Below are 72,089 nucleotides of genomic sequence, written 5' to 3' on the forward strand. Positions count from 1 at the left end.
TATTTTTTTGTACCTTCCGGTTTGAACACCGAGATTTTAATTGATGTCGCGTTTATGTCTACCAGTTTTTAAATGAGTTGTTGTACTGACTCTTGCTCAAGGGCGCAAATAGCCACAGACGCTGACGCGCCCTTTAAACACCATTAATAATAATAATAATAATAATAATAATAATAATAATAATAATAATAATCCACGACGCATAACATACTACATTGGCAAAGTGATTATACTGATAGAATTTCGCAGTAATAAATTTTCAGACATGAATAACAATATGTATATTTTAGAATTAATACAGTATTATTTTCGGTGGGCTTACGTAAATTCACATACTACATTAGAAACATGACAAAAGTATCATTTAAGTGCTTTTGATATGTGTAAAATCTTTTTTTCACTCCTTTGTATAAAATATAGTCGAGAAGGTGAAAAACGCGCAGTTTTTAAGATAACGTTTGCAACTTTGACCGACTGTCCTTGAGATTCATTTTAATAGATGGCCATTACAAATCCTAGTCGCATTGAAATTGCAGTTGCTTAAAATCGAAAGGCATGTTAGTTGGTATCATACAACTACATGGGATAAAAACATCTTCTCCTTTCGTTTTGACACTTAATATTGTCACTTCTATTACGATTTTCATGAGTTTTTTCTCACCAATTCTCATTCCATTGCATAATTTTCGTGGATCAATATTTTTCGCAATAGTACTATTGGTGATTCAATATTAAGTATTCAATTATGTTAATAGCAATCCTTGTGGTTTCAAAGAATTCAGTTGGACAAACACAGCCTGCCCACTATGTACAACTGCATCTAGAAATTCATAATATTTTCCTGGACTGCGTAAATATTATTTATTGTTATTATCTTCTGCATTTTAGCCTTCATGATCTATCAACAATGTAATTTAATTACGTGTTATAATTTCCATGGCCTCATGAAAGTCGATGTTGAATACAACAGACAATAATAAAGAACAATTGACTGTAGAAGATTTTGCATTTTAATATTATACATGAATATTTTATCTATTTATTTATATATTTTAAAATTAATTTAACGTCCATTTGCACAATTTTAATGTAGCCTATGCTTTTCTCCTGGTTATGAAAGTTAAATGTGCACACTTTGGGATATATCGGTCAAAGCGTGTAAATTTGTATAGAGAACATACATACCCACATTCACGTTTATAGTATACTAGCTGAAAGCACCCGGCGTTGCCCGGGTTGTCCTTTTCGCTTTTTTTTTAAATTAAACTGGTTTTTAGACTTTTCGGAAATCTCAGAAACTCAACTATAGACAATCAAAACGAATTCTCTTCAATAAGCTTTCCTCGTCCATAAAGATCAATCTTTACATAGCGTCACTAACATGAATTAATGAACTTCTTAGCCAAATGCCTCAAAGGATTAACTCAATTTAAAACAACTACAGATCAGATATATGTATGTATATATGTGTGTTTATTTATTTATTCTGGAGTAATTAAGGCCATTAGGCCTTCTCTTCCACATCACCAGAAATACAAATAAAATAATAAAGAAACCAAACTATAAATAAAGTAAAACCAAACGAACATATAATATACAGGCTACAGTCACACAAACTTTAAATGCATTAGCATTGTCTTGAAGTTCAGCAAAACAAAGATACACTCCTCGGTCACTATAGGTCTACTTAGCATTGTATCAATGTCCTACAGATCTTACATTTTATCTCTGCCGGTCAGTGACTGTTAAATTTCAAGTGGCTTATCTTAGTCATGGGAATCAAAGTATTAAAAAGCATTACAATCTTTCTGCCGTCTCCTTTCCTCCCCCGCAAATGTGACGTTGCACAGAGGCAGAGGTAAAATAATTATACGATCTGTACATTGATCTGAAGCTGTACATTTAATCTAATTTCGTGTCTGTGTGTGATTTCACTTGCATTTCAGAGACAGCTGACAATAAACAGGGAATTCCCTTGTTACCAATCTGAACCCGTTGGGGAGTCATCGAGAGCCAAAATTTCTCTCTCTATCAATCATACCAAAGAATCAATATATACGTATATAATTTAATTTATATTAAAAGATTTTTTACCCTTAACCGCTGTACGCCTATTTTTTTAATATGACTTGAGAAACTATATCTCACAAATTCAGAACATATAATATTAATTCTTATTTTATACACAGAATACAGATACAATATAAATTCGCAATAAGTCAATTTTTTAACATAAGGATTAATATTGTCAGGGACGTATATACCGGTTTTTATTTTTTAGAAATTAAGAGATTGTTATTTCCACAACGCAAAACATACTACATTCGCAACGTAATTATGTAGTTAGAATTTCGTAGTAACACATTTTCTGACATGAACAACAATATTTTGAGAGACGTATATTTTAGAATTAGTACAGTGTTATTTTAAGTCGCCTTACATACATTCACAAGTCCACACCTGTGGAGTAACGGTTAGCACGTCTGGCCGCCAAACCAGGTGGCCCGGGTTCGATTCCCGGTCGGGGCAAGTTACCTGGTTGAGGTTTTTTCCGGGGTTTTCCCTCAACCCAATATGAGCAAATTCTGGGTAACTTTCGGTGCTGGACCCCGGACTCATTTCACCGGCATTATCACCTTCATCTCATTCAGACGCTAAATAACCTAAGCTGTTGATAAAGCGTCGTAAAATAACCTACTGAAATAAATACATTCACATACTACATTAGCAATATGACAAAAGTATCATTGAATTGCTTTTTGATGTGTGTAAAATCTTTTTTTCCCCCTACTTTGTATAAAATATAGTTAAGAATGTGAAAAACACGCAGTTTTTAAGTTAATGTCTACTACTTTGAGCGACTGTCCTTGATCATAATTTTAATATGGCCATTACAAATGCTAGTCGCACTGAAATTGCAATTACTTAAAATCGAAAGGGATGTTAGTGGGTATCATAGGAATACGTGAGATAAAAACATGTTCTTGTTTCGTTTTTCCAGTTAATATTGTTTCGAATGAGTTTTTTCACACCAATTCTTGTTCCATTGCATGATTTTGGTAGGTTAATATTTCGCAATAGTACTATTGGTGATTCAATATCAAGTATTAAAACAATTATATAGTAGCAATCCTTGTAGTCTCAAAGAATTCAAGAATTCAGTTGACTAAAACACAGCCTGCTCACTATCTACAACTGCATCGAGAAATTCATAATATGGTCCTGGACTGCGTAAAGATATTTATTGCGTGAACTGCCTAGATTTTAGCCTTCATGCTGTATGAATAATGTTATTTAATTTCGTGTTATAATTTCCATGGCCTCGTGAAAGTCGATGTTGAATACAACAGACAATAATGAAAAACAATTGACTATAGAAGACTGCAATTTAGTATTAAACATGAATGTTTGATCGTACTTATTTTTATTTTTTTATTATTTAATTAATTTAACGTCCATTTGCACAATTTTAATGTAGCCTATGTTTTTCTCCTGGTTATGAATGTTAAATGTGCAAACTTTGGCACATATCGGTCAAAGCGTGTAGATTTGTACTGAGAACATACATACATACCCACATTCACTTTTATATATTAGATTAAGATGACCAAAAGCATCCGAATTTGAAGTTGTTACTTGTTGAACTATTAGGCTATTTAGACCTACATGGTACGTTCATAGGTGTCCATAATTTTTTTTCTGCGATAGTGCATAAAGTTGAATTTTATTCATTGTTATCAGTGCCTAAAGTAAGCCTTTAAAACACTAGTGCGTAAAAAGTAAGTAATCAATTTAGGCACTGTTATTCATTTTACAAACTATCAAAGAAAATGCTATATTCAATATACAAATTGCATTCAGAACCAAACTAATGCATTACCTTGATCTTTCATGACGTATATATTACATGCAACACAAATAAGTAACAAATTTAACATTCATATTTACATTTCAGGCTGTATTATTCTGAGGTTACTTATGCATTAGTCATTCCTTGCATTGGTTTTAGGATCAGAAGTAACTTCACTTTATATCAGACTAGGCTATGATTCCATGGTTACTCATTTCTTTGTGGTTCTGACTTGAGAAATACAATCCAAAAACGTGTAAAAATGGTGTATTAAAATCAATAACTTACTAGCAAAACTTTTTGGAAAAAAATAGGCCCATTCACAACGAAAACGTTGAAATTAACGCGAGAACGCAAACGTTACAGTAAGCAGTTGAATCACCATTCAAAATGGAAATTTGACGTTACCATAAGACCATGAAATATATTCATAAGCAGATGACTGCAATCACAGAGAAGGAAGAGTAGTCGAATATTTTATGTTCGTATAAGAAATTGCAAATGTGAGATATTTATTTTTTCCACATAGTAGGACATATGGATGAACATTATAAATTAATATTTAGCCTAGATATGGTTAATATTATAGGTTTATTTATTGATTTATATTTATTTTTTTTATTTAACCTGGTAGAGATAGGGCCATCAGGCCTTCCCTTCCCCTCTGCCAGGAGATTACAACTACAATGTTAAGAATACAATTACAATTATAATTACAATTAATATTAAATTTACAAATGCAATAAAAATCAATGTACTAAAAGATTAACTGATTAATAAGAGCTAGACAGTTTATTGTAAAAGTTAAGAACAGAGAAGCATTTCTTTTATTTAATAAGTTAAATTTAAACCTACTCTACGCAGTAAGAAAATTCTTAATAAGCTTGCTTTTGAACGCTACTAAATTCCGACAGTCTCTGATGCCACTGGGTAGGGTATTCCACAAGCGCGAGAGCGAGATTGTATTATGATGAATACGGTGATGTCTTATGTGTTGGTATGGCTAGGTTAGCTATAACAGAGCAGTGTATATTAGAGAGTACCGCATTCTCGACGGCGGCAGCCATATTTACTCCTTGCTCGGCACAGAGCCGTAAGCAGTAATGCTAGAACGATGGTGATTAAAGGCGATATCATACATGTTGTTGTGGTTTATTGAACACAGGAGACTAGAATTAATAAACATTATTGTCACAGTGAAATGACTCACGAGAGATATTTATGTTATGTCCATTTCAATAGGGATAACATCAGCAATTTTCTACTGCAATTCTCACACCAACATTTCGACCGCCACATTTAGCAAATTATTGTCTTAACAATAAATATATTCTAGTCCTAAAATAGTGATAAGACTTTTTCAACGTATGAACGTATGAGTTGAAGTGTTAATGAATAAAGACTTCAAATCCTTTAGTGTCAATACATTTTCTACCAACGTTTCACATTTTTTTGCATTTAGGATTAGGCTATATCAAACACGAATTTACAAGGGTATACGTGACATTTCCATGTACGACTTGAGAGTCACTAATATGCTAATAAAATTTATAGATTCATCCCTGTTATCAGTTATTACGAGTAGATATGAAATACAGTTTTCACAAACATTATATAACTTATTTTGTTTTATTTTGAACAAAACTGATTCCAGCAAATAGTAAAAAGCTTGTTGTTCACTCAAGTCAATATTTCCATTTTCCGTTAAATTACAATTTAGCCTATATCAATTTCTTTTGCTCACATTCATCTTCACTAGACCTCTTTGTTTCGGGTTTACTTATATCTGTACCTAGAAACTCAACTAATTGTTCAGAATCGCAATCATGGTTCGGTTTTTTGTTTAAGAAAACTGATGAATCGTAATGCAGTTTTTGAATTCTGTTGCATCCGGGATTGGATTTAAGGAACGGAGAGTAGAAAACAAATTTTCTAACACATCCTGAATGCATCTATCTAGCATAATATATTTGAAGTTCCCTTTATTAAGACAATTTCTTGAAAATCAAGAACTGTTTTTATTACCAGTATTATACCAGTTTGAAATAGTTTCCAACGTCCGCTTTTCTCCACCTTGACATTTTCAATTATAAATATTACGTCATTATACTTATTTATGACTTTTAAGGAACCCGGAGGTTCATTACTGCCCTCACATAAGCTCGTCATCGGTCCCTATCTTGAGCAAGATTAATACAATCTCTAACATCATATCCCACCTACCTCAAATCCATTTTAATATTATCCTCCCATCTATGTCTCGACCTCCCCAAAGGTCTTTTTCCCTCCGGCTTCTCAACAATACTCCATATGGATTTCTGGATTCGCCCATACGTGCTACATGCCCTGCCCATCTCAAACGCCTGGATTTAATGTTCCTAATTATGTCAGGTGAAGAATACAATGCGTGCAGTTCTGCGTTGTGTAACTTTCTCCATTCTCCTGTAACTTCATTCCTCTTAGCCCCAAGTATGCCAGAAGGCCGATTACCTAAACGGGCATTATATGGACACCCAGGAGGATTAAGGAAGAGAGGAAGACCAAGGCTGAGGTGGCTTCAGGATGTGGAGGATGATCTGCGGAGAGTTGGATACAAGAGATGGAGACAACGGGCTCAAGATAGAGATGAATGGTTTCTACTGATTAAGGAAGCCCAGGCCCTTCATGGGCTGTAGTGCTAATAATGAATGAATATAATACAGAAATGAAATATTTAGCATTTAGTATTTATTTAACCTGGTAGAGATAAAGCCATGAGGTGGTCTCTTGCTTTCCAACAGGAGATTACAACTACAATATCATTAATAGGCTGTAATAACGTTTTAGGAATATAGCTGAATATGCTTTGTTAATACATAAAATAAATTAATATATTTGACAAGAATTAGAAATTTGCATCTAATTTATAAAGAATAAATAATTGTAAGCAAAATTGGGTACTATGATATAAAGACTACTAAAAACGACGACAACAAATTTCGTCTAAGGTACATGTGTCAAATAAGGCCCACTTAACATATCAAGATCTATTGTATTGTTACTGAAGGAGATAAAATTCTGAAAAATGTACTAAAACATACTTCAGGGTGAGCAGCAACGAAGACGTGGTCTTAGATTTAGAGTTACTGAAAAACTTGTCTATAATAGTGCAATATTTAAAATGTGAGTAATGGGTCTTATTTGGCACACTCGTTCCAAATAAGGCCCAGTGTCAGTCTCAAATAAGGCCCATGTGTAAATAAATAGTGATTATGAAAGAAAATAGAAATCAATTAAATTACAATAATTGTATTTAAACGAAATGAACTACAATAATAATATTTAAAGTTACAAAAAAAAAACACATTCTGGATAAAGCAAATTGATATTTTGTCCTTAATCTAAAGATCACACTCTGAGTAAACAAAAAAAAAAAAAAAAAAAAAAAAAGCTGTTCTTAGTCTAAGATCACATTCTGGGGAAAGGAAACTGAATATTTTCACCATATTTTGACTGCTATCTGAAGATTATACTCTGCACAGAGAAAACTGGTATATTGTTCTAAGTTTAAGACACATTCTGGGAAAACAAAACGGAATATTTTTCCTTAGCCTAAAGATTACACTCATGAGTGGTGTTGCTAGGTAAGCAATACAACGTAATGCCACATGAGTCTGCTACATCTACAATGCCAGCGTCCAAATGCGATGATACCCCATCAATGATTAATAGAATATTGGCTTGTGTTTTGAATTTAGCGAAATGATATAACCATTTGATGAAGACTGCTGTTGTCATTGACCCTTTCTCAGTCATCTCAACCTCAGTGCCAGATGAAAGGTTATCTTTCCATACGGAATTTAATCTCTTTCCTTAAAAATGATCATAGATGGTATAACTTCACCCACTGCGTTGCCACATGAGACAATAGATACATTTTCACCGTGCTCAGGGGCTACAAGATGTACCCTTTTTTCACCTTTCTTTGCATAGACTCTTTGCTGTTTATGGAGAGAAAGTCTACAATCTTTTTTTCGTCAGTATTATGGATTAGCTGGGACTTATCTAAAATGTCTAAGCGAGTCATTACCTTCTTCAGCTTATCAAAATAATCCTTAACAATGAATTTATTGAGTTTTGCAGCCCTGTCAGGATTCATACTCTGCACCTTTCTTCCGGATACTTCTGGATGTCGTCGTAAAAACTGATCCAACTATTTTCTCCCAGCAAGTCCACTTAACTTGTTGAAAGGGTTTTAAATGTTATTTTTATCACATAAAGTGTAGTAGTCGAAGTACTCTGCCCGTTATTGGCATGCCTATCTGTGCTAGACTGAAAATCCTCTTGCAGAGATTCTGTTCTTGAGCAGAGGTCAAAATTTATGATATGCCTAACGTTTTTGTATTCACTAATTTGGTGATTTCTTAATGTCCTTCGTGGGATTTTAAATTGCGCTGCTGCCGTCCTTACAGCATTCCTTGAGCTATAATCTACATTGCCTGCTACAATTGCTGTTCGGTCCAAAGTGCTCTCGTTTTCTTTGGCTTTTCCGTCTAAAAATAATAGGGAAATAATGTTACTAGAGATACGTAGTTTTCGCAAACCACGGATTCGCCAAATGCAGTTTTTCAGCTGATAAAATCAATCATTCTATGGTTCAAGTCCTTTCGAGTCAAAATAACGCAAGTTTAAGCTCTCTAAATAAATAAAAATTTTGTGTGTAGGTATTACATACCAAAAGCATTAAAATATTATATTTTAACAAATAAACACAGTTATTATTCTACAAATAATTAATTAAATTACGAATTAAAATAATTGTCGTAGCTTTGGTAATTATCTTCACAATTTTCTGATAAATAAATTACTGTATGTTACAGAATGTCTTTATGAGGTTCAAAATAAGAAAAACCTTGAAGAAAATTCATGTTCCAAATAAGGCCCATGGGCCTTGTTTAGCTCATCTATAGAGGGCCTTATTTGGAGCTCCCTGTAAATCCACACTTTCATTCGTAGGTTTACTAAGGGATAAATAAATACACGTTAAGTGGAAAATACCAATACAGTATCTTATTCTATTAATCATATGCTTTGAAATGACATATACCATGTTCGTTTATGTTCAGTTACCAAAAAATGCACAAGATTTATTAAAATACCTCGAAATAATAGCGACAACAGCTTCAGACGTTCACTGCTCAATTAAAGCAAACATGATGAAATTGTTCACTTAAATTGTTGCAGTTTTTAGTCTAGCCATTAGAGGCCAGGAACTGTCAGAAACATTAAGAATCTTGTGGAAATTGTAATGTTATCTTAATAAAATGACAGAAGGGCCTTATTTAGAACCGGGCCTTATTTGGGTCATGTACCTTACAAATATTTTATGATTTCCTTTTGTGTGTCCAAACAAATCTTTTATTCGAGAAATTTGTAGCAGTTTGCAATATTTCTTTACTGTTTACAAAGATCTGTATTTAAGCAGACAGAATCATTAAAATATTAAATTAGACTTCTACAAAAGATTCCAACTACATTAGGTCTATTTGTAAAACAACCAAAACACTACAAAAGAAAACCTTTGAAGAGCATACTATTTTGTGAAATTTCCCCCGCAAATAGGAACTGACTGTGAAAAGCAGATCATTATTATTTTGTAACAAAGAGGAAACATAGTGACTATACACTCATTTCTAGCTTTCAAATTATTTCCATTTATGAAGGAATTCTGACTGTATTTAGGAGTTACAAATGAAAGGAAATTATTCATAAAAAATTTTCTTTTCTTCATACTGTAATTTATTGTAAGCCACTGCATATAGACGATATGACAGATCACTTTTTTGATATGAGAAAAACTGAGAATTAAAAATTCCTTCGTAAAACTCTCGAAATAGGCTTTTGTAGTATTACAATTCTTATAATTTTTAGGTATATATGAAAATGATAAATTTTATAAATTTTAAAACAGAGATTGCATAAATATTTTATATCTAATTTTTTTAATGAATTGACACGCACATCTTGAGTATCAACAGAACATTTCGAGTAAATTAGTGAAAATTGCAATGTTTTATTTGTTTTCAGAAAAGATAAAACATCTGAGCATAAGGGGAAACAGCCAATCAATAAAAAGTTATTTATAATTAATTCCGTTTCGGTAATACAAGTTGAATTAGTTACTCACTTTTCAACACTATAACATCAGTATCAGTCAGACGAAAGACGAAGATTTTCCATGGTAATTTCGTGATAATTTCATGAAAACTAATTTAAAATGCAAATGTGTAAATATATTCTTATTCCGATTTTTTCATCTAAAAGACGATAACTTGCTGTACAAATCTGGAGACATAAAAGATTGGATACGTTCTTGAATATGTGTCAAAAACCACTTTTACAACTTAAGCTGAAAGGTTGGTTATTTCGTGATAACCTTGGTAATTTCGTGATATTACATTGATAATTTCGTGAGAGGTAGAAGAATTGGGGAAAAATTCATTAAAGTCAAATGAAATTCTCATTTATTGTTTTTTTTTGGGTTGTTTTACGACGCTGTATCAACATCTCAGGTTATTTAGCGTCTGAATGATATGAAGGTGATAATGCCGATGAAATGAGTCCGGGGTCCAACACTGAAAGTTATCCAGCAATTGCTCGTATTGGGTTGAGGGAAAACCCCGGAAAAAACCTCAACCAGATAACTTGCCCCGACCGGGATTCGAACCCGGGCCACCTGGTTTCACAGCCAGACGCGCTGACCGTTACTCCACAGGTGTGGACTCATTTATTGTTACAAGATTACAAGACTTCAAACATAGTAATTCCGTCTAATATTCATAGCAAGAAAACATAGAAATACATTTGAACACATAATTAGAATGAAATCAAAGTAAAAAATTGAAATTGAAAAGGGATATTCTTTGCCCCGAAAGGGTGAACACTTTTATTACGGACTTTACTGTAGCCTATATTACTAGGATAACTCCAAAAGTAATGCATAACGTTTGTTTAAAAATTATATTTTTATCCTACAGGTTTGCTATTTTCACAGAATGTAGATGCATCCTTAAGGAACAAAATGTCACTTTTCCACATAATCCCTGTCCCTTTCAACTGCCTTACGTAACCTAGGAACGAGGGCCTGTAGACCAGCACGGTAAAAGTCTGGACCAACACGTCTGAGCCACTCTTTAGCAGCGTGCACAAGAGAGTCATCTTCTAACCTCGTTCCGCGAAGGGACCCTTCAGTTTACCAAAGAGATGGTAATCGCACGGTGCCAGTTCAGGACTGTAAGGCGGTTGTTTCAGTGTTGTCTATCGGAATTTTCTGATCTGGTCTGTGGTCTTGTGACTGACATATGGCTGTGCGTTGTCGTGCAATAGCAGAACATCCTGCTTCTCCCGATGTCGAACACGACTCAGTCGAACTTGAAGTTTCTTGAGAGTTGCAACATACCCATCAGAATTAATGGTGGTTCCGTGTGGCATGATGTCCACAAGCAAGAGTCCTTCTGAATCGAAAAACACAGTAGCCGTAACGTTTCCTGCCGAAGGTGTACTTTTGAATTTCTATTTCTTTGGTGAATTTGCATGATGCCACTCCATTGTCTGCCTCTTTCTCCGGTCCAAAATGGTGGAGCCATGTTCCATTTTCTGTCAATTCTTGCAAGTAAGTCATCTAGCACTTATCATTGACACTTAGCATGATAACAAATCAAACAGAAGCTACACTGAACCCATTGCGTCTCCGTTTTCTTTTTTGTTATCACATCTTATCTTCAGATTTCTAAAATTCCTATTGTAATACATTTTATACTATTTTAAAAATTGTAACACTTAATGCTCAACAAAATTTCGCCTCAAACAGCTAAGATTTCTACTAGTAAAGGTAAGCCTATATGGCGACTACAGATGTATCTAAAATTCCAAAAACATTTCCTAAAATTTCATGAAGATACAATAAATTTTTCTACCAAATATCATATGCTTACCTTTAGTAATAAGCCTGTAATGTAATTACAAACATTCACAAAATTTTTAGGCCTGAGAAGTCGACGCAAACTTGCTCTCTCCAAACATAAAAGCTCACTGAAGCAACTACAATAGTCACACAAAGCTTAGCTGTATGTTTCTGGAAACTGGAAAACATGTGGAATCCCTTGGCGGAAATTTGGATCTTGTAGCACAATTGGTTAGTTCACAAAAGATCAAAGAAAAAGTATCACGAAATAACCACTGCCACGAAATTACCAATGTTTACCCTATACGTCAAAAATGGTGGTAAATTGTGATTCATCACTTATTTTGGATGTGAAGCCAAGAACAATATTTCTGAACAATAAATGCAAGTTTGCATGATCTATTTTTATATTTAGACATTTTAGTTCATGTGTTTGTGCATATACCTATTACATTTTAAGTGCATACTTGCATGCATAGTAGACCTACAAGAGTTTTTGTAGCATCAGCTTAATAACCCTGTTGATCATGTGTAAGATAGTTTGTATCATACATAAATTACTATTAATGCGAAAGACATAGTGCAATATATTCTTTTAACATATTCGAATACTTGGAACTAAATTTCAGAAGTAGGCCTACACAATGTTGTACTCGAGAGCAGTATCACAAATCAAACAGTATTAGATGACTATTATATTATTGGTCCTTTTCCCGTACTTTTAATATGCCTAATATAGACCATTCTGGTTGGATGATCGTCCACCTCTGCTTCGGCATGTGGACGTGAGGTCAGCAGCCGGCTAGTCGGTCTTGGCCCTTCACGAGCTGTAGCGCCGTGGATTTACTTTTACTTTTTAATATAGGCTTGGAAGCAATAGTTGATTCTGAGAGGATTATTTAGTAATCTTTCCTCGTTTTTTCCTTCAACCTCTGTAGGCCTACATAGAATGGGCATCTGTACTGAAGGCGGAAAAGGTAACACTAACTTTATCGGTAAAGATTGAACATAATTTTGTACATAGGCCTAATAAATATTCTTTATTATTCTGTTTGCGGAGTACAGACCTACCACTTCTTTCATCAGTTTTTTCTACGTAATGATTACAAAATCATGAGCACTGTTCTTATATTTGGTTTAGAATAAATTGTCATTGTGAGTTGTTCCTTTTCAAGTAAAATCTCATTACTTTACAATGTGTTTTCTTTATTTTCTCACTGCCAACTGGCACTCTCACTGAAAGCAGCTACGAAATTGGCTTCTTCATGCAGACCGCAAGTGAGTCACTAAATAATCTTCCGGACTGTCACACATCATTACCACAAATTGTATTATATGAAAAACAGAACTATATATATATATATATATATATATGGCTTCATTTTAAAATTGTACACGAATTTGCATATACTTCAATGTTTTGTGGTTAAAAGCGTCTCGCTTTATTCTTCGCTTTTCTGTGTTATACACTTTAAGTCTCAGTACAATTTCTAAGATTACATGCGACTAAGAACTCTGACACTGTAAAATTCTCTGCAATCTTCCTTTACATTTTTCTGGCAAAGTTGGAGCGTTCATGAGAAACATGAAATTTCGTTTTTGTAAGGAAACCGGAAAACATTATTCCATTTATGCAAACGCCATAAAGTAAGTTACTGCTCGTACTGACTGCAAGATCCAACAAGAAATGTAACTGTTAAATTTTCTCTATATTAGTTATCTCAAGTCTTGATCTTAGCCAGCGTACACAGAATGAGTCAGGTAAGGATAACTCACATGACGACTGTGGGAATAAGTGCTGTTTAACTATAAAGAAATAAAACTTGAGAGCTGAATTTAGTAAAAATCATTACCTGTAAACTGTGGATAGACAGACAGACGGACAGCATACCTAGAATAAATTTTCCATATGAAACAAATTAAAAGTGTTTGTTTTCGTAAAAATCTCAAAATCGAATTTTTCAACACCATAATACTTTTCTTATCACACTTAGCATTATCAAAATATAAAAATAAAGTAGCCTGATACCTTACTCGACGAAGATTCTTCAGCGAATACTAAATCGACGTTTATTTTCTAAGATGAAAGGACAGTTGGAAGAAGAACAGTTTAGCTTCAGGAAGGAGAAAGGTACGAGAGATGCAATTGGACTACTGCGAAAAATCGATGAAAGATAATATCTAGAGAAGAATAAAGAAGTGTATAATAGTGGCTATTTGTGGATCTTGAAAGGACATTTGACAGAGTGGATTGGAATAAACTGATAGAGATCTTGAACTGGTGTGGATTCGAAAGAGAAGAGGCTGTTCAGTAATCTTTATATGAAACGAGTCAGAGGCAGGATAGAAGAAGAAATATCAGAAGAGAATAAAATAGGGAGAGGAATATGACAAGAAAGCCATTTAATTGTTTTGAGAACATGAGAGGAAAAGAATAAAGTGCATGAGATTTGCTGATGATATTGCATTAACAGAAAAGAAGACGGTACTAAGAGATAATAATATGCTACTGGAGCTGAATGACAGTTGTGAGTAGTATGGGATGAAGATAAATGCAAACAAGACGAAGTCCATGGTTATCGGAAGAAAAATAAAGAATGTAAGCTTGAGAATAAGAAACGAGATTGGAGATTGCTGGGTTTGCAGTGATAGTAGTGCCTTTGGACAGAAAACTATAAATGAATATTAGTGAACGAATCACCTATAGCTAGACGAAATTAAAGGTATAAAAAGTGTATAGAATATATGAGCAGGATGGAAGAAAATTGTATTTCCAAAAGTGCCTTGGTTTATTCTCGTTGGGAAGAGAATCCAAGGTAAACTAAGAAGACTGCGGAATGGAGAACCGGAATAGGTGAAGGGCCCAAAACGTGAAGTCTGTGATGGTGATTAGACTAGGCATATAATGTTTGAGAAAATAAAAAATGCAAGTAATCATTTTCCTTAGATTAAAACATAGTACAGCATGGAATTATGAACCCGGAACTTTAACAATTAAAGCGTCTCATCTTCCACAGAAGATACTGATGTTGCACTTTCTTTATGACTGGCGTAGTAGGCTAAGTTGGCCGACAGCTCAAAGAGCCCACATCTTCACTTTATCTTGATTGAAGGCTACTAGTTCTCGTGCTGCTGCAACTTTAGAACACTCGCTCACTCGACGGTGCTAATGAGGAAAAGGCAGGGCAGCAATATGTCCTCGAACTGTTAGATAATTGTTTCAACTTAGTATAGACTCCTTTGTGTAAGGAAGAGAGCTGTTAAATATTTCCGCCATTTTGTAATGAGACATGACGTTGGGAAGTTTGAGGCGTGGCCAAGGAGGTGAAACTTGTAACTTGTATTATAAAGTGGGCAGAACGGTAATGAAGCTCGTCTGGGTGTGTGTGCTGTGTGCCGCCTCCAACTCCATTGGTATTAGCCTGTTAAGAGCTTGGACTGGTATGCAAGTATAGCGAAATTGCGAACTCAATGCCTGTACAAAGTTAACAGTACTAGCAATATTGATGTACTGCAATGGTCAATTTCGTTTACTTTTAGACAGACACCTAATTTTTATAAAAAGTACAGAAAGAGAAAATATAGAAAACATCCTTGAAAATTTGTACAGCCACTAAAATATTAAAGATCCATTCATCTTCAGTAATGATCATCGTGCTCGAATCTGAACTCATATATTATGTGTTCAGATTTAATCTGTGACGATGAATTATTTTGATGTTCATGGTCTTCTCTTAAAAATAAAATTGTGTTTGCAATATATAGACAAAAATCCAATTACGGACTTAAGACGGAGTTTTTTTTTGGGGTGTGGAAACACATTATGTAGAGTAAGGGAGGGTATTGTCGGATACCATTTTGATGTTTAAAAATAAAGGTAATTGAAAACAGTTAGAACTGGAATTACTTAATATTATAATAACCTCTTGGGGTTCCTGCAGTTTGTACATAAGTATTAGGTAATTTACATAATATGTATTTGCTGTATAACTTGCAAAGACAAAACAGAAATAATATCATCACTGACAGAATGGGAAGCGAATGTCGGATACATTAGACATTATTATGTAAGAGGTATGATAATGCATTTAAAATAATATATTGCATATCAGAAATTATTACAATAGTGTTCTGTTTAGCCAACTGATATGCAAGCCTTTTAACATCATTTCTGGTTCATCCAAAATATTTTCTCTCCATCATTAACACATAGTCAACTAGCTTTTCTTCAAGTGAAGCTGGGAGTATTGGTTTTCGTCCAAGTTTCAATTTAACGGCTTTGGTGGGCTCAGAGTTGAACCGTACATAATCAAATAATGTTGATCGAGGTACATTGAATCTTTTGGAAGCAGCAAGATAGCCCATTCTTTTCTCCCGTACTGCGACAATGGCATTTACCATATCTTCAGACTTCCATTTTTATAGACTAAATCTCTTTTTTCTTTTACTTTAGGCGTCTAAAAATATCAGAAGAAGAAACAATTCGTTACTTCATAATATTCGATTAATTAGAAAATTAATTACTTACATTAATTAAAAATACCCATGAGTAAAAATGTAGTGGTTTGTTATAGAAAACATATAAATGGGTTTAAGGCAGCTTTTATGTAGCGAGCAGCATTGAAAGAAAGCCGACAATGCCCTCGGCTATTATCCGACATTACCCTCGGCTAGTATCCGACATTGCCCTCAGCTAGTATCCGACATTGACCGACTCTTCACAAACAGTAAAACAAGCCAGCTGCATGAAACATGTCGTCGATAGAATTTCTGCAATTAGAGAATTAAGAAGCCTTATCTATGGTATATCAAACAGTGCATACCATATTGTGTAAATATAAGAATAACTTGTAACGAATAAATCACATTAATTACCCTCACAAAGTTTTTTTTTTTTTTTTTTTTTTTTTTTTGCAGAAACGTTGAAAACACGCTATTCACACACAGTGAAGCACTCAACAGTAATGGCTATTCATGCAGATGTTCGTCTACTTGTAGTGAACGTAATGCATTATTTTTACATCAGATTGCACCATTCGATGGAAAAGAAATATGTTATCCGAGATTATCCGACATTACCAGACCTATCCGACAATCCCCTCCCTTACTCTCTTCTGTAAAATATCCGGAAGTCTGTAAATGTTATGAGTAAAGAATATATGCCACAATTTAGTATTTAACAGAAATAAACTCCATGAGTTTAGTATAGTGTATAAAAATATATGCAAATTATTTTATGGAAGAATAAGAAGACATTATGTTCGTGTACAAATTAATTTGATACAGGTTTACAATTATTTTATAGTTAAGAATTTATTGAATCTAAGAGGTTTTCCATGTAATTCGTTACAGTCTGAATTAACAAGATGAATCGTAAGTAATGCCATTAATTTCAGGGGGTTATTCTTCGACAAAAAAGTTCAACACGATTTTGTTTCTTTCTTTCTTTCTTTCTTTCTTTTTTGCTTCCTTTCTGAAATAAAAATTGTTTTATGTGAAATATTTCATAGCGTGTTTTGGGAAAGCCATTGATTTAATTTCCAATACGCTCAGTTAATTTAAGAGAGCAGTGTATTCTGATGGTAAATGAGTGAAAGAATTTTAGGTTTTTCCTTTTAAATGTGCAGAAATTTGATATGAACAAATGTAAGTTTTCGTTTTGAAAAGGAATTTCAAAATGTTGCAGTTGTTTGGATAAATTTCTGAACCTTTAAAGGACAAAAACTACAATTCTTTCAATTATTTATTATCATTATACACTGTTCTCTTAATTGACTTAGCATATTGTGAATTAAATCAATGGCTTTACCAAAACACGCTATGAAATTGTTAATATAAAACAATTATTATCTCGAAAAGGAAACAAAAACGAACAAAATTGTATTTGACTTTTTTGTTTGATTTATCTCAAAGAATAACCACTGAAATTAATGACATTTCTTATGGTTCACTCTGTATACTATATCATTTTTTGTTGTTAAATCTTTTCTGATTATGTACTACAATATGCAATTTCATTCACATTTAGGAAACAATGTATAGGTAAAGTAAAAATACTACCAATGCCCATGAAATGTTTTACAATATTTTCATTTTTGATACTTAATTGTAAATTCGTGCCTAGTGGTTTCCATCGTGCTTAACTCTGAAGTAGTTTATTACGGAATCGACTTAGTCCAGTGGTTAGTAATTATTAGCATGGTAACGATTTTCTCCCAAAGATACATTTATGCTTCAATAAGGTCCAAAAAAATACTGTATTACAAGAAGTTTGTTTGGATTAGTTTTCTTGTAAAATATCCAGACGTCTGTAGATGTTATGAAACAAATACGGTATATAACACAATTTTATACTTAACACTAATTAATTTGATGAGTTTAGGATAGTCTTTACATATTATTAGTATTTTATGATCGAAGAAAGGGACGTTATAAGTTATGTTCGGTTTAATAGAAATTTGCTATCATTTGATATTTTTCAAACACTGGGACATTTCTGTCTTATAGAATTCAGTATTCATTTGCTCTCATAATTATAGAAAACATGTATATAGGTATGGTCATATAAAATTTTTTCTTTTCAATGCAAAGCATGCACGGTATTAAGCAGTATTTTTGCTTTTGGTTTCTATATGAAACGATTATGAAGAATTTGTCATCCGTGTGACAGTGTTAATTAGTATTTTCTTTTTATAATAGTACAGAATTGCAATAGGCCTAAATATTAGCATGCAGGCTGCTTCTCTAAAGTAAATAATCAATAAAGACAAAATTCGTAAAGAAATTGTCCGTTGAGTGTAAAGTGTGATTGTTATAATTCTGCCCCTAAATCCGTTTATTCCTATTGGACATTATCGATAGGGGTACGAAATGTGTAAGTTCCAAATTTGAAGTAGGCCTATCTAATACAATTAGAAGCATTCTGTGCATTATTCAGCGAATTGAGGCACAAACTACATACATAGAGTTTACTTCAGACTGGTCGAAGAATGCAGGACTGCCCTGGAACGCAATGGCCCACTAGATGCAATGCAAGATTGATATCTTAATAATTCTTATTCTAAAATCATCTAAAATCGAAGTTCGAAATCAAAAAGTACAAAAGTAAGGACCAAATATCGAACCCTATCAGGCAGTCGAAACATTCATACGAACATATCGCTGTAGCTAAGGGCCGTGACCTATCCTTCAGAGATCCGCGTATTATAAATGTTTGTTTCTTTAGTCATATGCATCGTATGAATTAATGTCTCAATTAGTCTCCCGAACATTTCTATTTATTATTTTAGCTGTTCTCAATCATTACTTAAATAAAATACAAGCGCAACCGCCAAGATGGTATAGTGGTTAGAGCGCTGTGGATCCAGGTGCGATCTCCGGTGTATTCCCGATTTATAACTTCTGTTGGGAAAGCCTGTGGTCCAAGTAACACAGGATTTTCTCTGGGAACTTCGGTTCCCCTGTGGCATCCTATCAAATGTCCATAATCATTTCATCTTATCACGGGTGTAGCGTTGACCAGTCTCTTATGGCGCACTCCGGACAACGACTCTGTCTTCAAATCGATCTAGGCCTACATAACTGGCTTCATATGGGTGAATGACGTCAATGAAGTCCCTATCATTAGTAAAAAAAAAATAAATAAAATCGCTGTGAGTTATAGAATTTTAACGACGAGAAGTATTGTGTGTCTACCACTAGCCGTGTTTTGCGTGATGCCTAAAACCGTTCCTATCCATTTTTCCGAACCCGCATTCCTGAATGAACGTATTCCCGAAGCTACCTTTTCCCGAATGCTACTTTCCCGAATCAATTTTCCCAAAGCCAAGTTCCCGAAGCCACGGCCCCGAATTTCATTCACTAGGCCTATTCAGTTTCACGAATATATTATGCAAGAAATTCCCGAACAGCAAAAAACATTAATTAATTGACAATCGCTACATGTTGCCATCAATCTTCATGCAACTGTTCCGTATTCTAAGCTTGATAAGAAAACCAACTGATGCACATGGGGATCCAGATGTACAAATGGCTGTTTCTTTAGTATATTTGCGTTGATGTAATCTAAACATCAACTATCGTATGAGACTATCTTTCGGAAAAGAATAGGCCCACAAGAACCTGGCACTCTTCCCACAGAGTTCACACCACCGTATCGCATTATGTGTGATTTTGAATTAGCCATAATCAATAGTGTAAGAGAAGTCGTACCCACTGCAGATATTTCGTGTTGTTTCTTCCATTTTGGGCAGTCAGTCTATAGAAAAATACAGACTGAAAGGCTTCAGGCTGAATACAACGATTCCAAAAAAATAATAATAAAATAAAAAATAAAAAAATAAAAAAAATAAAAAAACACATGTTGCTGGCACTCATATTTGTGCCCGTTGACGGTGTGCTGCAATGTTTCGCAGAAATCCGTGATGAAGTTTCGGATGAGGTACTTTCTATATTTGATTACTTTGATGTCACGTACATCAGTGGCACACGAGCTCATGGCAGAAGGCGACCTGTACCTCCTCGATATGATACGATATTGTGGAACTAGTACAATTCCACATTAATAATGAACACCGAACAAATAATCTGTCGGAAGGCTTTCACAATCGTCTGCAAGTGGTGTTTGGGAGACACCATCAAAACTTCTATACTGCTTTGACTGAACTCCAAAAGGAAGAGAGCGACAGGAATACCATGACTGCGGAACTCATGTTGGGTAGACGCATGAGGACACAACCGAAGAGAGAGTGGCTACAACTTCAAACACGAATACGAATTATCGTGCAGGATTATCATACCTATGTAGCCAATAACAGACACCTGGATTAACTGAGGACACTTGGTCATTATTTCACTTTGTAAAGAGAGAGTATAATTAATTATTACATAATTATATTAAATAATTTTGTGTGGTGATATACGCTACTGTATTATCAGGAAAATGGAAATCAAAGAAATCGGGAAAATGTCTGTCGGGAATTCGAGATTCGAGAATTTTGTATTCGATAAAAATGCTATTCGGGAAAATGGATGTTCGGGAATACGGATTCGGGAAAATGCTCTGGAATCGCAGAAAACTATGAACGGCTTTAATCACACACCCTGTAAATATGTTAATTAATTCTGATGGATGAATCCTTTTGTAAAGAACAACAAAAATGTCGAAAACCATTTTGTTATGTTTTGAATACTTTTGCAGACAAACGTGCGTTTTGAAATACAATAAAACTCTAATCAGTACAGACTACTTATTAAGTTGTCTTGCTTTGAGGAACCTCTTCACCAGGATTGTTTTAAATAGGAAAGTGCGAGATCAATGCCGTCTTCAATGTTTTTAAACCATAACTAACAATTCAAATGATATATCGTTTAATTTTTGTTTTTAAACTATGTTAAAGAACGTTGAATGAACAGTGCTCATTTCACGTTAAACAAAATCTTGAAAAAATTTGAAATAAACTCTACAACCTAATTTTAATTAAATGTTCAGAGAACATAGACAATAACATATACTTATTTCAAACAAAATTGAAAAGATTAAGAAGTATTTGTACACCCCAATTTTAATTAATTATTCTAGAAACAAACAAATTCATTCATTCATTCATTCATTTAGTGTTCTGCCCAAGGAAGTTCTTCAACTCCAAACCCAGCTTTCTCCAATTTCCCCCGTTTTCTGCCTTCCTCCTTGTTTCCTCATATGATTCATATATCTTAATGTCGTCTATCATCTGATATATTCTTCTACATCGAATTCTTCTCCCGTTCACCATTCCTAACAGTGCATCCTTCAGTGGCCAGTTTCTTCTTAGCCTGACCCAACCATTTCCTTTTCCTCTTCATGATCAGATTCAGCATCATTCCTTCTTCACCCACTCTTTCCAACACAGCTTTATTTCTTATTCTGTCTGTCCACTTGACACGTTCTATTATTCTCTATATACACATTTCAAATACTTCTATTCGCTTCTCTTCACTTCGTCGTAATGTCCATGTTTCTGCCCCATACAATGCCACACGCTATATAAACCACTTCACTAGTCTCTTCCTTAGTTCTTTTTCTAAAGGCCCGCAGAAGATACTCCTTTTTCTATTAAAAGCTTCCTTGACAATTGCTATCCTCCTTTTCATTTCCTGACAGCAGCTCATGTTACTGCTTATAGTACACCCCAAGTATTTGAAGCTATCCATTGCTCAACTCTCTCATTTAGAATGCGCAAGTTTATCTTCTGTATTTTTCCTCCTACGGCCATGGTCTTCGACTAGTTTGCATTTATCTTCATCCCATACTGCTCACAGCTATCATTTGCCTCCAATAGGATATCCTTTTGTATCAGATTCTCTTCTGCTAACAACGCCATATCATCAGCAAATTTCTTGCACTTTATTCTTCTCCCTCCAAATATCACTCCTCCCGTGTTCTGAAAACAGCTTTTTACTAAATCTTCCAAGTAGATGTTGAACAGGGTAAGTGATAAAGGGCATCCTTGACATACTCCTCGCCCAATTTCACTTTCTTCTAACATTTCTTCTCTTTTTCAGACTATGACTCATTGCTTCATATAACGATTACTCAACAATCTTCTCTCTTTCCAATCCACACCAATTTTCTTTAGATCCCCATCAGTTTATTCCAATCCACTCTGTTAAAGACCTTTTCTAGGTTCACAAATACTACATACACTTCTTTATTCTTCTCTAGGTATCTTTCGCCGATTGTTCGTAGCAGTCCAATTGCATCTCTTGTACCTTTTCCCTTCCTGAAACCAAACTGCTCATGTTCTAATTGTTCTTCCATCTTAGAATATCGCAAGAGAATATTCGCCAAGTGCGATATTAAACTGATAGTCCTGATATATTTCTTGGCATTATTTTTCTTCGGTATTGGAATCAACAATGTCTCTGTAAAATCTTCAGGCCATTCGCCTTTCTCATATATTTCGTTCGATAATCATAGAATTTTCTTCTCGTATTCACCCAAGCATTTCACTAATTAATTCCATCAGCTCCTATTGCTTTCCCATTCTTAATTTATTTAAGCGCTAGTTCAACTTCTCCGCTTAAAATAGAAAATCCTTTTTCGTCTTTTGATACGATTTCTTCGTTTTCTATAGCCTAGCTAAGTCATCCTTGTCTCATATAACTCTTCTGTATGATTCCTTATCTCATATAACTCTTCTGGATGATTCCTTGTCTCATATAACTCTTCTACACATTTCGTCCATCTGTTTAGTAATCCTTGTTTGTTAACTATTTTATTTCCGATGTCGTCCTCTATCAACCACATTTCCAGTTCTTATTTGCGTAGTCGGAACATTTTACTTCGCGGAATATTAAGTCACATCTTCCTATTCTCTCTAGATCCTCTATTTCTTCACATTTTTCTTTCATCTAGTCTTCTTTTGCTTTATCAGTTTCTCTTCTTAGTTTTTTGTTTCATTTCCTATACTGTCTTCTATCTTCTTCTGTATTGACGTTTTTCCATTTTCTCCTCTCCTCCATCTTTTCCAGCATTTTCCCTGTGACCCAAGGTTTCTTAATTCTCACACCTTTTGTGTATCCTATTGTTTCTTCTGCTGTTGTCTGTATACACCTTTTTTAATGAGTCCAGTATTCATTACTGTTCTCAGGTGTGGATTCTAATGTAGAGGCTTTCTCCTGAAAATTTTCTTCAAATTTTCTTCTGTCCTCTTCATTCTTCAGTTTTTCCATGTTCAATTTCTTCGTGACCTATCTTCCTCTTGTCTTCTTCAGACGAATATCTACTTCGCCTATCAGCAAGACATGATCTGAGTTAATATCTGCTCCTAGTAGAGTCTTTGTATTTTTTAACAATTTCGGAATCTTTCCTGCACCAGTATATAGTGTATCTGATACGTAATACGTCATGCTTTGCCATTGTTTATTATTTTTTGCATTTTCTGGTTTCTGGTATCGAAAACGTTCATGTAAAAATCTTATTCATGTAAATGACTATTATAGTAGATAAGCATTGGCGGCTTAATAAAAGTGTTACACATTAAATTATAGCAGCTTATCGGTAACAAAACAAAAATGAAATTGACGCTATGAAATGTTTCAGAAAATACTTTTTCTCGTAAAGGAAGCAAAATTGTATTACACCTTTTTATTAAAACATTTTAAATAATGACCCCTTGCAATAAATGATATTACTTGCGGTTCATCCTGTATGTTTTAGGTCTCTTCCCTTGAAAGATAAAAAATAATGGGGCATATCTCCATTTAAGCTTTTTAATTATTATTATTATTATTATTATTATTATTATTGTTGTTGTTGTTGATCACTAAGTATTATTATAATTCTTCTAGATATAAATGAATATTTATATAAATACATATTTTTAGATCTCCTTCCTAGATGGATAAAATGATTACTGGAATCCATTTCCATTTTAAGCTTTTTATTTTTTGACGAAAGTAACTATTATCAGTCATTTACGTGTTACACCTATTAATTTACTAATCATAATTATTATAATAATAGTAATACTAACAGCATTACTACTGCACGCATTGTATTCTTCACCTGACATAATTAGGAACATTAAATCCAGACGTTTGAGATGGGCAAGGCATGTAACACGTATGGGCGAATCCAGAAATGCATATAGAGTGTTACTTGGGAGACCGGAGGAAAAAAGACCTTTAGGGAGGCCGAGACGTAGATGGAAGGATAATATTAAAATGGATTTGAGGGAGGTGGGATATGATGATAGAGACTGGATTAATCTTGCACAGGATAGGGACCGATGGCGGGCTTATGTGAGGGCGACAATGAACCTTCGGGTTCCTTAAAAGCCATTTGTAAGTAAGTAACAGCATTACTAATAGCAATAAAAATAGTAGCAGTAGTAGTAGTAGTAATAATAATAATAATAATAATAATAATAATAATAATAACATACAAAAACTGATTGAATATTATTGCTAATGTAGGCATGAAACGAGCCATTAAACTTCAAGAACTGAAATCAACCTTAAATCATCGACAAGAAAAGAAAGACAACATAAATAAATGTAAGGAAGCCAGCTATCTAGTGGCATAAGATATAGCTCGATATCTTAAGTCTTTCAACACGAAGACTTTTTGAAAAGGGTAATGATTAAACTAGCTGGAATAATTTATCCAAAGGAATTGGTTAATTACGTAAAACTGGGTATTTCTAGATCAAGTATTGAGAAAGGAAATTTCTTATTGTATTCATGGGGAAGGTTTAAAAAATAATTATTATTATTATTGTTTATTTAACGACGCTCGTAACTGCAGAGGTTATATCAACGTCGGCGGTGTGCCGGAATTTTGTCCTGCAGGAGTTCTTTTACATGCCAGTAAATCTACTGACATGAGCCTGTTGCAATTAAACACACTTAATTTCCATCGACCTCGGCCGGTATCGAACCCGCAACCTCGAGCATAGAAGGCCAGTGCTATACCAACTATGCTACCTAGGCCGACGGAAGGCTTAAGAAAAGCAAGAAAATTTGTATATTATTCCCTGCTCTTGATGACAGTAGTGACATTACTGATGCAGCAAAGCTTGCGATTTTTATTCGCGGGGTTTATGACGAAACCAATGTCAGTGCATGAATCACCACTGGGTTTAGTTTCCATGCCAAGTACCTCTCCTCCTTCTGCTTGTTTAACAGACTGTCCCCCGCGTGTAATCTCTGTCATTCGATTTTTGGTCACCGCTGACGTAGGTCTATAATTTGCAGGAGCTTCAGTAATACCAATTCAAAATGAATAAAATAATTAATTGATCAACTAGTGGACTTACTCGTGTTAAATATGAATTATCTGTCCGGCTTACAGCTGTTTCAGTGCTTCACGCACCATCATCAGATCGCGGCGTCATCTCGAACTTCTCTGCCTGTTAGGAGGGTGTGTTTTGTTGTTGGAAGGTGTTGAATTGTGGAGTCGAATAGTGTGTGTGTACTGAAATTGATCTGTGTGTTGAGGATTTGATCAGGGTGTGTTTTAGTGTGTTTGTATATTTCATATTGTTCCAGTGTGTTGAGTTTTTGGTTCTTGGGTTGTGTGTGTAGGATTTCCATGTCCGTATTTATGTTATTGTATGTATGGTTAGTATTGGTTATGTGATCGGCGTATGTAGATGTATTGTGTCCTCTGGTTATAGCTTTAATGTGTTCTTTGTAGCGTGTTTGGAATGATCTGCCTGTCTGTCCTATGTAGAACTTGTCACAACTATTACATTTGAGTTTGTATACACCTGTGTGGTCGTATTTATTTGTTTGTGTTTTTTGTGTGTTGAGATGTCTTTGTAGTGTGTTTTCTGTTCTGTATGTTATGTTGTATTTTTGTTTCCTGAATGAAGATGCGATCTTATGTGTGCTTTTGTTTTCATATGAGAAGTTCGAGATGACGCCGCGATCTGATGATGGTGCGTGAAGCACTGAAACAGCTGTAAGCCGGACAGATATTTCATATTTAACACGAGTAAATCCACTAGTTCATCAATTAATTATATTCAAGTGTTAAAAGTGGTGTACGTAAGATTCAGAATGGAGTGAATAAAATAATTGTAAGCTACAGCGCTAACTACTAATTTTGTCTTAATTATTAATAACTACAACATACAAAAAACGAAATTTCACAATTTGTGTCGCTCAAAAAGGCAGTTTGGAATTCCATCAGTAATTTCGATAAATTTAACAAGCCAGTTATTCGCACTGTAGAGAAATGTTCAGGCATTCTGACCGAGATGAGTGAAACGATAAAAATGCTCCCATGCGTCCCATTCTCAGTTCATGTCCCAACTCCACACTAATATTTAAATGTAGAACCCATTTTCGGTAACCACAGCCGTATTGTCGCTTTGGGTGTTTTAAATGCATATGAAACACATTCAACTTTTCCAGATAATTCCTGTCTTAATGGGTTTTGTGAGCGACTCACCTAGTACACTACCAAATGGTAATTCATTTAAATTTCTCCCCTCAATTGAAATCAGTTGGAATATGTCGTCTTTTATATCAAAGTAAATTTAAAAAATGCATTAAAATTCGATAGAATGATGACTTTTTACTTAAAATAACTTAAAATTATTCATATAACATATGCGAGCAGGTACTAAGGAACTGTGGAAAATTACGGAAAAATAATTATAAAAGCACCTTGAGCAAAGCTTCTCTGTGCCACTAAGCGGTATCATTAGGCCTACTGTACGCTGGTTATTTGAAAACATGGATGACGCTATAACCATGGGAATAACAAAAAGTACTTGGTCATTGTACTTTACTTGACGCAGGCGCACCTAACGTTGGAAAAAGTTCTCCGTAGCAGTGTAGCGAAGTCTGGTTCAACTATAAGAGTAGGCTAATAGTGATACCGAAAAAAATATAAAGTAAAGAATAAGAGGGATAATACTTTTTACACGTGCACTTCTTCCGTTATTGCCTCGTGTATAAAACATTATTGTTCGTGCAATTACAGGGTAGACCATATTGATGGGACACAATTCGGATAATTATATCTAGGCATAGAAGAAACACAATTATTAAGCACTAAGTGTAACTTATAACCAAAATGCAGTAGTTCAGCACTGGGGTTCATCGTTTGAACGGTCGTCGCAGGGTTGCCACTGGCACTAATCCTATATGTCTAGTCATCCTGTTCCATCCACTTGGATCTAAGACTGAGTCGTCTCATTTCGGGAATGAAAATGGTGAGTAATATGTTTCTGAAAATTCCCTGGACGGTTCATTTCCAGATTCGGCGATATTCATTGATCAAATAGATCCCAGGATCTAACCGCACAGGATCACTTCCAGTGGTGTTACTTAAAGGAAAAGGCGTAGGCTATGCCACGAGACCCAGTATGATTTTTGTACTCAAAGAAAACATCCGGAGGGACATAGAGGTCGTTCCGGCCGATTTGCTGCACCACACTAATGAGAAGTATGACTAAGAGAGCCCAAGAATGAGTCAAACATAGAGATTAATAAATGTGCTTCCTCCATGCCTAGAAATATGTATTTGAAATATGTCCCATCTTATGGTTCATCCTGTAGTTATATATTCATTCATCATCATTATCATCCAATGTATGTATTAGACCATTATCACTGTTCTGTCTCTAATCCAGATGATTCCTTCGAAGTATTTCTCCCAGTCTTCCTTTTTTTGTCGATGTGCAGCGCTGAAACTTGTATGGCATTAATCTGAGGGCATCTAGGTACATGATCATATCGTAAGGGAAACGTTTTTACATTATTTTGTGACTTAGGCAACAATGTACAGTGTACCTGGGCGAATAAGTGTACGGAGGGTTGAGGCAGGTAAAAGTAACCGAATTCAGCATGCACCCTGTGTTAGCAGACTATCGTGGAAGAGTTGGAACTCCTACACACTCTCCCCTTACGATATGTCTATGGTAGTCGCTCCTTGAGCTTTCTGTGTCAATGAAGTTAACGGATTTTTGGAAGGCTACATATATCACCTTTACGATTGTAAATGCAGCTACTCCATCATAAGAAAAAATCTAAAGAATGTGGAATAATTGTTTTTAAAAGCATCATCAGTAAGGTTAATAATCGATGTAAAAGTCAGGTCCCTGAACAAAGAGGGAGACCGGAAAAATTAAAAGAAGAAAAGTTCAACCCTCTCTTACCCTCAGTACAATCAAAGAAGTGAGTTCTGAAGTTCTAAGAGAAAATCCTCCATCCCAAAGAAGCATTCTAGAAGGAAGGCCCGAACTGTTGGCCTCATCATCCATGGAAATCTAAATTTACAAAGCACGTATCTTGGAAACAAATTCAATAGCAGTTCGCAAACGCAAGAAAGCTCTATGAACAGCATCTCGCAGACGACAGATGGCAATGGGTGGTGACATTAGATGACGCATGGATCTATCTTAATATCAATACGCCTCGAGCCATATTTTATCAGGAACGTGGAAAAAAGGCGCTTTAATTTCATAAGGCAATGTAAGGAAAATTATTCTAAAGAGTTTATGGTGATGGCTAGTTATTGCTCCCGGAGTCAGCTGAAAATTAAGAGAGTGGCCAGCAGAGCTAAGGTCAATGTAGTTTACTTCCAAGAGGAGGTGTTGAGACCAGTGTATGTTCAAGATATTCCACGGGCTTATGGCAGAATCCTAGAAAATATACATTCATATGGACCAGGCATCCAGCTATACTGCGAAATATTCGCTGCTGTTCTACCGGCAAATGGAAGCTGAAACTGGAATAAAGATGATAACTTTTTGTGGCTTTGGTCTTTCTAGTAGGAGGTCTAAAAATATTGAAGGCCTATGGAAAGATTGTAGAGAAGTGTAGCAAGATATTCCCTCGCTTATCTAAGAAGGAACCTGCTTTAGTGTACAATGCGCTATCGAGCGATAGTACACAACCGTGGTCAGCACATCGAGCACAACAGAGGGTGGCGACATGAGATTTCTTATACTTTATAGAGGTAAGACGTATTTACTTTTATCTGCCTCAACCCTGCATATGTTGAAAGGAAAGGCATTAAAGTTTCAGTTATTTTTATTCTAAAAATTCTTCATTTAGCACGTGTTAATTATATATCTACATAATAATTAAGGTATGTTATTTTCTACAAGAAACTCAATACTTTGCACATTGTATATGAAACCATTATTATTATTATTATTATTATTATTATTATTATTAGTAGTAGTAGTAGTAGTAGTAGTAGTAGTAGCAGCAGTAGTAGTACCATTAGTAGTAGTAGTAATAGTAGTATTACTGATAGTATTAGCAGTGGTCTTGGTTGTGGTTGTGATTCTAATCGTGGTCGTGTTGTGTAGTGGTGGTCACGGTATTGGTAGTAGTAGGTAACGACAAAATATTTCCTCTCCTAGGAAATAATAATAGACTTAATATTTTTACTTTACTTATAAACGATACGTATTAAACTTTGCAGTAAATTTCACGATAGTAATAACAATATTAATGATATGAATAATTTTTAGAGCACATATAATACCGCACTCTAATCATTACTTCAATACACAATAAAGGTTTATGTTTGGAAATTACAATCGGTAAATAATCATAATTATACTCGCAGCATCGACCTGTTAAATTGAACAATTTACTTAGTTGAAATTATAGTTCATAATACGTCTTCGGTGTCTCAGGAGTGTTAAAACAATTCCTGTATTTGTATACTATATCAATAGGCATAATTAGGTAAACGAGATAAAGAAGAAATGCATAATAATTTAAATTAATAGATGTTTTAGTACGAAAAGTATATCTGAGCTGCAAGATGTCACTCTAAATTTTTATCCTCCGGAAAGAAAAATAGAAGACAGCGACACAGACCGTATTATGCAGTGAGAGTCAGTCATTCTGTCTGCAGTATTTGGAGCTTATTTTGAGTTTTGTTCTGGTATTTTACACTTTTTAATTATTTGGTTTCTCCGTGTGCACAAAATATTGCAGACTACGACAAGATCGCAGTTGGAATTTTTATCGGGGTTCTCCCGTTTTTCCTCATACTTGGCATCTACATCATTCTGTCACCATTTTTCAATTTCATCATCATTCCATAACATTCCCCGATCACCGACTGGCGACGCACGGTGGGGTTGGCATAGGGACGAAAGGGGGTTGCCTGCTTGAAACCTGGGTACGTAACGAACCTTAGTGTAGTCACCTGGTGTGGATTTGAGAATGTGCCTAGCTTGAGGGTTAGCGCAATAAATAATAACAGGACGCAGTGCTGGGCCTTAGTGTCCCGCTCCCGTAAATTCCATTTTATTCTATTCCACAACAGTGATGGGTATTCGTGTATATTTGTCTCACGTGCACAGAGACATTTCTCATGTACACTGTTTTTCAGATTTTTTAACCTCTAGACGCTCTTTACTTTCTTGTCTCGCTGAAGTCAATGCTCGGCAACAAACATCGATTGCAGCATTAAAAAATGAAATAAATTATATAAGCAGAGGTTTTATGGATCAATTAATATATGACTAACACGAGTGATATTAAACCAAGCTCAGTATTTCAATTTAGTACTCTGTGGGAAGTGACTATTGTGTTTTTAGAGGTATAAAATAGAGTATAGTGTTTAGTTTGTAAAAGCGTTATTACCACTGTTAAAACATCGATTTAGAGCGTCATTATAAAACATCCATATTAGTGAACATGAATATGTTTATTAGTAATCTGTCTTCTAGAAATAAAAGAGTTTCTTTTTAATTTCTATTTCAAAGAAGCATTTCTTCAATTTGTCCTCCTTATTGAGTGTTGTCCGCCACTGTGGAGTAACAGTTAGAATGCCTAACAGTTAGAATGCGAAACGAGCGGGCCCGGGGTCAAATCCTGGTTGGGACAAGTTAGCTGGTCGAGGTTTTTCCCGAGATTTTCCCTCAACCCAAATGCTGGATAAATTTCGGCGCTGGACCCTGCACTTATTTCGCTGGCATTGTCAACTTCATCTGATTGTTGTCTTATACAGTGTAAATGTCCGATTATTAAAGAGTCCTCTGAAGTTAAGTATGTAGGCATAATTTTCGATAATCATTTAAAATGGTACCAACACATTAATTACCTTTGTAATAAATTACGTAAAATTGTATATTATTTTGTTTTATTGAGGAATTACTTGTCAATAAGTTTATTACGTACAATATATTTAACTTTATTTCAATCAGTAATTATGTATGGAATTATAGGATCGGGTAGCTCATTTAAATCCAATTTTAATCCACTTTATTTATTATAGAAGAAAATAATTAAAATATGTCTTCATAAACCTATTGATTTTCCATCTCAAAATTTGTTTCTAGACTTTAATGTACTTAACGTAAGACAAAATTATTATATTGTATTAATAAATTTCATACATAAAAATCGAAATAATTTTTAATTGTATTCTTATAGTTAAGAAACAAAAGGTATGAATTCTTTAAGATTGTTTGAACCAAAATGCAACACTGTTACAGTATTTAATCATAGTAGTAATTTAGGCCCAAGAATATATAACAAATTTATATTTAAATATCCTAATCTTGTCAATTCTAATAGTTCTAGTATTAAATTTAAAAAGTTATGTGTGGATTTTACAAAAATTGAAAAATTGTAAATTTAAATTTATATACTATAATTGCACAGTAGACATAAGACAAATTGTATTGTATAATTATTAATTTAAATTCAGGAAACCGCCCCTGAGCACGAGTTCTACTCTTTCAGGGGCGAGCTAAAGTTGTTCTGTATATATTATACAGGACAATTATTAGCAAAATAACAACTAAATAAATAAATATCATTCAGACCAAAGCTAACCATAGCAGTTCATAAACTGTCGGAAAATTAAGCCAATTAAAAATTATTAAGTGTGCTGACCTTTTAAGTCCAGAAAAGTGTCTACTGCATAAATAATTCCAGTGTTTAAACACTTTAAACCATTGAAGTTAGTTATTGTACACATATTTTATTTCAATTTTGTTCCCACCATTAAAAAAACTCGCTAATCCTTGGCCCTCCTCACGTACCGTTCATGAAATATATACGCAATTTCGTCTTGCACGGTGTGCCCACGCAGTGCAGGAATCTGTCCTTCACTGGACTAGTACGTGTTGCTCACTGTCACATTTTTCTTCAACTTTCTTGTACAATAAATTTGGTGAAAGTATTTAGTATTTAGCAATTATCGCTGTATACAATATAAAATAAATACATATTACTGATGTAGCGCACACTCTTTTGACCAAGCTCATGTTAGAGTGCGGTTTCTATAAATTAATATTTTGTACTAAATTGAACATAACTAAATTTCAATAAAATTACAAAACCAATATTTATTATAAAATGGGATAATTACGAAGATAAAAGCAAGAAATAAAGAAAAACAGAATATAAGTTGGAATGAATAGGTTAAATAGTATATTGAAATTAAGAGAAAGGAAAAAGGAAAAAGGGACATGACTACTATGTAATTTGCTTAATTTGTTTTTAATTTAGTAAACTCAAATTAACCTAGGGCAGGTTTTATTATCAAAATACAGTTGTATAACCTTGTCCCGTAATTCTGACTATGATTTGTTTCAGTGGCTGTGTAACATTTAAGTTCAGCTAAAGAACATATAGTATTTCTTCCGGTAGGATAAACATATTTTTCTTCTTTATATTTCAAACGACTTTTATGATAATATTTGAATAATTTATACTTATATATTTGTTCCATTTGGAAAACATTAACTTCGAAATAAATAAAGTTTCTTGAATTACCATTTGATTGTTTAAGCAAATTTTGATTATCCTCTTTCAAAGCAATATAGGCCTAAGTGGAGAAAGTGTAAATAAGTTATTATAAATATTTTATGAAATTTGTTCCTTGCTCTCGGTCAAATGTTTCATCCAGATTTTCTCAAGAGCACTAGTTCTATTAATATAGTCTATTTTTCCTGCCTCTTGATGTAATATTTTGTACTGTTATTGGTCTAGTAAAAGACTCACAACCTCTTTGTTCCACCTAAAGTCAGCCATGTTTAATGCTTAGGCCTATGTTTGAACTTAATAATCTGCACACCAGATAGCGCTGCTTCCACACACCCGCTTTTCTGATTGGTGGGTTTCATCAAATGAGGCTATCAAGTGCAAAACTCGCCTTAACAAAAATAAAAAAAAAATGAATTACATGTGGAATGTTTTACTTCTTGCAGCTCTCTATTTACCGATATAGTCAGTTTGTGCCAAACGTGTCTAATCCCTCTTCCATAGAGCTCAGAAAACCACTATCAAATACAAACCTGCCCATATCTATAACGGTTTTTCCTGTTTTCTGACAAATCTCTTTATCTGGATAAGGCGAGTTTTGCATTTGATAGCCTCAAATATTTGATTAAAATATGACCTGAACTATTTGGAAAAAGTTGTGTTTAACGTTAAACCAAACTCGGTTTTACTAAAATTTGACCGTGAGCAAAAGGAGTTTGATACAATTAAATTGAATTAAATTTCTTGAACAATAAATTTAACGAACAATTTGACCGTGAACAATAGGCATTACACCTCAGATAAGTTATATTGTGCAAACAAGTAATTGAAATATTGTTTACAATGTACTTATATACAGAAACTTATTGTCATACTATCATTCTTGCTTGTTTGCTGCCAACGTTGCCAGATGTCAGGAGCTAATAGAATCTGTTTTCAAAACAGGCTTTAGAATGGAACAAGAAAATAATTATGGAATTAGTTATCGTGTTTTTCGATCTCTTTGAAAAATACCACAGACTTGAAAGAGGACGAACAGATGTGTTGTGTATATTGCAACGCAGCAAATACGTCTTTCTCACTGCTGCCCAAACAAGCTTCGTTCATTACATAGCTGTACAGTACCTCCCATATCCTTGCTCTTTGGATTAACTTCAAAGTAACACATATATTGTAGGTATCTATTGTGGGAGTGGGAGTAATATATGTTTTACCGCATGTGTTTCTCTAAATGTGCTCCGAGTTATAGTTGTGTGGCTAAGGCATCATTCTTTGTCCTAATTATGCGGAATGAGCAAAGATTTGAATTTTCATAAAAAAAAGGCATTTTTCATGAAATTTAGGTCAGTATATTGGAGTGGTTCTCCTCCAACATCGTGATAAATTTGAGAAGCTACAGTTAGTAGCGAAATCCGGTTTCGAAAGCCACTCATAACGGCTTGGGAGGACATCATGCTGCCCCCTTTCTTTTTTAATCCTCAGCATGTCCCATTACAATGTAATATTACATCCTTTTATTTTTCAATATAAGTTTTGCTATTACAGTTTCCTTTGCATGTAGAATTATAATTTTGATTATTGCTAATGAATTACTGTACATATACATGGTTGTCACAATAAGTGAGAATATAAATACAGGGTGGAAGTATAGTTCATGTTGCATATAAGAAAAAAGTCTCGAATCATATTGATGTAAAGTTTATAGTTTTTGTAGAAAAAATCATTTTTTTTTATCTTTAACACACATTTTTTCGATAACTATTGCAAGTGGGAACATGTTTTATGTATATGTTGATAGAGAATCCAATAAAGAGTTATTTTTGCCTTTGGCGTATTTCAATAGAGTTGACGGTTTTTCCAGTAAATTTATTGTAAACATAAGGATAACTTATACATTTAAAATTTCGAGAAGGTTGCAACACGCTAACCCAAGGGGTAGTTAGTGGGAACTGTTCATTCGGCAGACAAACCTGAGTTTGTTTCCTTGTTGTATCAGTGTGTACTTTGAAGAGCCGGTAAAGGGTTGTCCGAGATGGTTGTGATGGGGGCTGTTCACTCGACACACAAACCTGAATTCTGTAACTCTAGCTTTCAGGTAAAGCTGATTTGAATAATTTCACGAGAAAAATTGTTCCGGGGCCGGGTATCGAACCCGGGATCTTTGGTTGAGTGCGCCAATGCTCTATCGACTGAGCTATAGTTAATTAAGAATCTTCTACTCTCTCTTTCCTGTCTCATTATATTCAGTATATTCAGATTATTCACACTGGTGAGTTTACTTATTGTATATATTAGACCTATAATACTCTGCTGCAAATATAAATTTGGCTTACATTATTAACTATTTTCTTCTTTTTTTCTTGTAAAATAAAAATATTACGAAGGTGTTTTTATGGGAGATAATGCCTGTGTACTTTCAAATAAGTAAATAAATAAATATATATACACATTAATAAATAAACAGATAAATAAATAAATAAATAAATTTCTGTTATTATCTGTGACCTTTGGTGTTTAACATTGGACATTCATTTATTAAATGGTTCACAGTTTGTTGTCCTCTGTTACATGTACATGTTGGATCTTCAATTATTTGAAATGTATGTAGATAGGATTTTTTTTCCGTGACGTGTGAGTCTTGCAGTGAACTCAGGTGTTGTAGATAATTTGATCTTAATGCTTTCCTTAATTGAAGGGAAGAATGAATTGCTTATTTTTTCTTCAGTTGTATTGTCTCATCTGTTCTGGCAGTACTTTAGTTCTGTTTCATGCATTTCGGTTTCAATTATGGATTTTGGCGTCTTCTTATATATTGTCTCCATATCCTCGTCTCCTGCAGTTTCCTTTGCCAGTTTACTAGCCAACTCATTTCCAGCTATTCCTATATGCTCTTTAACCCATTTGAAGTATATTTTCCATTGGTTTTTGTCAAGAATTTGGATTGCTTTTAGAATATCTGCAATTAGAGCATTATGTTTTGTGCTGTTGTTTATCAATGATAATATTATTTTGCTATCTGTATAAAGGGTCATATCTTTCTTCCCACTGTCAATGTGCTGGATTTCTTCGTGCTCCTGTAGAGCTTTCAGTATTGCTATTTGCTCGGCTTGGTTATTTGAACAGTTTCAATCGAACTTATATTTAAGCTGCTTGATCACCTTTTCATTCTGGAATATAGCTACAGAGCACCCACTTTGTCATCTGTTTACTACCATCTGTGTCAATTTGTATACCATATGCTGCGGAACAATCAGCTTCTTTTATGTTGACTGCTTCTGCTGGATGAGGCCAGCTTGTTATGAATGTAACATGTGGACATGAGGCTATAATTCGGCTGTCGTTCTTGGAATTACATGAGCTGGATTTATTTGTCTCAATAGCAAGGTACGAATGCAAATAAAATGTTAAACCGGCATTGAAATCAGCCATTAGATGGAGAATGTGAAAGCATTATATCATACACCTCCAAATCCTCGAGAGACATGAATCAGGCTTTTCATTATTAGTGAACAGTTATCGTTTCTATATTATTTGAGGAAGCGAAGTAGTACAGTAAGTCCCAGCGAAAGTTCCCAGTATTTCTATATGCCGACCAGCTGTAGATCCTCCGATACTACCACAGCTTGCACCAGGAAACTCACTGTGGTTCGCCGGATTGAAACTTACATACTATGTTACATTAAGAACAATCGACGCTCATCTTCCACACAGAAGCTGCTGGAAGTGTTGCCCATCTTGTGTGATAGGAGAGATGGAGGCAGGTTGGCTACAGAGGCACGTTGGCGCACAAGATTTATTTCGGTGTTTATGCAATGGATTACAGCACCACGCAGACTTTATGATCCCTGCTTTATGAAGCATGCTCCACGGCAGCGTCAGACTTTGTGGAAAGCGGTAGAAGAAGGAAGCCATAAAGTTGTTTTTGCAGTAAGATAAGTAAATTTTCACCATCTCGTGATTATTTTTGACAAGGTGCATATGTAATATTATATGAGCTTTAAATACATCGTTGGAAAGTGCAATCATTTGGCTTTGTTTCGTGATAATTTCATTTCGAGTATTCATTACTCTAATTCGTAATTTTAACATAAATCAAATATCTACACGAGAGGCAAGTTGGCACAGTTGTTAGGCCCAGATTGGCACGGTATTTAACCTACCCTGCTGTGTTACTTTAAATGATTATATAAATTATACGATATAATATATTTATAATTTACTTATTCATACAATTTGTTATTATATAAGTTCAATTTAATCGATTCTAAATATAAAACATATGTGTTCATTGCAGTGAATGAGAAAATGACGGCTTTAAAAAACTGATAGAGCAACTACTTCTACTGATAATATAATGTTACGAGCTGTCAGTGCTGTGAAGTTAGAAAACAGAAATGTGGCCAAGGGGCCAAGGATTTTAATATCCAATTCCAGATTCCCACTCGGTATTGTAGGCAAGCTACGGATGAGGACATAAGGGGAAAATTGTCTTCTGCGATATTTACTGACTCTCCAGTTAAGAAAGCACTAGAGGAGAAGATATCGAAAAAGGATAATGAATTTGTTCAGCAAAAATACAAGAGGAGACTTTAGTAGTGAGAAAAGGAATCTTAAGACCAGTCGAAAGACAAAGAATAATTCAAGAAGAGACAGTAACGAACAAGACAGAGAGACATATTGCCTGTATTGTGTTAAACCTTATTCAGAATGTGCATCACGTGACAGTGCCTGGAATGTAATTTATGGCACATAAAAATTTTACAGATGGAAATATAAACTTTGTATGCATAAACTCCTTCTCAGATATTTTTAATAAGGCAATATGATATGTAGTCAATTACAAGTTCAAAATTAATTTTTCTACCTTGCTTTTTTGGGATTTAGTTCTTCTTTTATCTGAGCGTTTAACTCCATGGGTATATATTTATGTGCGTCCATCATATTAAATCATTTGCCTGTATAAAGAAATAAATTTTAAATTAAAAAAAATGTAGTCTTATATGCAGTTTGCCTTTATTTAACATGTAGCCATTTGCCCCATATCATGTGTCAATCTGCCTCTAGGGCGGGGTAAGTTGACTCAATCTGCACGTTTCAAAATAATACAAAATTTAAAAATAAGTCGTGGTGAAATCTAAATTCAAATATCTCTCCACATATCCAAAGAACCACGTAGAACGACCGTCTTTGAGGATTTCATAAAATGCTATACAAATTAGGGGGGAAAAAAATTAAACGTAAAATTAGAGCCAACCTGCCTCCTTCTCCCCTACTTCATTGACATCACATCATTCACAGAACTTATTCACCAAATTTAGTATTTTTTTTTGTACACGTAACTGAGCGGCCAGGAAATCTATGTCAAAAGTGTTACCTTGTTCTATCACACGATTTATTTTTTTGTACGTACGCACTCAAAATGTAACCATTGCAAAATTCTGAGTCACTGTGTGCATTTGTGCATTTATTTGCTGCTTGTCAAGGACATACTACAAACTGATATATATATATATATATATATATATATATATATATATATATATATATATATATAATTTCGGGGGACGGGAGTTCACCAAGAATGCAGTTTTCACGCTATGATCTCTATCTCTATTTCCGTCATTCCCTCTCCGCTGGGATGCACATAAGAAAGATGAATACCTGAAGAGTAACATAAACATCAGTGAGGAATGATGAAATAAGCTGAACGTTATGAGATTCACCAGTCATGCAGGTAAGGAGAGGCGAATTCGTGACATTAGTCGAATTGGCATCGTTAGTGGTTAGTCATAAAACATAGATGTTCAATTTTCAAATTTGTTTACATTTATTAATATAACGTACTTAGTTAGGCCTAATTCGGCGAAGCGCCATGAGTTCGCAGTAGCTGTGCGATCCGTCGGCCAACAGAAACATGGGAGCGTTGTCTAGAACTCACTGTATAACGAATTCAACAGAATAAGCGACTATTTCAGGCTTAAACGATACTAAATTGATTATGCCTATAAATAGGCCTACAGTAGTTTCGTAACATCTCAATTCGTGGTTTTCATATCGAGAATCTTCTTCACATCTCGATCATCCTAGAAGCTTGTAATCTCACACGATGTTATGTTCATATAGCAATATCTAGTCAAACAACTGGAGCTTCTGAAATTCACAGAAAAAGAATCACAACACTCTTAGAAACTCATTTAAGTGTTCTATAGATGCATTCAGGTATGCAGAATCTTTGTAAACATTCCTCCAGAAAAGTTTTCAGAAGTACATTATCCTTTCACTGAAGTTATAATATAATTGCTTTCTCGCCTACATTTTACGTTTTTTGTAAGGCAGAAGAGTCTGCGATCTCGATCTGCTTCGCTGAATTCAAAACGCAAGTTTAGGAGTTGTAGCCTCCACAGCCGCATGCAGTATGTGGAGGTGTCCGTCCCCAGGGATGTTGTCACAATAGATGTAGTCGGGTAAATCCCCTGCCTTGTCTACATGATTTCAAATATTTAAATCCTACTTTCGCCTCTATCTACACAACTCTATATTATAAAAAGAATGTTAACAGTTGCATAGTAATAATATTTTCCTTATAGTTATTACGTGATACGTATATCATTCACGTCATGTTATAACGCTTAGGTGTAAAGACCTGATATCCTGCTTGTCTTTATCCTGCATTTGTGACGGTGAGATATGCGTGTATTGAAAGGATGAAACTTGATGTACGCTTTACAGCATTTTATACTCGAATGAAACTCAGTTCTTGGCAGTTTCTACCTGTGTTCTTCTCAGACTTTTCTTCGGCGATAAATAAAAAAAAAAATATTTCGATAAATATTTGGTTCCATAAACTCCATGTACTTCTGATTGAGGCTCTGCCTGATATGTATATGTCCACACCTGTGGAGTAGCCGTTAGCGTGTCTGGCCGCGAAATCAGGTGGTCCGGGTTCGTTACTTGGTTGAGGTTTTTTCCGGAGTTTTCCCTAAACCCAATATGAGCAAATGCTGAGTAACTTTCGGTGCTGGACCCCAGACTCATTTCATCGGCATTAGGGCCTATCACCTTCATCTCATTCAGACACTAAATAATCTAAGATGTTAATAAAGCGTCGTAAAATAACCTACTGAAATAAAAGAAGATATGTATATAGATCAGGCAGTACATATTACTTCACGATAGGCTATGTGTCAGAGGCAGAACAACTGCTTTTATACATCCTAAATCTGATTAATGAAATATGTTACTAGTCAGCGATGTATGTAATGGAGGGGGAAAGGAACTGGTCACCCTACCCATTACATTACCTCCTGACTTAGTTGCTTCATGAGTGATACGTTATTTGTGTCACATATGAGGTTCCAACCCATCTTCAATGTTTCTTTGTTATTGTTATTAATTATGAAACAGACTGTACGTTTCACTCTTGTCAAATTTCGTTATTCTCAAATTTATTACCAGAGAGCAATCTTCAATGTTACCCCCCAGTCTATATTAGGAATTATATTCTGAATATATTGAAATATTGATTCAAGTGTACATTTTCCGTCATTATTTCTAAAATTTTCTTTTGTTTATAAATGCATTATTGCGTGAAGGTTATATAGATTAGGTTATTTCTGGAAGCTATTTTTATAATAAATAAAATTAGAATTAATTATGTAAATTTTTTCGGGGGAATGTATAGGCCTAGAAATTTTTTCAAGTTTTAGACGAATGATTTTATTCATTCCAACAAACTTGTGCATTATGAAAGAAATGCAAATGAAAATATTATCTCCAGTTGTATTTTGAAACTATAAATATATAAGCTTGTCAATATAGAGTTTTATGCAGACCGGTCTCAAGTATTTATGTTTCGTCGGTTTAATGACTGTTGTCTAGAGTGCCCGTCCCGAGGAAGCTAAGCAATAGAGGGTGGAGTGAGATCGGTTTGCATAGGGAAGTGTGTACGAACCTGTCCGTACGACGGCGTACGACCACATTCGCTGTTCGCCAACAGATTTTGCTAGGTAGAGTGGAAATGTTCTGGATAGGAATTGTCTTTATATCACACATGCTGAGTACCATTTTGTCACTTCATGGTTTCATAGCTACATAGGCCTATCATAATTCAGTAATATCTTAAACCTGCATTTCTAAAATATTTTTATTCGCAAGCCCTATGTAGGCTATTTCGTTTTTATATTTATCTCTTCAGACTGTCGAATTATGTACAATATCTCAACATAATTTACATAACTGCAGGTTCTCTGGTACAGTACATTATGAATATTTCTCAATTTGATAACGTAATGAATCTGACTTACAACAGAGCTATCGAAAACTCAATTCAGATTGTGCACGTTGTTAGATCTCTTAGCTTATAAACAGCTGGTCATACTACAATTTATAGGCGCGTATCCATGAGCGAGTCTTCGCATGTTGTTTCTCTAGCAGTTTTGTTCTCTTTGTAGCGAGGCAGGAAGGCGAAGCAGGGTGAGCCACCAGTTATTGCATGATGGCATCTTTACTAACGAATAGCACACATGGAGCAAATTAATCACTGTGAGGTACCTTTGATTGCATCCGAAAACCAAATGGAATTGGATTACGAACGAGGCAACCTCGCCCTCTTGCGAGGCAAGCGAAGCAAGCATTATGTCATGAGACAGTCTCACGAAGCAGCCTCGCTTGGTGGATACGCGCCTTTGCGGAAAGAAGCTTGACTTATCGGGAAAATATATTAAACATCGAACTTAAATAAATAATGCACAATAAGGTGGCATAAAGCTATGAATGTGGTCTGATCTCATATGTCATGTGACAGGATGGTGATAATTTAATTCTTCAACTACGTACTCTGTTGAATTGCACTCTGTTGTTTCTTATTGCAATATTGCGAGAATGTTTTCACACTCACATTGTATGTGCAGCTATTTGCAATGTTTACATATATGTTCTGGATATTTGTGAAAACAATTTCCGCAAAAAATTCGAAATTAACTCTTACTACATAAAATTAAACTTATAAAAGCTTGCAAGATAAATGGTTAACAGTTTTGACTCTTTAACTCCACCTTTAAATTCCATTTCACTCAACTTTCTTATATGTATATACAGATGTTCCGTTTTATCTCAAGTGTTTTATCTTGGTCGTTGGCGTCAGTGTATTAGAAAGCATTACGACGTTTTAATATCTCTCTTTCCCCTCACCGCAAACTATGATGTTATATAAAGGAAGAGATATAATAAATTATTTATAATTTATTTATGTTCGGCTATCACGTTATAGAACTTGAGCTACGCCTCTTGCTTTTCTTTTGCAGAGAGCGTCCGCACAACGACAACATACATCGCCTCGAATAGATTGACATACGGCTTATACCGAGTGGCAGTGAAATAACTCTGCAGATCTTCAGAGCAAATAACTAATTTTGTATGTAATAAAAAGTGCAATAGCATATTGGTAGAAAGTTCGTAGTTTTGTAAGAAAAATAACAGAAAAGAGCGTTTTAAAAGAACGCGTAGTTTTATGAGAACATTAAAATACAGTTTTATAATAATAAATATAGGCCTATTGCACTTTTCACGTGTATCGTCTATTATTCGACCTACACTAATAGAAAAAGAAAGAAAGGATTTGTGGAACGCAAATTGTACTGAAGTTGCCATTAGAAATGCTTACGTAACGTTATTTCCGACAAACAACAATATGAACGAGTCCATTCCTACACACGAGGGGAGTCCTCATATACTGTATACAACACATAATCTTTTTAGAAGAATTTATTATAGGCCTACTGTAATCCATTGATGTGATATAATGTTAGTCAATTGTGCTTTGATAAGGACTCAAAACAATCGCCTGCACAACACATGCAATTATAGTAAGTTTATGCAGTAACTTTACTCACATACAGATCGATAAACAACAATAAAATTTACATTACTCGTGTGCACAAGCAGTATATCAGTTCATTGTCATTATTATCTATGAGACTGAAACAGTTTTTTACTTGCCCTCTTAATACTACATTAATTATTAATGCATTATTATTATTATTATTATTATTATTATTATTATTATTATTATTATTATTATTATTATTATTACATTGGCTGTTATTCATAACTTATTTCATATCGTTCATTAGACACATTTAAACCTTACAGCAAATTGTATTTATTTACTCGAATTAGGAAGAGATTATTGAAGTGCTTTGTATAGAATGTGGCATCGCATGGGGCAGAAACATGGACATTACGACGAAGTGAAGAAAAGTGATCAGATAAATTTAAAATATGGATATGGCGAAGAATAGAGCGTGTGAAATGGTCAGAATAAGAAATGAAGCTTTCCTAGAAAGAGTAGGTGAAGAAAGAATAATAATGAATCTGATTAGGAAGAGAAAAATAAATTGGATGGGCCACTGGCAAAGAAGAAACTGCCTACTGAAGGATACACTGGAAGCAATGGTGAACGGAAGAAAAATTCGAGGCAGAAGAAAATATAAGTTGATAGATAATATTAAGATACATGGATCATATGAGGAGAATAAAAGGATGGCTGGAAATATGAAAGATTGGAGAATACTGAGTTTGCAGTAAATGCTTGTCTTGGGCAAAACAGAATGAGTTAATTAATTCTGTTATCGGCATTCATCAATCATGCAATCATGGAGATTTCCTCAGATCCCCTCTCACTTTTTTATATTGTTATCCCGGCAGTGCATATATTTGCAAATAAAGTGGCGTTCGCATGACAATGCGGAAAAATTGATAAATTGAAATTTAAAATGCACGAGGAAATACTTAATATCGGTTTTTAAGTTTTCTTTTTGAAAAGTAAGGATTATCACTCACCATAATATCCCCACGCGTTTAGCTAGAGTTGCGTCTACTTCCAGCATTTAATTTTTTAAATATTTATTTTCCACATAAAACATTATAAAACTGAATTCATTCATGAGTGGTTTATAGATAAAAAATATTCGCTAGCAGGTGGTAGGAAATGATAAAAAATTGTCGTAGTAGTGAACGTGACGTATGGAGATCCGGTGATGATTTTTTTTAAGGGAACATATTGACTCTCTAAATGAGAAAGGTAATCTGTATTACTCTGCCCGAAATCGAATTCGAGCCTACTAGATCCGTAGTTAATTATGTTATATTCAGTGTTGAGTGCTGAAGTTGTCAATAATCGTAGGTACTTATTTTTCACTAAATGTGTCACCCTTCACTTTTAACCGATTTCTGTGTTATGTATTAAATTGTAGCCTAGCTTATATACTGGCTAAACATTATATTTGGGGATCAGTCGCTTTTACGGTCGATTTGCTACAAAGTTCAACAAAGAGAGGGGTGGGAAAAAGAGTGGGTTTATAAACTACAAAGAGGGGTGAATCATATAAGAATGGAATGGGTGTGGGAAAAAGGAGAGAATAACATTAGGAATATATGGCGTAATGTGAAGATGCGTTTAATTGATATCGAGAGGGAAGAGATTGAGATTCAATGTTCGGAAAAGTCCTCACTACATTTACAATCAGATCTCATGCTTAACAGGGGGAGGTGTGACTACAAAAATTCTTGTAACAAAGACAGCAGAGCAGGTTTAGCGTGGCTAAAATTTGGGGAATAGAAGTGTAATAAAATTGTTCACGAAGAAGGAGAGCGCCTTTGTCCACTGTGCGGAGAAAAGGACTCCTAGACACATATTTTATTGCAGTGTGTCGAATTGGAACAAATCCGGCATAAATATCTACCACCCTTGGTGCTAAGTCAGGATAAGAGTTCGCTTGCATGTCTTGACCTCATGGGTAATAGAGAATGGGAACAAAAGACTGGATTGTTCTTCTTGAAAGCGAGACAGATTAGAACTTGAGCTGTTGAAGTTTGTAATGGGAACTGACGAAGAGATACTTAATTATGCACTTTTATGCCTGTTTAGGTTAGAATATATTCTATAATGTGTTTTGTTTATGATATTTTTATTTTAATCTGTGTACTATTTTGGATTGGAGAAAGTTACACAACGTAGAACTTCACGCATTGTATTCTTCACCTGACATAATTAGGAACATTAAATCCAGACGTTTGAGATGGGCAAGACATTTAGCATGTATGGGCGAATCCAGAAATGCATACAGAGTGTTAGTTGGGAGGCCGGAGGGAAAAAGACCTTTGGGGAGGCCGAGACGTAGAAGGGAGGATAATATTAAAATGGATTTGAGGGTGATGGGATATGATGATAGAGAGTGGATTAATCTTGCACAGGATAGTGACCGATGGCGGGCTTATGTGAGGGCGGCAATGAACCTTCGGGTTTCTTAAAAGCCATTTGTAAGTAAGTCAGCTATTTTGGAGAGTGGTTGGATCTAACTATAGTTGAGGGGGGTGAAAGCTACAAAGTAGGACTTGTTTTACACAGCACGTACGGTCATAAGATCAGTGAATGGGATTTAAGAGAAAATTCTGTTAATATAGTACATCTGTATGTGTAATTCTCGCTCAATAAATCCATCTATCTATCTATAGCCGTAGATGGTTTGCCCTTAAAATATAGCTTCTTGAAACTATGCTCTTGTTATATATCTTGACTAGGCATTCATTACTTGTATGTAATTCCTTTTAATGGTTCAGCCGGCTGGCTAACATAAGTGATTAATACGCATGTATCCTACCAATGAATCACCGTTTCTTTTATTCTTCATTTTCTTACAGTTTAACTGTGCAATAATATTTTATATTGCTTTCATGGATGCATTTTTAAATACATTTATCTTGTAAACCGAATATAACTCTGAGTATGTTTGTGATTAGTTGGCTACAAATCGGGTGTAAGTATCAGGTGGTTATAATTAAAATGGCACAGCACGAACTGTAATGATCGTATGAGTGTGAAACCTCGTAGATATTCTAATTATGCAACGTGCTCGCGAATTATGCCAAATAATAATAATTAGTTTCAAGTGTTGCCACCATATCAAGATATAACGCTGTAAGCAGTCAGAACGTGGTATGGGCGCAGGAAAAAGGCAGGAAAGATCAAACACATGAAAACCTCGCGGGTCTGCTAGGTGAACATTGACATCTGCACGTTACAGGGCAACTAAGCTAGGAGTTAATAGGTTAGGGTGGCCAGTTCCTTTCCCCCTCCATTGCACACATCGCTCACTAGATAAGTATATAGTACACTAATCAGACTTGAGATGTAATTATCACTAATTAAGTGTCATATTCAATTAGTGACTAGTTTTGGACTCAATCCTATGCTTTCATATAGGCCTATAAAATGAGAAAAATGCTGCGTTTGAGAATCATGGAGTAGCGGCACATTCGTAAAGAAGCCGCCTATACTTTCCAAAAGTAGCCGCTTTGAAGGCTTTGAGAATGTTCCAAAGCAAAATAAAATTCCTAAATGCTATTTTACTTTTAGTGACTGTACTTCAGGCGTTTAGAATAGCTCTTACAACTGGAAAAAAATATTATTAACGAAAATATTACTTACTAAAAAGACAATATCTATAATCCGTAACATGACAATACTTAGAATCTGACTGTTTTGTGTTACCTATTGTATTTTATACTGACTGTACTTCTGTTGTGAAGAGCCATCATTATAGTGCTAACGCATTACATTAGGCCTGCGTATTACACAATCAAATAATTATTTCGTGCATATAAAAGCAATAGAAAACAAAGGGTCAAAATTACCCCTTCAGTCTTTCTATGTATGTCACCACATCCAGTCTTCCTTGTGTTAAAGTATTTTTACAGAAATTAAGTTTAAAGTTAGCGTTTTTAATAAAATGAAACTTTTTAGCAGACTCATAGGAATACTAATATAATTAATAGTTGGAATATTTTATCTTATTAAAACTGCCAATACAAATTGAAATTATGACATAATTTAGCTTTAGATATGTGCATTCATGCTGGTATAGCCTAAACATGTTTAATAATTTGTTTTTGACATAGCATGTAATACCAAGTAATAAAACTACGTACCTAAATGTTATGCCTTAACACTTCTAAAATAGTCCTATACGATTTAATGAAATTGTGGCTCCATCTTTCGTACACAGGCAGTTTAAATATTAGCAAATGCATATTGATATTTCCTTACATTTACGTACAAGTCCTCTCAATCACTTCTGTTAGTTGCAGAAAAACACTCATTGAATTTTTTTCATAAGATTTAGAGCGTTTGAACGGTTTTTATCTCTCGGGACATGTGAACTTCATACTCGTTTCCACATTTTGCACAAGCATCTTCTCTCCTACCATTTTATCGTGCAGTTACTTTGAGAAGAGTTTTGTTGACCCTCGCCCAATTCACAAGAGCAAATATTTTCGTTTGCTTCTTCAACTTTGTAATGATAAAGGAGTGAGATGCACTCTGATATTTTCAGTAAGAGTCTGTCTAAAGTGGAAACGGGTGTTGTATGCATTCCTAAGAACCCTGGAAGCTTGAAAAGAAGTAGAACAAACACATTCTGTATTTCTTGTTTACAAGAATAAGAGCGTTATCACATTTTGAAAAGTTTCAATCATTTCATATTTTTAAACTATCATTGTGTTTGATGTAGGCCTACACTGTGAATAAAATGATATACTACCACCGTAGGTCGTGGTATTATTTGTGGTCCAGCATAAGGCAGTGTACTCAAGACACGTTTTAATTCCGTTTTACACACCTATGATTAAATTCTTTCTAAACCAACTGAACATATTTATAACACAACAAAATGACGGTAAGTAGTTGTAATAAAGTATAATATAATTAATTGTTCCTGACGAATAATTGCGAAATATACGATTGTGTTGTTTTACAGGTAGTATTAATTATGCTAAGTTGTAGAGTTAATGTGGAAAAGAGTGATTTAACCAAAAACAAAAGTTTTCAGTATTTGAATAAAACCTTTCCAAAACTGTAATGGGCCACAGCTGTGGAGTAATGCTTAACACGTCTGATCGTGAAACGAGCTGGTCCGGGTTCAAATCCTTGTTGGGACAAGCTACCTGGTTGAAGTTTTTTCCGGGGTTTTCCCTCAACCCATTAACAGCAAATGCTGGGTAACATTCGGCTTTGGACCCCAGATTCATCTCGGTAGTAATATTATCTTCATCTCTCTCAGACTCTAGACAGCCAGCAATAGTCGTAAAATACCTAAGTAAAAAAAAAAACTGTAATGCGAGACTTCGAAAAATGCAAAATATGTCCAGACTGAAATGAAACTAGCAACCATTCCTAAGTTGTGCCCAATGGTACAGTCAATCGACTCTATGAGAAAAAGAGAAATATCGGCATAGTGGCACTTTCGCCCTTTTCAACATTCACACTTCATTATTGAATAAAATTAATCACACTGAATTGTGGTCAAGGATTGAAATATCTGTCTCACTGCATTCTCAGTTGTGTGAAGATTACTAAGAGTAAACATGTAGCGCAACTCTCTGCTCATACGGAAAGCACGGCGCAAAGTTCCTGCTCAAGAAAACAAACGAAAATTCTAATAGATATACAATATTTTACGCTTCACTTCCCCAAATCGAATTAGTGTTCGCTGGATATCCAGACATGAACCCTCTGACTTGAACTCGGGCGCACAACTCCGCTAATAATGGAAACATGTTTCACTTTTAGTACAGCACCATTTGAAAAGTGACAAACGTAACATCAGCAAATAACAGCATGCAGAGCTGTGATTCAGAGCGTCAGTTTTCAATAATAAAAGCTCGCGACTTATACGTACATTACATTACAGATGTAATTCATCGGCTTACCTTATAATGAGTGCTGGAACTGCTGTCTATACACTGTAATGTACATTTCACATCATTTGAAATGATTTCTAGACATACGCTGTTTTCCGTCTCTATTAATAAATTGAATCCTAGGCGGCGACTATTGTCTTATAAGACTTTACTTTAATTTAATCGCTTTCCGAGCTTGTGTCTCAGATGCACCTACCTGTTGAGCTAAATTTCTTAACGATTTCGTGGAAGAACACTCTAGCCTAAGTACGTCGGTGTCTATTCCAAAATCGGCGGAATCCGCTCAACGCTCGTTTAACCGATAATTATAATAATTTATATTATTAAGTGATCGTCAGTTAGAACGCAATTTATTTAGAAATGAGCAGGCTTCTTTAGCTTTTTTCACTATACTGTAAATTGTGAGTTCTTGAATCAGATGACAGTGTTTCACAACAGGATACTTCTGCTGAAATAGGTGCAGCATGACACTTTTGTACCATTGTTTCGAAAAAAAAACATATCATGAAATAATATTCTCTGCTGTGATATGTACTGCATTCCTACGACTGAAATTGAACTAAATTTAATGGAAGTCAGTTGTATATTAAAACCCTAACCTTGTCGTCCCTTCAGCCTGTGATATCCGTCCATATTACACAACACAAAACCTTCTCACGCTCGGTCCAGGAGAAATGTGCACACTATTTTCTCGGCAGTTGTGTTCAGTGAAGACCGATGGCATTTGTCTGAGCAAAACCTGTTCCTTGGCGAACTCTCTCCAGCAAAATATTTTGAAGACAATAAAACAAGAATTTATTATCATTTACTGAGTATCTGAGGAGCACTTTGGCTTATGAAAATTCGAGTAACATCGCTTGATGCGAAATTTTCTATGACTATATACACAGAAGGTAGCGTTTGTATTCATACGTCTTCATTCCGTTGTGTCAAGTTTGGTAATAACGAAAGTAAAAAATTCCGTAAAGAGTAAGTTTATTGAAAAGTCAGGATGCTTTTTTGCGATTAATGGCAAAAGTGCCTTAAAATTAGGTTACATAAAATCAAGAACATCACTTCTTTCACAAACGAACTTTGTTAAGTTTATGTAAGAGTAAATTATTATAAGATTAAAATAAGATCATTATTTTGTTCATCTACTCGTACTAACAGCAGCCTCTCTTCAGAAATCTTACTATTAGACAGAAAAAAATACATCAAAATTTTCGAGATTTTTTTCTTTAAACAGGCCTAATTCATATGAAAGGTAAGAAAGAAAACTCATTTGATATCCCGCATACAGAATTTCACAGGGTTCCTTTATAGTATGATTGGATGGCAGATACTTTCACTTCTACTATCACAAAGATATTGCTAATTTCTCAGATAATCCTATAGTATAGTAATAGGGGAAAATAAGTGTATTGTAAGTTCACAGGGTTAACGGTTTCGAGGCTGGGTACCTACGTGGTTCTAATGAAGTGCACAAGTAGCAATATAAAACATGGGGGCATGAGAAAGTTATTTTGCCTGCCATAATAGACTCACTTAAATTAAATTCCCCAATGTAAAAAAAATGTGGAAAGAAAAGCAATAGTTCCTGAACTCCTTGTGAAACCATCATAGTAATATGACTTGGTATTCAAGAGGGTTTTTTATCTGCCACGAAATCTGTCTTTCAAATATTTCAACACACTTTGAGAAGGCCCGGATCTATACTACTTAGAATTAAATATATATTTTAGGTCGTTCGAAAATTTGTACTTTCATTTAAAATAACATTGAACAACGTGACACAGGACAGTGACACAACTCAGAATATGTAATTTTTTCCGGAGAGAAAAATACTGAAATCGTATAAATAAACGCGATATTTTGCTAATGTCAAAAGTCAAGAAGTTTTTTATGTCGTAAAAAATACTTATTGACATTTAGACAATAATTTTATGTTATATTTTTTCAAGTGTTATTGTTATGGAAGGAACATTAGGGGTTTAATTCGAATAATTATTGCGAGTAGTTTCATTTTTGTATAATATGAAAACGAAATATATAGTATTATAGTAATAATTGTAATAACAATGCCAAATAATTGTAAAAATTATTTACATAATAATAATTTATTGTTAACGTTACTGCTAATATTTATTGTTATTTGTGTTGGTTGCAAGAATATAGGGTAATGAATTTCTGGATTATTTTGTTTTATTTGAATAGAAGTGCTTCCAGATAAGTTATCAAACTTTGGCAAAAATGTAATTCAGAATTAGTAATAGAAAGTTTACTTTTCAGACTCCTCAATTTGATTATGAATCATTGATATGTAGAAGTCTTAATATGCTTTATTGATATGATTACAGTTCTATTTGAGTCATAAAATCACATTTATAACGATCTAATACTCTCAATTTTCTTTGATATGCTAGCTACAAATTAGTATGACACGTTTCTTTCCATTTATTACTTTCTTGTAAGCTTCTTGTTCGTAAGGTGTTTTCACGAAAGAATTCCCTATGGGAATGAAGTTCCAGAATTTTTTTAATATAACTTTGTCTCGTCATTCGAGTATTTTTTTAGTACAATGAAGTCTGAATTTTTTCCCCCACAAGGTGTACGCATCTTTCGTTCTGAAAAAATTTAGCCTGAAAACGATGAGGTATATGCTTTTACATGATTTCTTAGAATGCTTGTTTTTCTTCCATTCACTCGTTCTGGAGGTCATTATTTTCCCTTCTGAACTGATCCCTTCCATTGTTACACTCAGAATTCTGTTCTCCTCCTCCAGGTGTACAGTGAACAGAATCTGATTCACTTGATAATTGAAAGCCTTAGAGCCATAGTGGGCCTAGTGCCATTTTCACGAAACTGAGAAAAATTGAGGTAAAATGAAATACAGTATATAAAATAATTCATTGCTTGCATATTAATAAGTAATTATTAATTTAATATATAAAAATGGTATTGATGAAATTACATATATGACATAAAAGGGAAAAACATATATTTTGCCCTAAATATAATATCATGAAATTACACGTATTTCAAAGTCTTGGAGTTGGCCCACTGTGGCACTACATTTATCTTGCTAAACAAAAATGTGCTAGTGGGCCATCTCCAAAAGCTGTCACAGTGCCTATTTTTCCATTTATAAATATTAAAAAAATTACTTCTAGATCATTTAGACAATAACAAAATTTAATTTTCATTGGTTGAGCTGATTCGCACCTGAGCCATTTATTTTTCATCCATTGAAACTTGTTACCATCTGTAGTATGTTTGCACACCAAAAAATTGCATTTTGCAATACCTTTGATATTAACCTCTATATGTTTTACCAGTTTTGCGAAAAAGTGTCATACTTTTTTTTATTTTCGTATAGAGGTCATTTAATATTGCAGAATCACTGTACATCACTAATTTTCTTACATACCTAAAAATCACTATGAAATAGTTATACATTCATACATGAATTATTATCCCGAGTTATCTCGTGCACCTTGATTCCAGCACTGGTAGTTGTCTCACTTTCATTTTCTCCTGAACTATTACCAACTTATGTTTTTTTATGGATTAATTTATGAGGTACAATACCAGTGCTGTTATCAAGGCGTTAAATGTTGCTTGTCGTGTGATAGACTCAAAAGCAGGGTATTACACACAGTGGCACGTTGCATTCCGGACAGTAGTATCTGCTCTTGTGTCGAATTTGATTGTATTTTGAGTCTCTCGCAATACTACACATGAAACATTGTCTGCTTGGTTGTTCTTGTTCAGAGTTCATGGAATAACTTCTGGAGAATGTCTACCAGTAAGCCGAAGTGGGTTGGGCGATTTTCCTGGCCATCCTGCCTTGAGTGATAGGACATTCGGGGTGTATTTTTCGAAAATCTTACGAATTACCACCATTCGATAGTTCAAAGGTGTCTTAATGCCTTCAGGTATCGTATACAAAACGTAGGAATTCCACAGGTTCAACTCGAGAAAATGAAAGAAGATATTTTTATAATATCGCTTTCCACTATTTCGCGGGACAGGATAAGCTGCCAAGTGCAGGTCTAATTTGTCGCCCACTATTTTCGGCTTCAAATCATCCTTGATGACTACCATCTCAGCAGTGTGTATTGTGCTAAGATGCACCACATCTTTTTTATCGTTCAACCTGAGGGCAAAGTTCTTGCCCCTCTGGAAGGAAAGGGTGCAGTTTCACTCTTGTTCTCATTGTCACAGCCCCGTAAGGTCTGTAGTGTGTGAAATGCATGATGGATAACTGGGGTGACATGTAAAATTGTCAGTTGTAAGACAATAGTCTCGGCGAAGTAAAGACTTCATGAGTGTCATGACTACTTAGCTAGACATTGGAATATCCTTGTAGTCGTTTTCAAGAACGGTTTCTTTTCCAGTGTAAATTATACTGGACTATACGTACCCACTCTTAGATTCACAGAGCATATATGTCTTTATCCCAAACCTGGCTCGTTTTAGTGATATCTACTGTACCCACCCTAGTCGCCCCTTATAAATCAACAGGCTCTCTTCGATGGTGACATCTCTGTTGGGAGTGTATTTGTCTTCAAGATTCCGAAAAATAGGCGGACTTAATTAAATTTAAGATTTGAGTGGGTTTCCTGGTCGTAGTCCTCATTGTTGGCGAAGTGCAGGAATTTTTCAATTCGACAAATCTCCTTATGAGAGCGTTTTGGGAAGAATGGAGTAGCAGTCATTGAATATTTGTACCAGTACATCTGTTCTTCAGGTTTGTGAATAATGTTCTGCAGTATCATTATGCCCAAAAGCACACGTATCTCAGAGTGTGTAGTAGGCCGAATCGTCCCCTCGAATATAATGTTGAGACCATTATCAAAGAATAATTAAAAAAATTTAGAATTATCGTTATCAGAAACAATGTTAAAATTTCAGGGAATGAGGACCTCGGAGGTGCAGAAGCAGGGGTGCCAGATGTCTTCTATTCAAACCACAATCGAAAGGACGCGACATCAACTGACCTGAATCTGTATGTTGGTTTATAACTTCGTCTTCTGATACCGATGTTTCATTTCCTAATCTTCTACAGGAATATATTCCTCATCAAAAGTTTCGGAATCACTAACTTGATCCATCTTTATACAGAACAGCACAAAAAACACGAAACACAAACAGAAACCGCCAAAATTAACTAGCGTCTACTCACTATTGTGTGTGAATGCTATATGAACAAAGAATTCCACTCGCAAGGAAGCAGTACAAAACACACCACCAGATGTAGCAATATCACCAAGTTCTGTAATCATCTAGTAAGGAAAAGGTTAATGGAAGGATGGGAACGTATATATTCGGGATAATAATCCTTAGCAGCGAAAATGGGACTCAAACGAGTTAACTCGGGTTAATAAATTTTGACAAGTTAGCAGGGAAGTGGTCAAGAAAGTTCGACTGTTCCATTTTCTTTACAACAAAGCCTTTTTTTCTCATATAGTGTTGCATTAACACATACAATCGTCTACGAAAACGAAAATTTTGGCTTTGCGTTTAGCTACCTCTATAGTGCTGAAGTCCCTGTCAATAGGGAGGAAAGAATGCCCAAATTCTAGAAATATATGGTATATTTCTTAAACTGAGAATTATGGACAATGGAGGCTCAAAATGAAGTTATGTACTGGTTTCTATTTTGTCCTCCACAAGTTATTTGTTCACAGTCATGCACTACCATGTTTTCTATGCAAATTGAAGAACATCGTTTTGCATACTGGGATATTAGTGTCATCGTAAAAATAAAAATTAATGTTTGCCATAAGAACACATAGGCTACTTTTATAGAGATAACAATAATTTAAAATTGTTTCCTGGTCAAAAATTCGCCTTCTTTTGAAATATAATATTCTAAATGGAATGAAAATTAATTTATTACATAATTTCTTCTTTCATTTCATTATATATATTGATATATAGCCTACTGTAACGAAGTTAGGTAAAATTGTACAGTACACGCTAGATTAATAAACTTTTAATAGCTCAGAAATAAGGTTTTCTTATTAAAAATACAATTATTTAAGCAGGTATCTTGTTTATGTATATATTGCAAATATAATACTTGAAGTTATGGTACGTACTTTTAACTTAATATAATATAACCGTGAATGCTCTTCATGACTACCTTCTACATCAGGAGATCCTCTGTGCCTCTTTGTATTCATTATATGAACCATTCCTGCAAGATCTGGTCAAAATTACTTATTGACTAGAATGTATCAGGCACATGTGCTCGATCATTTTCATTTTCCAAGCGTTCCACACAACATAATCCACATTTGCAATCTTTGTCAGTGTGCATTTCCGCGGACACAGGATTTCCACTTAAATTTATATGCTCTTGGCCACTATTTATTTTCCTTTTTCGTACATTCTTATCCCACTCATCACAGTTTTCCACACGCTTCCTAGACATCACCTTAGTCGAGTCATTTTCTTCCACTTCGTCTGCCATGTTCTACATCAAGTCACGTGGCAAAAAGCAGAATTTTCATTAGACGTTTGGATATGGCGCACTCTGCTTCTCAAAAGAACTGGCATTTGCTTGAGAGAGTATTTTTGTTGCTTTGATTATTTCATAACGTGAGGGATTTGGACTAAATTACGCTATTTGTTGAGTACGTGATTCATCAGGCAATCAAAATATGAGATAAGCTTCAAAACTCTGAAAATGGATTTTGCCCACTATGGTTCTCAGCCCTTCACTTCAAATAAAGTACATTATGAAGTAGTGTAGTAGTCTGTGACGAATAGTTGAAATCAGAGTCTGCAACAGAATCATCGTTATCTCCTTCAAACAAACTCTCAACCGAAAATTCATAATGTCCTACTATCATAACTGTAATCAAATTCCCAAGTTAGCTCGAGCTTGAGTTCCGACTGTTTTCCATACTTCATCACTTTTAATTTTCATCACTACATCTGTAGGTTTGTCCCATGTATCTAGAGCCGTTCTCATTATAATACTTTCTTACAAATAGCTTTTAAGGAGTCCACAGGTTCATTGTCGTACTCAAATAATCCCGCCATCGGTCCTTATCCGGAGCAAGATTAATACAGTCTGTCATCATATCCTACTTCCCTCAAATCCATTTTAATATTATCCTCCCATTTATGTCTCCGCCTCCCTGAAAGGTCTTTTTCTTTCCGGTCTCAAAACTAACACTCTATATGCATTTCTGGATTCCTCCATACGTTCTACATGCCCTGCGCATCTCAAAGTATGGATTTTGAATGTTCCTAATTAAGTCAGGTGAAGAATACAGTAAGTGCAGTTCTGCGTTGTCTAACTTTCTCCATTCTCCTGTAACTTCATCCCCCTTAGCCTCAAATATTTACCTAAGAACCTTATTCTCAAACATCCTTAACCTCTGTTCCTATCTCAAATTGAAAGTCCAAGTTTCACAACAATATAGCACAACCGGTAATACAACTGTTTCATAAATTTTGACTTTCATATTTTTTGACAGCAGACAAGGATGACAAAAACTTCACAAACGAATAATAACACGCATTTTTCGTAATTATTCTGGTCCACACCTGTGGAGTAGCGGTCAGCGCGTCTGGCCGCGAAACCAGGTGGCTCGGGTTCGAATCCCGGTCGGGACAAGTTACCTGGTTGAGGATTTTTTCCGGGGTTTTCTCTCAACCCAATATGAGCAAATGATGTATAACTTTCGGTGCTGGACCCCGGACTCATTTCACCAACATTATCATCTTCATCTCATTCAGAAGCTAAATAACCTAAGATGTGGATAAAGCGTCATAAAAAACCTACTAAAATAAAAAAAAAAAAATTATTCTGCGTTTGATTTCTTCCCGAGTGTCATTTATATTTGTTACTATTGCTCCAAGATGTTTGAATTTTTCCACCTTTTCGAAGGATAAATCTCCAATTTTTATATTTCAATTTTGTACAATATTCTGGTCAAGAGACATAATCATATAGGGTAAAGGTTGGTAATATCGTGATAATGTGAAATAAAATGCAGTTTTCTTCAAAACAAAATTTAATAATATAACTAAATTGACAATGATGGAAGTTCAGAGTGTTCCTTACACATACATTATAGAATAAACATAGAAAATGTTAAGACTTTGGAGGAAAAAAGTTAATTGATTAAATGAAATTATACCTAGTAATATCGTGATATATAGAGTACTATCGTGATAGATGTTTGGTAATGTCGTGATAATTCGTTTAACTTAGACTGCAAATATACAAATTCAAATTAAACTTAATTAAAGCTTGGAAAATTAATTTCCAGTCAACATAGTGTCTAATACAAAGTCCCTTTCAAGTAATATTGCCAACCTTACAATTAAAGACACTGAAAGGGTCTTGCAAACTGAACACTTTAAGCACTAATCACTGTCGTCATCTGAAAATTCCACGGATTTGTCGCATTCAAAGCACATGAACTGAGGTGAATCATCAGCATTAGCACATAGTTCATGATACCATGTTGTGCAAAATGTGCACTGAATCCACTGTGCTTCATTATGAGCTGCAACATCTCTTGAATATGTGCCATGACACACTTTGCAAGCCGTTTCATTCTCTTCAGAACTAGACGATGAAGGCTCTGTTGAGGGAGCTGCGTTTCCTACTTCTGTCTTCTTTGGTCTACCACGAAGTCTTTTCTCTGATAGTGGAGTAAGCACTCTGGCCTTTGGATCTACATTTCTGCAGCGCTTTCCAGCATTGCGATCAGTGCATTTGGGCAAGCACAAAATGTTACCTACAATCCCGTTGACACTGTCTGATGGAAGTGTTCCTGTTCGAGTTTGACTAAAATCTCCATCTCCAGCTGTTAGGCGATAAGATGCAATTGCTTCAGGTTGTACTGCATTGCGATTCATGGGGTAAATTCCAGCTTTTCTCAAGCCATTTCTAATCTTTTCTGCACTAAATTCAATTGCAAACGGCACAGAAAACAACTTGCCAAAGTCGAATCTAGTTGGAGCACCTACAGGATTGTTATGCTTGTAGCGGTCAAGTTCGTTGGCCCATGCATTCTTCAATGATTTAAAAACGCTGAGATCCAGTGGTTGAAGACTGTGGCTGCAATGACTTGGAAATGTCATCAAGTGGATATCATTTTCACGAGCGAAATCAATGACGCCTATTCCCACATGTGATGCGTGCGAATCTAATAATAGCAACACTGGTTTGGCTGGTGAAATGTTCCTTATAAAGTGATTCATCCATTCTAAGAAAAGTTCTGAACTTATCCAGCCATTCTTCGATACTCTGATTAGTGATCCTGTTGGAGCGTCTTTGTCCAAACCATTTACTAGTCTCACGCCTTTAAAAATTATCATAGGTGGAATTGCGGCTCCGGAGGCACTACAGCAACCTAATACAATTTGTGTTACTCCCGACTCCGCAAAAGTCTTGCTGTAAATTATTTTCTTTCCTGTTTCCGCGACGATATTCGAAGGCTTCAACACAAAAGTGACTCCTGTCTCGTCACAGTTAAAATTTCTTTCTGGCTTCTGTTGCAGCTGAAGCTTGGCTACTGTTGTTCCAGTTTATCGTAGAGGTCCTCAATGTTTTCTTTATTAGCTGTAACATCTCGACTTGTTGCCAACTTTTCTGGTGCTCTCAATGATAAGCCATATCTTTGTCTGAATGACCACCACCAAAATGGTTCTTCTTTTTCTCTGTCTTCATTAAATGAAGACTTTTTTAAAGTGTTTTGATAACGCAAATGCAAGACGCTTTATTTGTGTCACATTCAGCCCAAAACCTAATTCTTGCATTTCAATTACCGTATATGCTTCACTAACCTCGGTTTAGGCAACACAAACGGACGCCCGAGTTTAGGAACTTCAAATGGCCGCCCTCTCCAACATCAGCATTTCCAACGTTACGACTAATATGATCCTTCAGTGTACTCCAGGGTACACCACACTCATTTGCTGCCTTTTATATAGTCCAATTATCATTCAACACCTTTTTCACAGCATTTTGTAGGTTGAAAACACTGTACGTTCGTCTTTTGTTGACTTCCCTATCATCGTTGCTAGCAGAAAACGGAACGGAACTGTAAGGAAGAAGGCATAGTTCGTAAGCCTCCCTCCGCCATATGTATCAAGCTACATAAACTGCTTGCACATGTGTCTATACAGCACATTAAAGACCTACTGATAATATATCGACAGACACTAATTTTTATGTTTACTCACTTGGTTTCACTACACTTTTCATTCTTTGTTGAAGCCTGTACACTCATACGTGCCTTCTTCTGCGGCGCCATTATGCTCAATAAAGGACCACAGCCTGTCGGTCGGACTGCCTTGACAAACGCGCTTCTATTCCGATTGGTAATTCCATGGTAGACCTTCAAACATAGTAGCACAATATTACTGCTATCACGATATTACCAACCTTTACCCTACTTCGTCTTTTCGGGGTTCACTTTCAAACCTATCGCTTTTCTTGCTTCAAGTACAATTTCCGTGATTTACATAATCGTTTGTGGATTTTCTTCTAACATATTCACGTCATCCGCATAGAAGACAAGCTGATGAAACCTGTTCAATTCCGAACCCTGTCTGTTATCCTGAACTTTCCTAATGACATATTCTAGAGCGAAATTAATATATATATATATATATATATATATATATATATATATATATATATATATATATATATAGGTGATAGTGCGTCTCCTTGCTTCAGCCCGCAGTGAATTGGAAAAGTATCAACAGAAGGTGACCTATACTGTTCTCCAACCACGAAATTAACCGTAAAAAGAATGTGTTTACTATTGCGTCATCTATTGGAGCGAAGTAGATAGATAATATTACCGTTATAACGTCAGTTTAAAAAACATGCGCTCTTCTGCATATGTTATTTCCTGTATGGCGGGATTAAAAGACCAGGAGATTAACCGTGATCTAATTTTGTAACTAGGGTAGTATAAGTATGTGTGTATCAGCGTTATCGTTTGTGCTTTGAGAGTTAGCCAATGGAGATGCGTGTACGCACGTGTGTGACCTTATGACTTCTTATGACATCAACATTCATTCACAGCATTACCCCGCTGCGTCTCATTCCCCTGAGACTTTCTCCTGGTTGGAGTATATTACGGACTCTGCTGTAAGTTTCATTGAGACACATTTTAATTAATAGATCTAGTTTCATGGATATAACAAATTGACAAAGAATATTATGAGACATCTCTCTTAACCGAGTCACATGTCTATTTGAAACCTATTAATAACTGATATACTGTACCCTTACACTACCATTTTTCTCCAAAATCTGTCGAATACAAAAATCTTATCAATAGTCGATCTATTACGCCTAAAACCACACTGATGAACCACAATAATTTCATCTACGTACGGAGTTAATATTCTCAAAAGAATATTGGATAAACATTTGTGTAACGTCAACAAAACTGATATTCTTCGAAAGTTACTAGAGTTAGTCGTGTCCCCCTCCTTAAAAATAGGTACAACTGTGGACTCCTTCCATTGTTCTGGTATAATTTTCCTTTTCCCAAATAGCAAGTACAAGCTTATAAATTTCGCTAGATAATGTGCTTCAAACCTCTTGTATTAATTCTGCTGGAATTTGATCGATACCTGGAGACTTGTACTTTTTCAGATTTTCTATCGTAACTTCGACTTCAGAAAGTGTGGGTTCGGGTACAAACGGCTCAGCAGTTTGTATTTGAATTTCGTATCGATTATTTCTATTTGGCCTATGTATATTTAGTATTTGAGCAAAATAATTCTTCCATCTGTTCAGCATTGAATGAGAGTCTGCAAGCAAGTCACCATTCTCAACCTTGAACACGATTACCCTTGCTTGATATTCATTCTTAAATTCCTTTATACCATTATATAAATCTCGAATGTTTTTTTTTCTTACTAATTGTTTCTACCTCATTCAGTTTTTCCTTCAAGTAACCTCTCTTTTTATTCCTAAGTGTACGATTTGCTCCCCGTCTTTCATTGAAATAATGATCTCTATTCGCCTGAACTGGATCTTGTAAGAATGTCAATTGTGTCTGTTTCCTTCTTTCTGTTACCGTGCAACAATCTTCATCAAACCAAGGTTTCTTTTTGTTAGTTTCATAATAACCTATGCTCTGCCCAGCTGCAATTTTGATACTATCTCTGATATTTTCTCGCACTCTGTTAAAATCTAAGTTTTTCTCAGCTGCGTGGAGCTTTCTAAAGTGGCAAAAACCTATTTAAAATTTCGACCTGATAATTTTGCTTAGATTCCTCGTCTTTAAATTTCAGGATATTGAATCTACTAATATTAACCTGTTGCTCTACTCGCTTCGCTACTGATAGTCTTTCTCTTAATTCACCAATTATCAAATAATGGTCAAAATTACAGTCTGCTCCCCTGAAAGTTCGAATGTCTGCTATACTAGTATGTCTTCGTTTATCTATCAAGATGTGATGCATTTGGTTATGTGTCATTCCAATTGGTGAAATTCAATTATATTTATGTATGTCCTTATGGGGAAATGTTATACTTTTGACAATTACATTTTATGATGTTGCAAAGTTGACTAACCTAACTCCATTGTCATTACTAGTTACATGTAGGCTATCTTTTCCAATAATCGGTTTAAAAATATCTTCCCTTCCTACTTTAGCATTGAAACCCTCCAATAAAATTTTCATGTGATATCTAGATAACTGATCAAAAGTGTGTTCCAATTCCTCATAGAAGCTGTCCTTTATATGGTCGTCCTTCTCTTCTGTAAGAGCGTGAGTATTTATAACTATGATATCGCACAATCTACCTTTAAGTACTAAATGCGATAACCTGTCACTGTTAAATTCGACCTATTTTACTGCTGATTTTATTTTTTATGAAAAAAATCCTGCTCCTAATTAGTGATTGTTGTTTCCTTCCCCATAATTCAACAAGTACTCTCCTATTTTTGATAAAGAGAATCGATAGGGGGAGATGACCATCTGGTGAAGTTGCTTATTTCTTTGTAGTTTTATATTCTTCCGAGAGAGAACGCCACGCGCATGTCTTCATGATCACTGAGACAGTTGAAAGTCTGTAGAATGGAAGTTCTCTTTTCACCACATGTTCTTGTCGTGAGAAGAAGAAAAGCAAGAAAACATTTCATTTTTCTGCTATAAAATAATTGCAATGGTATGTAAAAATTGTAATACATCCTTGAATTCGTAATAACTGTCCAAACTTTGTAATGCGTATTGTAGTAAATGTTCTAAAGTTTGTATTTTTAACAACCAACTACCTTGTTCCGTCATCTTAGGTTGCGTCACAGCACTAGCCATCTTACCCCGACACTTGAGGAAAATGATCACTTTTTTCGGGTTAAGATCCACCTTGTTGCAAGAGTTTTATTTTTTGTTTTATGGCAGGGAATATGTAAACATTAGGTAAGATTCTCTGATGGAAGTCAGTGGATTGAGGACTGTCTTCAACTTGCTATGGAACATGTTATAACAGAGGGTATGAACTGTTTTAGAGCATCGCAAGCATACGAGATTCCTTACCGCGCATCTTTAGACGCCGTCGAAAAGAGAATGATGACAAAAAATGTACTGGATGAATTCAATGTGTGCAAGAAGTGATTTTACGAGTCTTGCACACGACAATAAAATATGTGCAATGACTATGTTGCTAAGTAGTGATAAACGAGTGAAAAAGTGTTCATGAGCTTTAGATTAAGTCAATTTTGTTATATACATGTATGAGACCATCTTCAGGTAGAATACATATATCAGTAAATGTGTTAATTGCATTTGCCATCTTACACGACTATCGGGGAAAGATGCCTATAGTGCAGGCTAGAAGAAAACCTGTAACTATAACCAAGGTAATTAATGTTTTATGTTTTGTATCAAAAATATAGTTTCAAAATACATTCGAGACTTAGATATTTCAATATAAAATTCAAAACTAAATGAACAATATCTTTAATTTTCAATCAAAAAAAATTCAGGCATCTTCCCCCGATCGACTCTATCCCATTCCAATCTAACAAAACCTCTTGTACTCCCACGAAATCTTATCTATATCAGTCTAGTTTTTTTGTTACTAGTGTTACCCCACCTGTTCTATAAAGACTAGTTACTTTCCAAGTTCCAAACCTCATAACCTTATTCCTTTGCTGTGGTCGTGCCAGAGAATCAGTTCCATTCCGAGGCTTATTGAAAGGTTTCGTAACAAGCTGATTTTTACGGTGATGGGTTGTTAGCCCTTCGTCCAACCCCCAAGGTGGAGGACCACCCCTTATCGGCAGTCCACGACTGCCTATTCAATATATTCGCAGCTACCGTCCATATCTGGAGGCCGTCTCCTCTATTCGCAACCTGAGGACGCGCCATGCCGTGGTGATAGGGACCCACAATACATGGTCCTGCTTTCTACTACCGTGCAATAATACATAGTTCTCATTATAATGATTAACATATATTATATTCCCTAATTTTAAATTGCCTTCTTCATTCTCATTATGGGTTTCTTAATTTTACAATCTTCCCACTTCATTGAAATCTTCATTAAATAAAATTTCTTTCTCTCGTCTACATTTTCTTTATATTCTTCTCTTCTGTCTTCTCAAAAGTTATCGCTTATTTCTTTGATTACTTACATTCCAGCTGTATATAGACGGTTTGTTCCTGTTCTTAAGACATTCCAGACAGGGCTGTATGTACTGTAAATTTTCTATAGAAGTCATTGCTCAACCTGAAAGAATATTCATATTTATAATTAAGTTTGGAATAACACACTGTCAATTTACGTATTTTTTGATCTCATTCAATAAAAGTGTTAACTGAAGATTAGTTCTTCAACAGAGGAATTGCCAGAACTTAAAATTAACCGGTGGCAATGTATTTATGCTATATATTCATTATGGAATAAATGCCACAACTCAAAATGTGACAGTTAAGGGTACTAGGACGTGAAAATCGGCCAAAAATGTCATTTTTTGTTTTCATTGTTTTCGAATTCTTGAATAAATTCTCTATCCAAAAATATATATATTGTAGGGGTTTCTGGGTTTAAATGCCCTAAAATAGGGAATTTAAAATGGCGTCGTAGTTGCACGCCCCTTTTTTAAATGCCCAATTCAACTTATTAAATATGTTATAATTTCTGGGCTATTTATTGGAATATTTTGACCGGGTAAATTTCTTTGCTGTTGTTGGTGCTTCTGGATACTCTGAAACTGCAAAGAGCATAACACAGCCCAGTGGAAAGCACTCCTGTTTTGTTTTGAATAATCTCGTGTAAATTTTGTTGCAAAAAGAATCTTTGTGGTGTTATTTGCATCAGTGTTATTCAGCATTATTAGTGTGTGTGTGTGTGTAGTAAAAATGGGCAGATTAAAGAAGTTTGGCAAAAGAAAACCCGTGTTTAATGGTAATGTAAGTAAAAGCAAACATAATATAAGTGAACATAACCTGTCAGAGCCTAGCTGCTGTAGAGAAGTGCATTCAGCTTCTGCAAGAAAATTGTCTCACATAAAACCAGAATGTGATGACAACTTTTATTTTAGTGATGAGGGATATTCAAAGGGTTTTATCATTGTGGACATTCAATTATTGTCTAATTTAGTGAAGAAAACTGTACAGTGTAAGTATTGTAGTGGCGTCGACTGTGTTGAACTTACAGAAAATAAAAATAGTAGGCGAGGGCTTGCAACTAAACTCTCTGTTGTTTGTAATAAGTGTAAAGAGTCTGCTTCGAGTATGACATCCAATAAGGTAGGGAATGTAGAAGTAAGTAAGCCGGAGTGCTGTGGACATGTGCAAAAGAGAATGGGAACAAGACTAAGAAAATTATGTAAAGACATGAAAGGAAAAAAATATTCTGATGGTAAACTGCTAACAGGGAGAGGGCAGCTAACAGATAGTGCAATAGATCAGTTGCAAACCTATTATGGACTGGCCATATGGAGGAATGCTGGAAAAGATGTAGAAAAAATGAGAAGAGCAGTGTGGGCAATATACTTCCACAAGTATAGCACAGATGAGGAGCCATATCACACGTTATGTCCTCCAGGTACGGATGAAGACTGCTGGTGTGGGTACAATAAAGCTTCAGTCACTGGAAATAAGTATTCCCATCAGCATTCACTGCCTCCAGCTGTGATGGATGAAATAAAACCCATCTTTAGGGACCTCAGCAACCATGAGCTATTGAAAAAATGCTTACATGGGAATACACAAAACCCTAATGAAAGCTTTAATCATTGTATATGGCAGCGCATCCCAAAAACAGTTTTTGTGGGTTTAAAAACCTTAAAACTGGGTGTATTAGATGCAGTCATCTGTTTTAATTATGGTTGTGTAAGTAGACTAAATGTTTTGGCGAGTTTAGGCATTGAAGTGGGCTCAAATACAAAAACTGCACTTTACGCCATTGACAAGAAGCGCTTCGAAGATGGTGAAAAGTTTGCTTTGCAAATGACTAAAGAGGCCAGAACAAGAAAGAGGAATGCCAAAAGGAGGAGAGAGGACCAAGAAACACAGGAACAGGATGAATATGGGCTGGAATGTTCTAGATTGCTGAGTGAAGTACAAAATACACGTTTTCAGTTTTTTGCATTTTCCCGTAACCTTGATTTTTCAAAACTTAGGTACACTTATCTCATAAACTAATGAAGATAGAGCCATGAAATTTTTGTGGCAAGTACATATTAATTAACTCTTTAAAATGAATGGAGTGGTTTTCTTTTAAACTTCATCATTGAATTTTTAAAAATTCAAATCTAAGGAAAATTTTGGAAAAAAATTATGTTAATAATTTTTTTAAAATTTTGTACACATGTGATGTTTAGTCAAGAAAGTAGTGCATTCATTTTGTCATTTGATATGTTCTTATTGTACCACAAAAAATTAGAGAGGTCTGACTAAAATTCTATGAGATATGTGTACCTAACTGATGAACCATGGATAATAATTTATTTTCTAATTACTTTATTTGGGGACATCCTATAAATATTCTATTGGAGATAAGTGATTTAATTTTTCATGAAAAGATAATATAAACATTGTTTAATGCATGGTATAAATTTCATAAACCTGTGACATAGGAATGCTTCAGTAGAGCCTATATGTTATTTGCTAGTTCAAGAGCTAAAATAGGCACTAGTCACGTCCCAGTACACTTAAAAACGTACAGGTGATGTCCTTAATTAAATAAAAGTGTCATAACTAAAAATAATGCTAAGAAACGAAGGAGATAATGCTTAACTTGAACAATTAAGAAAGACACTTTTTACTTTTAACTATTAAGAACGAAAAACGTTGCTCACCTTCACAAAAAGAGTTCCAATTTAAAAAGTGTCGTATATTCGACATAGCAATTACCATAATACTCAAGCGAACTGTCACTTTTCGTACTCACGGCGTGTAAATCCTGCCAAATAGAAAAGTGATACAAGTGTTCTCTCTCCGTTAATATTAAAAATAGAAATGGTTCCTTTTTCCAGTTGAGCTTCATAATCATCTGCATCCATTTACAGTGTTAACTCAAAATCGCTATTTTTTGTGTCACTTTTCAATTTCATATGAAAATGTAGAGGTAAAAATATTATTTCAAGGAATAAAATTTTGATAAAAGAAACACATTATCCCACACCAAAATACCAGAATAAGTTAAATAGCATAGATTTTTACATAAACATAACCGAAGGAACTGATGCAAAACAATTGAAAACAAGTATGATGCTGTTAAAATTGCGTTAGTTTGTGAATGAAGTGATATTTTATTTTATAAATACTATATTTAAGAAATTTCAAGCCATTTCCAAAGCGTCTGACTTTGAATTACCTTATACTATTTACTGTACATACATAATAAGAATAAATGCAAAATTACCCCTATTTTTAGGGCAGGCTACAGCACCTAAATTGTTTCAGATTTATATTTTTATAATGACTTACATTTTTAATATGTCACTCTACTTTTGACCAACAAAACGGCACGAAAGGACGTCTTTCAACCAATCATGGCTGCTTATCGCGACAATTTTATCACTTGCCTAGCATTTGTTTCTTTATAGCTTCCCTAGAATTTGTTTTTATCACTTTTCTAGCATTTGTTTCTTTGTTTGACAAAATTTCATACTGCAAATTTTTACGGTGTTAGAAGTGTGTTGTGTCATTGAAGTGTGAAGTGTGTTGTGTCAGTGAAGTGTGTTCCTGTCAGTCAAGCTTTATAGTTTATAGTGGCAGTGCAAAGTATTTGAACACTGAAATGTTTTGAAATCAGGATAGAATCAGTGAAATGTGTCGTAGTTTCAGTGCAGTGAGTGAGTTGTCAGCGAAATGAGTGTAGTACTAAAAGGTACTTGTGCAGGTATGGACATATCATACTCGTGGGTTTCAGTTCGAAATTAGGGTTATTATTATTGTTATCCAAATATTGAAACCCTATTTTACCTTTGGTATATTAGGGTTGTAGTTTGTTACTTGTGAAATACATTATGTAGTGATAATACACAATTTTAAAGAATTAATAGTAGGTGTGAATCATAGTTACAATATAAATACACTAATTATGAGACAGTAAACAATACTAAATACGTTATGCAATAATTACTTTCAGTTAAAACAAAATGAAGTAAAATTAGAAATTATAATCGAAGGTGTAGAGAAATTGCAAGATTATTACATTAATTTGTGATCTTATACATAATTTTAAGCAATATTAATGAGATAATGCACAGAATTGGCGTAGTTACAAATAAAATACCTATTATATAGTTGGTTTGCGATAGTAAAGAAAAAATAAAAACAAAATTACTTATGGTTACAAACTATATACCTGTCATCAAATACTCAACAATAGTAAAATCTATAATACAAACATAGTTATTGTTGTCATTACTATTATTATGTCCCAAAGATAGACACCTTGTTTTACATAGTGCATTAGGATTTTATAACATCATTAATTTATATACAATTAACAGCTACAGTCTTGCGTGGATGTGGTGTATAAACTCTGTGAATTGTTTGTAACAACATTTTTTTCTAAGAAAATGGTAAAGGGGTGTGGAGTAATTTAAATTGCAATCCGAGATATGATATCTTAAAAAGTGTCTTTTCCTTTCGAACACTGGACAGTGAAAAATCAAATGTTCAACAGTCTGATTCTCTTTGCATATGCACAGAGATTCTTCTGCACTTTTGATCCTAAATCTTTCAAAGTAGGAACCGAATTTTCCGTGGCCGGTCATAAATTGGGTGTAAAAGAAGTCGGTTGAGAACTGACTGCAACATAGTCTGTCTTGTACATTGGGAAAGAATAATTTCTTGGTCACAGAGCCTTTAACACTAGAGTTCCAGTATGTATTCCACTTGAGTGTAGTTGTGTGCTTGATCTTCTGCTTGATGTACGAAATAGGACAGGTGGAATATTTATATTCTGAGTTGGTTGAGGCCGCTTGCTTCGCTAATGTATCCGCTCTTTCGTTTCCTTCAGTACCTGTGTGGCCGCGCACCCACATTAAGCAAATACGACCTTCAAATTTAAGTATTAGGGATCTGATTTCGACGGCTATAGAATGCAAGTTGTATTTATCGTCAATGGTTTGTAAGGCAGATTGAGAGTCGCTGTGAATACATGAGTCAATCCCGTTGGTAATGCTCCATTTCACTGCTTGCAAGATGGCAAAGAGTTCTGCTTGGAACACGGAGCACATGGGCGCCAGGCGGAACGTGGCAGAGTGGACTTCAGTAGTGTTGTAGTAGGTAACAAAAGCACAGCCCACCAAGGTGACGTCGTTCTCCTTTTGCAACCGAGAGCCGTCAGTATAGATGTTGTATTCATGTCGATCTGTACATGTATTTGATGCACGGTGAAAATCTTTCGGATGACCAATTAATTGAAAATGTGATCTTTTTTCCACCTCAAGATATGATTCTTGTTCTATAAATATCCCATTTCTTTTCACGTTAGAGATTTCAGCTTTAGCCATGGCTGTTAAAAACAATGGTGGTATACCCGCGATCACTAGGGCTGCGTCTGTCGATGTGGTTCTGTAAGCCTTCGTGATTCGTAGAATGAATCCACGCTGGATTTGTATTAATTTATTTTGAACCCACTTTTTGTGAAGTATATTTTGAAATGCTGAGACACAGTATAATATCAATGGTTCGAAAGCGCCATGATATATTGTTCGCAATATATCAGGACTAAGACCCCAGGTTGGTCTGGTGGCCCTATGCAAAGCAGATTGAAACTGGTGTGATTTAGTGACTAGTGAATCAATATGTGCCTTAAAAGACATACGTTTGTCGAGAGTGACGCCTAAATACAAGAGTGTCTCTACTATGTCGATATCCTTCATGTCCATCTGTATGTGTGGTAGGTCGTAATTTCTTTTCCTTGTAATCAGCAAGGCTTTTGTCTTAAGAGGGTTGAACTGTAGTTTGTTGTCTTTTCCCCACTTGGATATGGAAATCAGCGTTTCATTGGCTTTGTTTTCAATACAGTTTATATTGTCAGCTGTTATTAGGACGAGAGCGTCATCAGCATATGCTATTAATTGACAATCATTTGGCAGATCCATCTGTAGCAGGTCGTCATATAAGATATTCCAAAGCCCTGGACTACAGCAGGAACCCTGGGGACATCCTTTATTAACGTCTTTCATTAGAGTAGTAGTTCCTATCGTGAGTTGTACTTTGCGATTGCTAAAGTAATTTTTGACTAGGTTATATAGGTTTCTAGGACAACCTTTTTTCTTCAGTTGAGACATAATTTTAGGCCACCAAGCGTTGTCAAATGCCCCCGAAATGTCCAGTGATATGAGTAATCCGAACTGCCGACGTCTTAGAGTTTGATTTGCCCAGTTCACAACATGAAGCACTGCATCTTCTGTGGATTTTTGCGGTGTGAACCCATATTGATTCCCTTTTAACATATTTGTATTATACAAGTTATACATAATTCTATCTATAATAAGTTTCTCCAAGAGTTTTCCCATAACAGGTAGCAGACAGATAGGCCGATAGGCGTTTGCTGTTCGGTTATGACAGTGCGGTTTTGGTATTATTTTAACATTTGCGATTTTCCAGCAGTCAGGAAAGACTTGCAATGACATACATTTATTGAAAATACTCACAAAGAGATCGGCACAGCTCGTATGTACATTTTTAATTATATTGGCAGAGATTGCATCAATCCCAGGTGCTTTTTTATCATTCAATTTTTTTATTGCCCTCTCTACCTCTTCTGCTGTGAATTGTGGTTCATCTTCCGTGTCAGGTAACAGCTCGGATTCAAGTCTGGTACGCTTGTGCACATCCGTGTCTATAGAATCATCAGGAAAGAATTTATTGATTAGGACACTAGCTGTTTCGTATGTATTAGAGGTAAACCCGTTGTCGGTTTGGATAGTATTGAGAGATCTGTTGAAGTTCTCGGGTTTTCGACACATTTTATAAATTATACCCCATGGGTTTTGTGGACTTTGCGATGAGCAGAACTCCTTCCATGCCTTAGTTTTAGCCTGCAAAATTTTGTTTTTGTAATCAGTTTTAATGTTGTTGTAAAATTGCTCGTATTTAATTCGAAGCGTTTCACATTTACATCGTTTGTATCGTCTGTGGCTGGCTAACACTAGTTTCCTCATTATGTTTAACTCTGCGGTCCACCAGTAGTTTTTGATCGCGGTTTGAGATTTCTTTGGCAGATGAGCTTCACATAGTTCTGTTATGTTTCTAGTCAGTTGTTCTATAGCTGAGTTAAGTGATTCCGGCGTGTTGCTATTATTAATGTTTATGGATGTTCGACGCAGTTTGAGTCGTGCTGCTCTTTGGAATCGCGACCATTTGACGTTGTTGGTTTTGTAAATGCGTGCACTTCCTGCATTAGTATATAACTTTGGTTGTAGTTTTATGTCGATTATGATTAATTCATGATCAGACATTGTGTGAAAGTCACTAACTTTCCATTCTACGATGAACGGTGTTAGAGAATGACTACATACACTCACGTCGATGAAACTCGTGGAGTTGTTGCGTCTGAAGGTAGGTTTGTTGCCAGTGTTCAGGATAGCTAAATTGTGTGAGCAACAGAAATCAAAGAATTGCTTTCCTTTAGAATCGCTAACAGGACTATTCCAAGCATGATGTTTGGCGTTGATGTCCCCTACAATTAACAGATGTTTTCCCTTAAGATCTGAGCAAATAGCCTCCAACTCATTCAGTATCTGCGTGAAGTCACAGTCCGGGTCGCAATAGATATTACAGACATATATATCTTGACCGAAAAGATCAACACATACCACTACTCTGTCAGGGGTGCAGTACTGAATAAGATTAATAACATTATTGTGTCTTGTTATTGTTGCTGCCCTTATGTTATTGCCCTGATTATTTACAGTTTCATTATTATTATGTTCGAATATGAAGGTATTAGAGCCAAATCCAGAAGCACGGTTTCGTTTGGTATTGGGTTCTTGAACACAAAGTAATTTAATTTTGTTGTCTATTGTACTGGATGAAAAATCTGCGTTATGAACCAGTTCTTGAGTAGGCGTAAGTGATTTGTACAGGTTTTGTTGGTAAATGGTAAGTTCACCCATAATTGATTTTGGATATTGTGATGACTATTTTCTTGTATTGGGGACACTCAAAAGAACTGGCTGGATGGTTGGTGATACAAACACTAACATCTAAAAAGCTGCTGGAATTGCTACACCTATATGTTGGAATAATCCCATTGTTAAGAATAACTAAATTGTGAGCATAGAAAAGATCATAGAACATTTTACTCCGAGCATCATCCACTGGACTGCCCCATGCACAGTGTTTTGAATTGATGTCCCCTGTGATAAACAGAGGTTTTCCCTTTAATTTCTCACATACACGCTGAAGATAGTTAAGTTCAACAGTCAGATCACGCCCTGGTTCGCAGTAAACACCACAAATGTAAATTTCAATTCCACACCAGTTCACACAAACTAAAACCAAATCGGGTGTACAATATTGAGGTAGGTGTAGTACGTGTGAGTATTTTGTAATTATAGCTGCTCTAGGTCTTTCATTGTTAGTGTCACTTCTTATCCCTGTACCGATGTACAAATTGCTGCCAGGACCAAAGCCTGCCACACGGTTTTGCGTAACATTAGGTTCCTGTACACAAAGCATTTTAATGTCAGTATCGATAACCGGTGAATGAAAGTCTGAGGTAGTTATTGAATCGTGCGTTGAAACTAATGATTTGTGCACGTTCTGATTGAAGATGGTTAGCCTAGCCATAATTAATTTTAGAAGTTATAATTTCCACAATTTTCTTGTATGCAGGGCAGTTAG

This window comes from Periplaneta americana, chromosome 1, assembly GCF_040183065.1.
Source record: "Periplaneta americana isolate PAMFEO1 chromosome 1, P.americana_PAMFEO1_priV1, whole genome shotgun sequence".
Lineage (NCBI taxonomy): Eukaryota > Metazoa > Arthropoda > Insecta > Blattodea > Blattidae > Periplaneta > Periplaneta americana.